Source organism: Camelus bactrianus, chromosome 7 (assembly GCF_048773025.1).
Source record: "Camelus bactrianus isolate YW-2024 breed Bactrian camel chromosome 7, ASM4877302v1, whole genome shotgun sequence".
In the NCBI taxonomy this organism is placed as follows: Eukaryota; Metazoa; Chordata; class Mammalia; order Artiodactyla; family Camelidae; genus Camelus; species Camelus bactrianus.
Window position 1 is genome coordinate 37,383,712 of NC_133545.1, and position 60,948 is coordinate 37,444,659.

At 38.2% G+C, this 60,948-nt stretch overlaps 1 protein-coding gene and 1 long non-coding RNA gene across 2 annotated transcripts; one reads left to right on the forward strand and one right to left on the reverse strand.

Moving 5' to 3' along the window:
* Positions 1-8,848: 8,848 nt before the first annotated feature.
* Positions 8,849-9,771, reverse strand: LOC141578254 (uncharacterized). The gene is made up of 2 exons (XR_012508395.1): positions 9,632-9,771; positions 8,849-9,182 (listed from the first exon to the last, which is right to left on the reverse strand). It is a non-coding gene; the product is annotated as an uncharacterized LOC141578254 (long non-coding RNA).
* Positions 9,772-12,432: 2,661 nt separating this feature from the next.
* Positions 12,433-60,426, forward strand: TBX20 (T-box transcription factor 20). Its single transcript, XM_010955388.3, has 8 exons — positions 12,433-13,067; positions 16,463-16,718; positions 17,716-17,880; positions 21,505-21,613; positions 25,849-26,007; positions 34,321-34,397; positions 57,993-58,105; positions 60,014-60,426. The coding sequence occupies exons 1-8, from the start codon at positions 12,941-12,943 to the stop codon at positions 60,352-60,354; spliced, it is 1,347 nt and encodes a 448-aa protein (XP_010953690.2). The 5' UTR covers positions 12,433-12,940; the 3' UTR covers positions 60,355-60,426.
* The last annotated feature ends 522 nt before the right edge of the window (positions 60,427-60,948 follow it).

Sequence of the window (60,948 nt, forward strand, 5' to 3'; positions counted from 1 at the left end):
AAGCAATTAAAACTTAAATTAATAATAGATCGGTAGTTCCCTAACATGCCCTACACTCCTCTGCAGACTGTAAATGGAATGTTCACTTCCACCCACCTTTCCTTTCCCCAGTGTCCTGCCACTCTCCCACAAGAAGCAGAAAGTACTGACAGGCCTGGCTTATATGACCAAGTGCAAAGATTGAATTAGAAAGCTGGCTTTGAAAGAAGAAAACAAGTAGTGCTTTTCTACTCGTGTGATCCACAGCATCATGAATGCTGTTTGAACAGTGTGTCTGACACATTATACATCACACTGCAGATTCCCCACTCAGTTAAGGGTGAGAGTGTTCTACTTCCACAGCTGCTCAGTCTCCACTCTTCAGGGCTCTCAGGTTGGCTGCTCTTTGCTGTCCTCATGTTTTGTAAGCCCCAAATCCCATGTCTGGTAAAGGTTCTCCATTCCCCCTTTTTTTTCTTAGCTCTAATATAAAAGTTGCATGGTCTTGGAAGGTTAATGCTTGAGAAGTTTACTAAAGTTGGAAATAAAGATAAAAACCTGAAGACAGGTGGCAGGAAGAGAAGGAAAGAATAAGGGGAGGAAAGAAAGAGGAGGTCAACAAAGAAAGGGTTCAATGGAGTTTTATAGAAAATTTACCTCACTACTACATGGAGAACAGATAAAATCCTAGTCCTTGCACTTTAAATCTATCTCTACATCAACATATCTGGCAGTTCATAACTGCATAACTGAAATGGGGAAAATGGAGGGGGAGGGTGCCAGTAAGCCAGCAATCAATATGCTTAAATCACTGTTTCATGTGGAATCAAGATCCTATAACCAGTGGTCATTCCTTGAAGATTAATCAACAAATAAGTAATCTATAGGTAATAATCCTTTATTGAGCAAAAAGCCAGCAAACTCTCACCAGCTCTGAGGTCAACTGTTTGGCTAATCCCTAGTCCTCAATAAATTTATCATTGAATTTCTGTTAAAGCATCTACACCAATGATTCTCAAAAAGAACCACTATTTTCTCAAAAAGAATCTATTTGTGTAATATGCAAGAACCCCATCCCCCTGAGAAAATTATTATAATTCTACAAGTGGGAGTGGGGCAAGAAGAGTTCATCTCTGCTTTCTGATATAGAGTCCCCCAAAAAGGACTGAAAAATCCTCCAAATGTGGTCCACCTCAGAATTTGAAGAAATGCAGACTGATCCAAACTTACAGAATCAGAATCTGCATTTTAACAAGATCCCCAAGGGCTCTATATGCAAATTAAAGCATGAGAAGTACCATTCCAGAGTAAGTGTCAGCAAACTTTTTTTAAATAAAGGACCAACTAGTAAATATTTTAGGCTTTGTAGGCCATGTGGTCTCTGTCACAGCTACTCAGCCCTGCCTCTGTCCTGCAAAGGCAGACAATAAAGCAGGTCTGCAACTTATGGCCCGTGGGCCAAATATGGCTAGTCACCTGTTTTCACACAGCCTGCTAGCCAAGAATGGTCCTTACATTTTAAAATGGTTGAAAAAATATCAATAGAAAACTAATATTTTGTGACACATGAACATTATGTGACATTCACATTTCAGTGTCTATAAATAAAATTTTATCAGAACACAGCCACGTTTATTTGTTTACATATTGCCTATGGCTGCTATTATTTTACAGGTGGATTTGAATAATTGTGACAGAGACCATATGGCCTGCAAGCCTAAATATTTACTATCTGGCCCTTTACAGAAAAAGTTTGCTAACTTCTGCAATAAAACTTTACTTGTGGACACCGAAATTTGAATTTTGTATAATTTTCACATGTCACAAAATACTATTCCTCTTTTGATTTTTTTTAAAACAATTTAAGAATGTTAAAAAAATATTGTGAGTGGAAGGATGTACAAAAGCAGGCAATATCTAAGGCAACCTGTGTTCTCAAAGCTTCTTTTGAGAAACACAACCCAGTTTTCCTGAAAAGAAAAAAATCTTCTTGAGCAAGGTTTCCCAAGCTCCAGTGTGGCCAACAGTAATCTCATTTCTCCTTAATGAAGTCACTCCTTTCCTGGTTTCAGTCACATGGGTTGAGAGGACTTCCACTACCCCCAAACTCCAGGGGTTTCAAACTCCCAAACAAGCCACTCAGTGTACCCCAGTCCTTTGGATCATAGGTTGGGTTCAAGCCACATGATCTAAACCAGGGCCAATGAGATGTTAAAGACATTTTTGGACTCCTTTCTCTGCAGGTGCTACTGAAGACCATTTCCTAATAGGTGCAAACAAGGAGGAATGTAGCCATGGGACCAGCTGACAGTCATCTTGTGACCCCAGGAAAAAGCCTGTCAAAAATTAGCACTAACACCAAGAAGCCAGAGGTGAGAAAAAGAGATTTCCTTCATGCCTTGGATCACACTTCATCTGAAACCATACCTAAACTATTTAAGTTGGTGGGCCAACAAATTCCTTTTATTGTTAAACTAGGTTGAAAAGAATTTCCCATTATTTGCAACATAGAATTCTAACTGATGCACACATTATCTCAACCCCCTTTCCTTAAAATTTTGTTTCAAACACTTGCATTTTATCTGGTTATATGTAAATCCCCTCCCCTCCCCTCACACCTCCCCTGCCCCCCTAAAATTAAAATCAATCCTACAGGCCTGTCAACCTTAAAATCCAAAGATGACTATTGTCCAACCCAGATGACAAGGAACCCTAATGGAAGTCAAATCCTTGACACCGAGAGCAGGACTCCAAGTTTTCTTCCATGTGCATGGCCCAATGAGGCCATGCTGCAGAATTCAGGTTCAATTCTTAGAGGAGTTGTGTGGGCTTCACAAGCATTGCCAAAAAGCCATGACTCAAAGAGTGTAATTTCATAAGTTAGGAAACCAATGATAATGAGAAAGCTTTCCTACTTCTAACCAGAGCTCCTGTCAGAGGGTCAGCATTCATTTGAAGTCAGGCAGCTTGGTTCAAGGACATGGCCAGCAGCATGCTGACCCTACTTTTTAGCAGCCACCTGAAAATAATGGTGACTGATTTTGCTGTCGGGACTTCTATCTTTAAATGCACCGTGTTGAAAGGGCATTGCGATGGGAGTGCAAAGAGGAAATTCTGGAGGTAGGAAGACACTATGGTCTGATTCCCTTTCCCAGCGTTTCTGGCCCTGACATTCAGCCCTAAGCCTAACACCCCCACCCCGATATAAATATTCCTTCACATTGGGAGACAGTTGCTTGCTTGTAGGGAGATTTTAACAAATAACCTAAAGTACATTGTTTGTAAAAAACATTTTGCTAATAATGAATAAATAACCTGTGCTTAAGGAAGCTCAGCATTCTACATACATCATCTCATTTAATGTGCCCAACGGCCCAATAATGCAGGTGTTAGTATTCCATCCATTTTACAGCTAAGGCAAAGAGGCACAAGGAGATGGCGTGAAGTGCTCAAAGTCACACAGACAGCAAATGGCAAAGGTGAAACTTGAACCAGGCAGTCATGAATAAAACCAGTAAGTCTGTAAGTAATCTTTGGACTTCTATGAAATGTTCAACTTAGGTCTCCTTACTCCTTTTAAAAATTAAAGTGTGAGGAGGCTTTAAAACAAAAGGCAGATACAGGGGGAAGGGTATAGCTCAGTGACAGAATACATGCCTAACATGCAGGAGGTCCTGGGTTCAATACCCAGTACCTCCATCAAAATAACTAAATAAGCCTAATTATCCCCCCAAATAAACAGTACCCCCCTACAGAAAAACTCACAAACTAAATGAATAAAATATTTTAAAAAGTAAATTTAAAAGGCAGAAACAATTCTAGTGTAATAATAGTATTAACATCATTTTTGTGCACCAGGTTGTCCGCATAACACTTCACACGCATCATCTTAGTTTATTTTCACACGGACCTTAAGTATCTACCCAGACCCATTTTACAGATGAGAAAGTGACTCAGAAGCTGTGATTTGCCCCAATGCCAAAGAGCTAGTAAGGGTCGAGTTGGGAGATAGGAAATAGAAATCTAATAAACTGTCGGCCTGAGAAGGGCTGGGTCGACCCAAGCCGCCGCCAGACACCGCGCCTCGGCCTTTCTCAAAGCGCCCCAGAAGTGCAGCAGCTGCGCCCAGACAGGCGGCGGTCTGGGGGCCCAGCCCCCACCTTGCCCTGCGCTAATGGGGGTAAAGCTCGGCCGGCGCCATCCTGCAAGCCGAGTCTGATAATAGCCCTGATTAAATGGTGGGGCAGCCAAGGGAAGGCCCCCGCCGCCGCCGCCAGCGCCACGGTCACCGCGCCGACTAAGCAGGGACCTGCAGTGGCGGGGGCTCTAACTTGGGCGTCTGCGTCCCAGCCCCAGGGACTGAGGCGGTCGGAGCTGAGGGCATGGTCTCTGGCCTCGGGTCCTGGTTTGGAGCCGGGTGCGTGGGAGGGTGGCCGAGTTCCGGCCAGCAAAGAAGCGGGTCTGGGTCTGATTCTCCACCATTCAGTCGTTCGCAGAGACTTCTACAAAAAGTCTCCTTAGGAGGCGTCTTTAGGAATCTGAGTCCACCTCTAAAGTCATTAAGCAGTGGAATTTAGTGGAGCCGGGGGTACTGCGCTGTCGTCTGCTTTACTCTGGGTTGTCATGGCCTCTCCAAGGTGGAGGTCTGGGACCGATGACAGCCGCTAAGGATGGAGTGGGTTGATGGGAGAGAACCAGCGGAGCCCAAACCCGAGAGACTAGAGTGAATCTTGCAAGCTGCTAGGCTCGGTGAGTCCGCGACTCTCCGCTGCTGAAAGTAACTGCTTCCTGCCATCGCATCGTCCAAACCGGGGCCGCCGCTCCCAATGAGCTGAGGCGGCGCCGGACACTGTGCGAATCTCCTCGTTCACATTAGGGAAACTAAGGCTCAGAGCAGTCCAGTTAGCCCAGGATCATACGGCCAGCAAAGGACAAACTTCGAATACCCAAAACTTGGAAGTCTGCCTTCTATACCTGGGGGTACGCAGACACTAGTCAAGCTGTGCATGATCTCCAGGGTCCGCCCCACCTCCACTCCCCTCGCCGACCCCGCTGCTTCCGCGGAACTTGCACATTACTCGGTAATTATCCCCAGAAAAGAAAAAAAAAAAAACAAAAAAACAAAAAAAACAAAAACAAAAAAACGACAAAGACCGCTTAGGCCCAGAGTCCGTGTGCGACATCGAAATACCTTTACTTGGCCTGCCTTCTGCTTTGCGCGCCGACATTTGGAGGAAAAATGTTCTGGGTCCCGGTGGGCTGACAACAAAGACAGGCATGTGTTTACGGGTTTCTGGGGCTGCTATTTACAAACAGACTAAGAAAAAGCAGCCCTTTCCTCTGAAATCCCTGTTTCCAGTACCAGAAACTAACCAAGTTACTGAAAGAATTGGATATGGATTGGAGGTTGAGACTGCGGATCGAAAAGACTTGGTTCAGACAGCCCAGAATTGCCTCCTGCTCCACCATGAAACTATCCGTGTGCCCGAGATCAAGTGAGTTACTTTGCCTTCCCAGCCTCATTTTCTACGACTTTAAAATGCACATGATAATGCTACCCGATTGATATTATTATCAACCTTATATATTTCTTGGAAAGCCTAGTACAGCACCTGGCACATACTAAGTGCTCAGTAGAGCTCTTTGTAATGTATTGAAAAACTAGTATCCAGGACTTGAAATGTACACAAAATGCCCTCAAACTACACGAGTTAATGGAAGGAATGCAGCCCACAGGCTGAAAGGTGGAGTTTCAGCTTTTCTAGGAAGGGCATTCTTAGCAGAGAGGCCATGTGTCTGAGCATCCCCAGGGACCTGGCCCCTTCTTTGTGGCAGCTTATGGGTTTCTCTTACACCACAGAACACAAGTGAGAACCAGAGCTTCTCACAGACCCCAGAGAGAAAGCTGTTTCTTACATTCCTAACAATTCTAGGATGAAAATTGGGGCTCTTGAACATACTTCTCCATCAGATCTAATTTGTATCAATTACAAACTTGTAATTTGTATTAAATTTTAAAAAAAGGCTTTCCCAGGTTCCAGAGTTGGCCAGTAGTAATGCCTATGAAGTATTTTGCCTTCACACGGACATTAATCTTCACAATAAGCTCTTGATGTAGGTACTATCATCAGTAAAACCATATTTTACAGATGTAGAAACAGAGGCAGTTTGCTCCAAACAGGTAATTCTAATGCCAGGCCCTAACACGTTCCTTTGTAAGCTTTTTTATTAAAGTTGTTTAGTCTGCCTTTCTGCCCCTTACAGCCTAAGTTCTTTTAGCTCAGTGTTGAGGAAAATGTAATATATACTTTTCATATGGATGCTCTTTTATACATCTCCAACTAGATTTTAAATCCTTGATGGGCAGGGATCATATGCAAATTGTCCCACACCATCCCTATCCCAATAAGCCAGTGCCTTGCCCAGAATGAATGAATGCCCATAAATAGGTTGAACTGGCTATCTCTGCTCCTTGTTCCTGCAAGTCTTTATCACAATTTCTGTTTGTGTGTGTGTGTGTGTGGTTTTACATGCTTATTATTGGTGTCTCCCAACAGACTGAGTTGCATGAGGCAGGAATTTTAGGATTCTGATCACTGGCCTATTCTTGGAACATAACACAGTACCCAGCCCAGAATAAGTACTAGGTAATACTGAATGAATGAACAAATAGTCTGCATTCCTTATCTTTCATTAGATGCATACATCTTTGTTCCCTTATATAACACATGCTTCAAGTTGTCTGAAGCATGCTGACATTTGGGAATAGGCACCCAAGCCCTTACTGAGTGTATTTTGCCCTCCTCAGGAAAGAGAATAAGATGAATTTCAACTGATGGCTTCTGGGGAGACTTGCAGTGGGGGTTGCGGTGGAGACCTTGAAGGAATACTTCCTGTCTTGTCTTCCCCATCTAGATCTCCCAAACCTCTTGATAAGGACACGGACAAGTTGTCACCAAACAGCTCACCCTGGCTTCTGAAAATCAAAGGCAGGACATGCTCCAGCAATCACCTAGGATGTAGGGCACAGCTGGTTGTTGGAGGGCTGGATTACCTTCTGAAATCCAGCAATCGATATAAGTTTAATTAGGCGACATCTCCAAAACTGACACTACTTTGCAAGAGGAAGGGTTCTGGCAAGACATCTATGGTTACTCTTCTATGGAAGTTGTCTCATTTAGTTTTGAGTTTGTTTTAAACACCCAAGAAACCACAGCTCAAGAAGTGCGCTCAGGCCACCTGTCTGGCTGTGGCGTCCCCTATCCACACAGGGCCCAAACCTTCACACCGGTGGGCCAGGGCACCTGGCCAAGAGGACCTCATCCTGAAGCAGGGGCTGTCCTCTGTTCCTGTTCCTCCTTCTAGTGGGATTTCCCACTTAAGCTTAATCAATCCAGCGTGAGAGGTAATGGCAGGAGTGATATTTTCGAAGCTAGAGATTTGCGTGGGAATCTCTACTGCTTATTATCAGTATAATTTCCATCAAATTCTTAACCTTCCTAACCCTGCTAAGACTAGGATAAGATCCTAAAATTTTAGAGGGTGCCAACAAAAAAAACCCCTAAGTAATCAAGAAGTAATATCTTACTGCAGTAATTTAAACGATCGAAATTCATGCAAAAATTACGATGTAGGAAACGTCTAAGTATTAAAGACAGGCTCCGTCAGCAGCACGGCATTTGAGAGAGGGAAGGCTGCTGGGATGTCCCAGAAGGAGGGTTGGAGAAGGGGGCCAGAGCACGTGTGGCGGAGAAGGGAGGGCGGTGGAGGAAGAGGGGTAGTATAGGAGGAGCCGGAGACAGTGATCTAGACTTGCTACAGGGTCAGATAAGATCTTTCTTTGCTGTTCTTGGGATCACGCTGCCCCCAACCCTAGCGCACGAGTTCTTCCCTGGTCAGGAGGAGGCCTGGGGCCTCGAGGGCAGGTCCTTGCAATCGCCAGCTCCTGGGAGATGTACAGGGAAGCCAGTGGTGGAGGGAAGGAGAGGGAGAGTCACAGCACTGAGGGATTAGCCCGTGAGGAGGCTCCCAGGCTCTGCTGCTGACCTCTGTGGTAGGCGCAGGGGAGCCACGCGTTGGGAACCGGAGGAGGCCCGGAGCGGGCAAGCTAGGCGGCCTCTGGGGTCGCGCGCTGTGGAGCGCACCCACAGCTGCAGGCCTCCGCGAGCCTGAGGCCTGGCCGGGAATGTAAGACTGCTGGGGACTCTGGCCCTGAAGGATTTTTGCCTTCACTACCTGAGGACGTGGGCCCTAGAGATGGGTGTGATCTGCCTTAAGGCCTCACTGCAATCCTTTCCTGGCTTCTCCAGCTGAGCGCGAGCGTCAAGTCCCGGGCTCTACAGGCGCGCGGGCGCGGGGACACACACACACACACCCACACCCCCCACACCCCACACACCACACACACACACTGGGACCGTCAGACGACGTGTTCTGGCCGTGCCCCTCGAGGAGCTCATCTCAGCTTTGCCCTTAGAACCGGAATTGGGTGAGGCTACCTTGAAAGACCCGGCCCTCGGGACGCCAGGGTGGGCTCAAACACTGGACGTTCTGGGCCCGCTCTTGAGGCCTGGGCCGGAGCGGGCACTTCTCGGGGGCCGCTTGGGTTCAAGAAAACAACCCCATCATGGAGTGCATTTGAACCTTGGCCCGGTTGCTGCGAGGAATGGCTCAGACCCGCCCTCTCGCCCCGCGGTGAAATCCGAGGTCGCGCTGCGCGCTCCCTACTCGGTGAGGGGACGCGCTCTGCTCTTGGCGCGCCCCCGGGACTTGTAGCCGTGGCCTCCAAGGGGCTGAGGCCCGCCTCCCCCACGCTGCTTCGTATCTTTCCTGTTTGGTAAATCGAATTCAGGAATCCAAAGCACCGAAGTCGATTACTTTTGCTTTTAAGGCGTTTATCAGAAAGAGCGGAAGAGAGGATGGGGACGGGATCTCGGGGCACATTTAGGAGTAGAGCTGCCATGCATCGAAAAGTGGATCTCCTTTCTCGCCCTCGGGTACCCGGAGGCGCTCTAGGTCTGGCACGGGATCCCGCGGCTTCCTGCGCCGCTCTCGTCCCCAGCGCGGGCGGCGGGTCTCTACTGCTGTCAGTGGAGAGTTCCGCGTTAGCTGTAACGTTCATTAAGCCAGGAACTGTTGGCCAAAATCGGGAAATCGTTTCTTCCAGAACAGTTCTGGGATCGACCAACTTTTGAGTTCAGGGGCTACAAATTAGAATTTGAAAGGGTGGCATGTATAAGGAGACATCTTCGAGTCCTCCATATAATCAAACTCCGTACAAGCAAATTCAGACATACAACCCCAAACTTTACTTCCTAGGCGCTGAAGTTTAGCAAGATGTAAATAATGGTCCATTACGACGATGTAATGTAACAGAGGACCCCAATCCTCTGCGTACATTCCAAAATTGTCTACGCAGCTAACTCTACATGAGCATGCGAGATACGCCTCTGCAATAGCGAAACTGCAATAAAAAATTAAATTTAATAAAATTATGTGTTTATGCTTTACTTATATTGCTATAACTGTTTAGGCGTTTTATGCACGTTATTTTATTTAATCCACAAAACCATTCTCTAGATAGGAATAAAGTATTGGCCGCAATTTAACGTAGATAGTGAAATTGAATTTTTGAGAAATTTAGGTAACTTACACTGAGTTTCGGGGCTAAAGCGGACTAAAGTCAAGATTCAAAGCCTTCTCCAAGTCCAATGCACTTTCTGGTATCCGTGAGTAGCGTCCGCCCGCCTGTCGGCAGCCTAAGAAGAGCCTGCAGGGAAGTGTTAATGTGATTGCTTTGTTCCAACCCCTTGGCTTCACCTGTTAACCCGCTCTAACACTGGGGTTTTGAAGCGACCTCAGAACTGGGCGATCTCCTTTTCGGGTGGTCTTTCAATCACCCTATGACGGAACCTCTCTGCCCGGCACCGGCTCCCCGTTCTATTGATTTGCAAAGACAATAAATCGAAGAGAAGGGACAGTGTGCCCCGATAATTATGTTGTAGTATACATTTTATTGCCGCGGTTTCATCACCAACAAGATGCATCACTTTTTAGGGATTCCCAAACGGCTCACCTCTTCTGCCCGGATTTGTTTAAAGTAGCCTTTTCAGTTCCTCTGATTTGCCGCCTGCCTCTGTGCCCTAGCTTAGCTTCCTGTTTTGCCTTTAGCAGGCTGAACAGTCGAAGTTCGCTGCCAACTAGAAACCCAGAACCTAAGGTCGTGTAGGCAACTGGAAAAAGAAATGGAAACTGATTGGGGGCAAATCATATTTCCCCTTGCTCTGCCACTTTTTCTAAAAACGTCCCTGTCATAAAATTATTCGAATTCCACTCAGAATCATTAAGACAATTTTAAGAAAAATACGATGTTACCTCTGGGTAGAAATGCAATGTTAAGGTTTTGTTTTGTTTTTTAATTTAAGTGTAATTCCACAATACATTTTTGAAAACTAAAACCAGCAAACATGACCTTCGACGCCCAGTTGAAGCATAAAGTTCTGGACTAACCATAACATTACCCAACAAAAACAAACACCCTTCCACAACCACCCCCCACCCCCCACCCCAACACAAAGAAACAACTTCTTGACAGAAATCCTCCTTCCTGGCCAAACTCTAAGCATTTGACACAGGAAAGGAATCAACTTGAGCCTTACATTCAAATGAGAGAAATATCACACTTGCATTTATTGAAATGGGGTGCGGTGTGTGTTGGGGGTAAGCTTTATAAACCCAAGGGTCTAGATCGGGTCTAGGTTGGGTCTGAGTTATCCCAAAACAGCAAAGGACCAAGGAATGGAAACGGATCCTCAGGCGCATGCGGTGTTTTAGCCTCTATTCTTACCGCGGTTTAATCTGAAAGCATGCAGCGTTCAGCCGGCGTTAACTCTACTGTCGATCTCCCGTGAATAGCCCAGGCACAGCTGCAGAGTTCGGGGTGTGATCAAGGTCTCGGCCTGGAGTGCGGGTCCTGCGCCTAGAGCAGGCTGTGCCCACTGTAGGGGAGATGTGCCACTCCGGCACGCTGGTCCGGGTTTCTCTCTCTCACAAGCAAATAGACATGGGCTAGACGAAGGTGTAAATCTCTTCTAGCATAAAAATCTATGGTTTTACGAATTTCCTCGAATTTACACATACACATTCTGTACATCGAGACTGATACCAGAATGTTTCTTAGTCACCTTCATGTTGTACATTTTTAGAAACTATTGATACACGATGACAAGACATTAAGTCACGAGTCTCCCAGGTGTCATCATTTTTTCCACTTTTGACTTTCAGGTTTTTTTCCTCATAAGTTTATTTCAGGGGATGAGGAATGTGTGTGCAGTGGAGAGAGAAAAAGGCTGGTGGGAAACCAGGGCTGTTCTCCTTCCTTCCTTTTTCCTTTCTTTTTCTTTTTCTTCTTTCCTTCTCCTCCTTCTCCTCCTTTTTTTCCTTTTGAGACCCACCAAGAGGCTTGTAATAGCCAGACCGACTGGCTGGAAAGGAGCGCAAATATTTACATATACAGCTTGAGTGTATGTGTCAGCCTGAGTTTACACGGCTCCGAGTGAAGCGGATTACCCTGCGAATTCGGAGAATTTGAGTTATTCAAGCTGAACAAGGACAACAGGACGACCCCCATCAGGCCGTGGGAAGTCCTGGTCGAAGCTGAGTTTGTGAAGGCTAAGGTTCCGTGTCCATCAAGCCCGGGCGCCTTAAGGCTCGCACTCTCCCACTGCGCGTCGCGTGGTCCCAGCAGGGTGCCTCACCCCCGGAACCGCGTTCGCTCCTTGCCTTCCCTTCGGTCGAGGCCCTACTTCCAGAGTTCCTCTCAAGAGTAGGAACCCCGAGTGAGAGGCGCCCCGGTGTGCGGAAGCAGCCGTAGTTCTGAGAGCATCATTTGCAAAATACTCACAGCCCTCCCTTAGCGTATCTTTTGCAGAGCTGCGTCTCTCAAGCCCCACTGCCTAGCAGTCAGATTTTGGAGCCCAACGAGTGAGGGGACCAAGTCCTGGGTGCTGCAGCGCGAATAGGATCTGGTCCGTTGGCGCCGGCTCTGCAGCGCCGGTTTCTGCCCTATTTAGCGCTTTCCAACTTTCTTTTGGAACTTTGAGCACCAGTAACAAAAAGAATAGAAGCAGCAAGAACTCCTGAGGTTTCCTTTCCTGCACTGTGCCACTGTGGGATTCCAGGTCTCAGCCACAAAAATGTTCCCTCCCGACAGCGCGCACCTTCCTCCCACCCCGGGACTGCGAGACCAGGCAGGGAGCATCCGCAGCCTCTGCGCCAGCCTGGTGGTGGCACCCCATTCCCCGAACGGGCGCCAGGCCACGCGAACGCCGCGGCCAGGGTGCACCCTCCCCGCTCGGCCCGCTGCCCCGCCCCCGGCGGTGGAATCAGGAAGCGGTGACGTGTGGCGGCGCTGACTGGCTACGGGCCGCCGGGATCGCCGCTGCCAGCAAATTAAGGCGCAGGGCTGCGAACGCCCGGGCGCAGTGTCCTCCGTGCCCCGCCGCGCTCGCACGGCCAAGCTCGGGCTCCCAGGCATCCGCCCGTCTCAGCGGCACTCGGCCGCTCCGACAGTCCCCAGCGTGCGGAGGGAGGGAGCACGCGGAGGGGGTGCTGCTGGACCCCTGGGCTTTGCGCAGTTGATGTTCGTGTTCAGCTTACGGCGGCGTAGCCTGTGGTCCAGCGGAGCGCCTCGGTGCTTGCGCACCTGGTTGAGCCCGTGGTTGGTCCTCTCTCGTCTTCTCCGGCTAGTTCAAATTCTCTGCGGCTCCAGGGCTCTTGCAGTGGGGGAGAAGAGAAGCCAGTGTGGAGCTCTTGGAAGGTTGGGGCTGACTCATCTGGAGTCCCGGGCTCCCCTGTGACTGCATTCGGAAACTTTGCGCTGTTTTGGTCTTTGTCTCCCTTGGGGAAGCTGGACGGCAGTTCGGCAGGCCCGGTCCCTGGCCGGGACCGCGCACAGGGGGCCATGGAGTTCACGGCATCGCCCAAGCCCCAGCTTTCCTCCAGGGCCAACGCCTTCTCCATCGCCGCGCTGATGTCGAGCGGCGGCTCCAAAGAGAAGGAAGCTACGGAGAACACAATCAAACCCCTGGGTAAGTCGGGCTGCCTGAAAGTCCGTGGTGGGCAGGGGTGGGAGTGCTGCACAGTTGTCTGTCGCTCCGTCAAAAGTGGCCACCTTTCCCGGCTGGCTTTTGGCAGCTCTGATCCTCAAGCTATTGGCCATGCATTGCAGGTGAGACATTTTTCTTTTCAGCCCAAATTCTTTGGGGGCTACATAGTCTGTTAAATGCAACTGGTTTTGCATCTCGCAAATTGCTAGCTGCTTTCCCTACCTATTTGCCTAGGATCCCTATGTCAAGTTGGACATATGCGTGTGTGAGTGTGTGTAACTTTGGGGGTATAAAAACACTTACGGATAAATAATATCCCCCCCTTTAGGACTCAACAGGATTTATGATGCTTGTAACACCTGCTTGTGCATTTGAAACCAAGGAGACTCTGACTTCACAAGAAACTAGCTTGATTTTGTTTTTCCCCCCGACTTGAATAGCTAGACCACACAGAGTTAGCTCCTTAAAACCACTGTCAAGTACCGTAGAATAAGCCAGTTCTCCCTGCGTTAACCATTTTCTTCACAGAAGCTCTAGACTTATCAGTAAGACATCATTTTATAACTGCCGTCACTTCAGTGGAGGTTGGCAAAAACATTAGCCAGTAACCATTTCCCAAATTCCTCAACTTTTAGCTATACTGTTTACTTAACAACTTTACCATTTATAGAAGACACTATGCTCGGAGTAAAGGGAGAAAAGGGACTATATTCCCCTTAGCACTAGTGATTTGTGTGAAAAAGAAACTGCTGGAGATAAGTGTTTCAAAGTCCCTTCACAACTGAGAGAGAAAGAAGTGTTCTCGTCATCACCTCTTGAGTCCCTGGGTAATAATTATTATACATCCTGATCATCTGGTAGCCCTAAAACAGTGGAAAACATAAAATAGCAAACTAAGGGTAATAATTTTTAAAACTTTTTAACTGTTCCCAATTTTTTTCTTTCTTTTCCCTGTCCTTCCCAACATTTTAATATCTCACATCTGAAACAACAATAATATGAAAGATGAAATGTTAGAAATGAAAAATATGGGGCCTGGGTAGAGAGAGGAGAGAGAACTAAAGTCACTGTAGCAACTCAGAACCAAGGAAAAGGAAACAAGAAGATCTCTAGGAAACATGTCAGAAAGTCTCTCCTCCAAGGTTTTCACTCCCCTTCCCTGACTCCTCACCTACCCTCCCATCTAAACCTAAACCTGCCAAAGAAATAAAAACAACCAGTCTGACAAACCACAACTGTTTAGAAAAAAACTAGCTACCAATTTCAAAGTTACGTTTGTGGGGCTTCCCAACACCATCCAATTTTATTTAGGGGGCCTCCAAATTCTTTATAAATGCCCCCATTATAGTTTAGTAGCTAGCATGAAAAGAGGATTTCAGGTTTAAATTTCTGACAGAAGTACGGACAGCAGACTGGGAAACATGCCAGCTTCAGCTCCACCGTCATTTCAACGTCGCTTTCTTCTCTACTTTACTGAGGAAAAACCACCTTCCTCTGAATTCTAAACTATAAAGCCATTCCCAGCCCACAGCGCCCACACCCCCACCCCAGTCTCTAAAAAGAGCATCCCTCCTCGAGCTTTTGAGACAGGCTTTGAAAGAACCAGAAAGCATTCTATTCCCTTTCACGGGCCAGTTCAACAGAGCACAAATTAGTGACTATAAGCCAAGGATTCCAGCAAGTGAAATACCTGTTAAGAGAGAATGTGGTACCTTGAAACACTAATGAGATGCTGAAGAAACTGTAGGGAGAGGCTCACAAGTGTCTCATGATTGCTTATTTAAACACATTAAGTCTATTTAGAAGAGCCACCTCAGACCACTAGAACATTTCTTTAAAAATTTTTGTTAATTGAGGTATACTGACATATAACATTGTGTTGGGGAATTTCTGTATCATTTTCTTTTTCAACCACTTCCCAACCTGACACACTGGTTACTCTGCCCTTTTCAATTGTCAGAAAATATTTCAGGCTACTTGTTAATTCCCTATAAAGATGTTACGTGAATATGTTTCTGAAAGCATTAGGAGAAAACATGATTTTACCATGACATGGTTCTCTTTCTTTGAATTTGGAAACAGAAGAGTAAGATAATTAATTTGACTATTCTTAATTTAAAATGTTTCCATGAGTTGGATTATTATTGTAAGAGAAGAAAAGATAAAAATTCTCTATTTCCTGCTTGCCTGCCCCAAGTCAAAGACAAATAAAACACCATATATATATATGTATGCACACACACACATATATACACACACACAATATATATATGTATACACACACACACATGAAACTTGTTTCAGTTCCTTGAGGGCACTTACAACAGAGTTGTTTGGAGATCAGTTTCACATTGTGGATTCAAGTAGTTTCTTTTTTAAGGGATGCAAGATAATTGGGACAATTACAAAACTCCCCCTGTATTCCATCAAAGTGACTGTTGTAGTCCCAAGCCCTTATCAGCTGTGGAAGAAAATGTTTGGTTCGTAGGCAGTGGTATTACAGCCTGATGGTGGATGGCAAAGTGTTATTCCTACTTTAAATACTCCACTAGTCTGAATTTGTGGTTGTTTTCCTCATTTCCAGAATGTTTTTGAGAGAGACAGAGCGACAGAGAGACAGAGAGAGAAAGAGAAATACACACATCACCCCTTAAGTAATTGTTTCCAGACTGTCCAAAAAGTTGGCCGAGGGAGTACTCCTGTGATTTAACAAGCAATATACTAGTCTCATAAGATCTTAATTAAGCTGGAGGGGTATTATAAAAATGCTCTAGTCTAACATCTGAAAGCCTAGGAAACTGAGAGCCAGGCATAGAAGTGAGTGACTTAGTTTTTTAAAAATCACATTCTCTCCCGCAACACACACTAAACCCCCTTTTCATTTTCTTTTATGGAGAGAGGGCTCCAGGAGGGAAAGTTAAGTTCTCAAAGTGAGGAAGGTGATGATCTCTTCACTCCCTTGGTCTCCCTGGAGAAAAGTATCTCCTTTTGGTCAAAGAAGGAGGACTGGCACTAGATCTGACAAGCGGTGAAGTCTAGGATGTGGGAGAGATAGCCAGAGGAATGCTTGCTTTTAATCCTTCATGATCATTGCCTTTCCCTTTATCCACTTCTCACATTTTTATTCTCCAAACTGAGTTTCTGTAATAGTAACAAACCATAGTTCTAGAACTTTCTCATTTGGTTCAGTAAGCAAGCAGGAACCATGTCCACAGGAATCTCACGCTTGATTTATATAGTGATGGGTTATCACCGCCCTCTTAGAGATCAAGTGTAACTTTTTCGAAGTCAAATCCAGGTACCTATTTTAGTTGTTTTCCTTCCTGTATCTTTGCTTGACAGCATTAGCGGCCATTCTCAATTCTCTTTGCCTGCAGAACAATTTGTTGAGAAGTCATCCTGCGCTCAGCCCCTCAGCGAGCTGACCAGCCTAGATGCTCATGGGGAGTTTGGTGGCAGCGGCGCTGGCAGCAGCAGCCCATCCTCCTCTCTGTGCACCGAGCCACTGATCCCCACTACCCCGATCATCCCCAGTGAAGAAATGGCCAAAATTGCCTGCAGCCTGGAGACCAAGGAGCTCTGGGACAAATTCCATGAGCTGGGCACAGAGATGATCATCACCAAGTCTGGCAGGTAGCAGGGGGCCTTGTGGGGTGAGGAGTGGGGAGAAGGGAATGGTGCCCTAGGTGTCATAGGGAGTATCCAGGAACAGTGTGAAACTATGCTGGTCCTGAGCTTGAGAGAGGAAGCTTCAATCAAAGAGGGCTTCTTTCCATTGACTTGCTTTTGGAAAAAGCTGCTGAGACAGATGTCAAAGCATTTGCTTTCTTGAGGTTTGGCTGTGGGAAGCCCCGCCCCAGCCTTTGGAGAATGGCGCCGATGGGGGAATCTCTGCCCTCCCCTGCAGCCTGGGACGGCTTTTGGGTGCAGGGTCGGCATCTGGCAGAAAGCCGGAATTCAACTCCTGCCTGGGTATAGCGCGTGCAGCTGGGTGCCATGAGAGAGGCAGGTGGCTTCTCTTTTACTGGCCTCAATTTGCAGAAGCTCCCTTTAAAAATGAAAATTAAAATCTGGGAGAAGCAATGAAATTTGAAACGATCACACTCCCGGTAGGAAGGAGCACTGGTACAGTGGAGCCCTTGGCACTGCAGCCGGGCGGGGCCAGCAGAAGTCTCAGGTGCGGGCGGGCGGCTCCCCAGGATTGGGGCAAAGGCTTGGGGGTTGGTGGCCCTTGGCACCTGATCGCTGCAGCCCTTAGCACCCCAGAGAGTCTCCCAAAACCCAGCCTGAGAACCCCTCTCTTGCTTTCTGTGGCAGTAGAATTTTCTCCCTACAACGCAAGGTTTCCAGACTCTGTCTGCTCTGCAGACTTCAGGTCCGGGATTTGTAATGGGCTTGATGATGTAGTACAGGATTTTCCCTAATCACAGACCTTTGGGTATTAATGAGGACTCCTGTAGAGGTGACACTTAAGATTATCTAGGCTTGGGAGAAGGTCAGTCTCCTTATTCACGTCTCTGTTGCTTTACAGGAAACAAAAAGGGTTTGGGGCTGGGTAGGAAGGGAAGGCAGAAAATTTTTCTCCCTTTCTATCTAATTCAGGCTAATTCTCTTTGTCTGATTGTGTCAGGAGGATGTTTCCTACCATCCGGGTGTCCTTTTCCGGTGTGGATTCTGAGGCCAAGTACATAGTCCTGATGGACATCGTCCCAGTGGACAACAAGAGGTACCGCTATGCCTACCACCGGTCCTCCTGGCTGGTGGCTGGCAAAGCAGACCCGCCACTGCCAGCCAGGTTTGTGCCTCCAGATTTTCCGTCTGCCTGAGCAAAATGTGTATTAGCCTTGCTGGCTGAATGTCTCTGGCCCTGGTTGTTTGAATGTTAAGCAGGTCTGTTTTTAAAGCCATGAGTTCTGGTAAGAGAGCATTCCAAGCCCAGGCGCTCCAGGATTAACTATACAAAATATGGGTTAGGCTCTGAGAAAAGCAGAGTTTGCACACAGAATATTGTCTTTAATTTTATCTTTCCTCATAATTCATTTCAAAGTTTTCCTTAAATTTCAATTGGAATATTGGAAATCTGGACCCATTTCATATGGCACCTATCATTTCTGTTTGGCTAACATGAAACCTACTGATGAAGTAGTTACCCTAAAATCCTTTTCAGACATGTGCATTTTAGTAAAGTATTTGCTTATAGTAAACATTTGTTATAATGTGGTTATAACTGCACACAATAAACATTTTGGTAAAATGTGGTTGTTTTTGACTAGTAAAAGGCTCAGAGGTTTTAAGTAAGATAAACTCTTTTCTTTTTCCCCTCTCCATAATAAGTTTAGTGGATGAAGGTAATTCAACATCAGTTTAATATTCTCTTACTGAAAAATTACTCAATACATCCAAACAAAAAGTGTTTTTTCTTTTTGTGCTATTTATTGGTGATCTTTTTCCAGGAAAGCCCTGTTTAAAAAACGACATGCAAACCTTTTGCTGCTGCTTTGCCCAAATGAATTTTCTGGAGGGAAAAAAAAATAGCTTGTTTTTACTCACATGAATACTAATGGCTGAAGTACAAGAATCTAGCTGCATACTTTAATATTAACTGACTTTACATAAATGTTCTAAAACCAGGCCTTAAAGCTTTAAAATTGTTTTATGACTATGTAATTTTTAGTAATTGATTGAAAGTTCATATCAGAACTAAGAATTTATTTAAATGTATAGGTTTAAGAACTTGGGAAGTTATGGCTGTCTCTTCCTAAGTAGTGTAGTTTGGAGTCTAAGTCAAGGCACCGAATCAACACAGACAATTTACACATACAGTTCAGATGGAATATTAAGCTTACTTAGTAGTTGATCACATCACTGAGCCTATAGTATGTTAAATACAGTAGAGAAGAGATTAAAAGAAGCCTCCCAGAGTTTTCCATTCCCACAAGAGACTAGGAAGGACATCTTCCCAGACCTTCCAAATCAGTATACTAACAGTCAGGACTAAGAAATTTTTTTTTAAATGTCACTCATTAAAAAAAAAACTAAGCAAGATTTACAATTTCCAGTAGATATTAAAATGAATTTGATTAGTGTTCTCTACTGTTTATTATTAACTAGCCAATTCACATTACCCTAGAGCTTCCTTCCAAAATTTAAAAAAATTTTAAAGGGGAGAGAGAGGAAGAAAGAAGAAAGAGAGAGAAGTATTTTAGCAGATTCCTAACCATTTTTATAAGCAAGCCCCCTTCTCTCTCTTTTTTTTTTTCTAAGTCTTTCCTTTAAGAAGTTAATCACTCTTATTTAGCATACATTTCCCTTCTATCTGAAGGTATGGGGAACTGGTGCAGGCCAGTTGGAAATATGACATGCCTTGTTTATGTTACTAATCTGCTCTGGTTGGAGAAGGAAAGCATGTACCAAGACACTATCTTAACTGAAGCATGTTTAAGCTATTGCTGGAATTTTAAGTCTCAGGGGACTTGAGAGAGGAGGGGCTTCCTGTATGCTTTTTCATTCATCCTAGTTCAACTTATTTATATTGATAATAGATAAAAATAATTTGTTCATTACAGGATAGAAATATTCTAGATCATATAAGCAACTATTCTGTTATTAGAAGACATAGTGCTGTATTTTCTAGCTCCATATGGGAAAGGTGAACAAGTTGGGAGGTGATAATTTTTGTCTGATAGTAGAAATTCGTTGTGGTTCTAGTTCTTTAAAGCATTTTATTTCAGACTGAAGTTCATCAGTCAGTTATTCCTAATCAGAAGGAATAAGGCTTGGCAATATCATTTGATCATAATAATGGACAAGACATTATACACGATCTAAATAATGTTATATTTTCATGTAGAACATTTCCTTTTTTAAAAGTAGTCAATATTTAAATAAACTTATCTTTATCAATGTTATCATATATAGTGAACTGATACTTAAAGAGGGAACATCTCATTAGCTTCTAGGACTTTAAATATTTTTAACCTTTTCTGGAGGAATGGGTAGGATGTGGTGCTGATTAGTAGAACAACTGCACCTATAAAGTTATAGCCTTGGAGGGGTGACATTTGAAAAGCTATTATGGTTATGTCATCAAAGAAAGCTTCAATTGAAAGGCAATTTTGAAAACTCCTAAAAAAAAAAAAAAATCACAGGCAGACAAACACATAAAGCCTTTAAAGTTCTTGTATGGGTCTGGTAAGACTCTTTAGCGCTGTCAGCCTGTTTTGTGCTTTGCTTCTGGCGGACCTTGTGAGTTTCAGCATGTGTACTCAATTCTTCTATTCTTGGTCCTCTGTGTAACAAACCACAACATACACATCTTGTTCTTTACATGAATATTGCAAAAAAAGGTTTTCTGACTTTTTTCCTTGCCTTTGCCCCAACCATAATATTTATTAATTATAGTTACAAGGATCCTATAAAAATATAGATATAAATAAACTGTTGCATGGATAAGGGAATTTATTTCATTAAATCAAGGATATTTCTTTCTCTTATCATTAGCTCTACAATCTCCCCTAATTTCAGAAAAACTTATGCTGAGTGGACACAAGGATTGGGATTTATAAAGAGCTGTATTTAGTGCGACATTTGCAGGTAGAACAAATTCCAGCATTTAACTGTGAGTGAGTAAAAGACTGCCTTAAGTAGCTGATCAATAAATGATAAATACTTGACAAGTACATTTTTTCCCAGCAAAGCCTTTTTTTTTTCCTTAGGCTGTTTACAAACAAATACATTGAATAATCTGAAGCTTACTCAGCTTGTTTTCACTTTCATTTAGTAAGCGCTTAACTGGGTGATGATGAAAGCGATAATATTTAAGGTACCAAGAGAAACAACAGATTATGTGATCTGTGGAATATTAAAAAGTTCCCCAGATCACTGTATTAAGATAACCCTGTCTTGTGTTTATAAAGAACACAAACTTTAAACTGAGTCACCTTCAAGTATAAATGAATAGAGTATCTAGAATTATTTCCTCTCTAAATTCTTTTGTCTTCATTGCTTTTTAGCAATGATTATACTAGGAACTCACTGGGCATTTAGTATAACCTAGTCTTTCTTTTGAAAATATCTACAACAATAGGATTTCATATTTGACAGAAGCAGAACAGTAGTCAATTAGATAAATGGAAAAACCTCACCTTTAAAAAAAAATGGCTTGCTCAGTAAATAATCAAAAATATATTAAGTATTACCCCTTTTAAATCACTGATGCACAAAGAAACACATTTAGATGTTTTAGAGTTATTTTGGTATTGCTGTATTACTAAATTTGAGATTATATGAGGCAAATAAAATTCACCATTTATATGAGTTTTTTGTTTGTTTGTTTCTTTAGAATCAGAATATTTTATAACCCACAGAGAATAGATTTAAAAAAAAAAGTCTCAGTAAAATTCTCTCATAATTTTCTTAGGCTGTATGTACACCCAGATTCTCCTTTTACTGGTGAGCAACTACTCAAACAGATGGTGTCTTTTGAAAAGGTGAAACTCACCAACAATGAACTGGATCAACATGGCCATGTAAGTACCATGCCTTGGACTATGCAGATTCCCTGGAATGGAATGGAGAAATCACATAAAACTTCCTCCCTCAAAGATTCTTCCTCTTCTGCCTCTCCCCCTCCCATCCTCCAAGTCTAAGTCACTCTAAGAGAACATTCATGTGTTTCTCAGGGAATGCTGACTGCTATTGTCAAGAGGTCATTTACAAGGATGCTGTATTCCATTTCTATGCAGAGAGGTCAGGGACCATGGCACCATGGATTCCTAACATTTCTGCAACTGCTTTAATACTTGTACCAACTGAACAAAGGGAACGTGCATTTTGAAAGCAACTACAGCCCATTTTGGGTTAAACATCTAATTTCTATCAGTGGTCTATACGATAACACAGCATAAAGGGAATGGAGCTGAGATCTACTATAGGGGTTTCCCAAAGTGTGTTCTATAAAACACATTCTTGTGAGGAGCATTAGAAAAAAAGGGTTTTATGTCTAAATAAATTTGGAAAAATGCTGTTAACTCATGTATCTCCTCTGTAGAGAGTTTTATGAATATTAAAGCAGAGAGAAGCCCTGCTATTAAAAACAAAGCAATTTGATTTTGCATCAATTAGTAGTTCATCAAAACGTGGAAATAAGAGAAATTGGAATTCTGAGCTCTTAACAGTTAACAGAACAAATATCCACCGACATAGGCTTTTATACATTTGATAAGGAACTATCTGTGATGTTACTTAGTGCTCTTAAATAAAGATTTACTTTTAGAAAATTGTTTCAGATTTTATGCAAAGAAAACTTTAGAGAGACACGCGTACTTCTTTTTGATGAGAATATTGTTTCTTTCTTTCTTTCTTTTTTTTTTTTGCCTTGATTGCCAGAAAGCACGTTAGTATATTCACAGTTTCTTTCCTTGGCTTAGATTATAATCTGATATAATTATTCTCTCTTTTATCCCATTTGTTAAGGCTCTTGTTTGGTTTTGGTTTTTATTGGATTTATGCAATTCAGAAGAAGAGTTTCAAAACTTTTATTATCTACATGTAACCATGTTTTTAAAAATAAATTAGAGAGTTCTAGACATGGTTTCAAGTGGTTGGACTGAACCTGGAACCAAATGAATCCCCTCAGGCTTTGCTACCATCTGTATGCCCACAGGAGACCTTGCTAGTCTCAACCAACTCAGAGTAACCGGGTTTCCTCATGACTGCTGGTTGTACTGTTGGGATGTTGGAAGTAGGGTAACAGGTTTCTGTTATTTGATGCACTGGAAAAGATAACTTTACCTTCAAGGATGTTGGCATAATTGTCCCTTTTTAAAAAGGTGTTTCCATTCATAGATTTTTTTCTCAGGTTAAAATTTATGAAGTATCTGAGAGACATTTTCTGTAGGCCCATGATCATTCTTAATATCATTCATATTAAAATTTCTTGGACTCCACTGAAATCTTTGCAGGGAGAAATGAAATTTTTTTTATGGTTCTATTATTTTCCATATGTGAAGCTTTCAGAATAACTGTTTAGATCTTTCCATAAAGACTTGAGAATTCATTTTGAGATCAGTTGTCCAGAATTGATGTTTTCCTTTTGGCATCAGCTTCATGGGTGGGAACAGCACTAAGCTGTATTTCAGGAGCTCTGGATTCTTAGTCTGATTATGCCAAGATTAGACCTTGACGAATTGTTTAAGTCTTAGATGGCTGCTAATATCCATTTTAATATTAAAATTTTTTTAAACTTTTTTTTATTGAAATATAGTCAGTTTACAATGTTATGTTAACTTCTGGTGTACAGCACAATGCTTCAGTCATACATGAATATACATATATTTGTTTTCATATTCTTTTTCACCATAAGCTACTACAAGGTATTGAATATAGTTCCCTGTGCTATACAGTATAAACTTGTTTATCTAATTTATATATACCAGTCAGTATCTGCAAATCTTGAATTTCCAATTAATCCCTTCCCTCCCACTTCCCCCCTGGTAACCATAAGATTGTTTTCTATGTCTGTGAGTCTGTTTCTATTTTATAAATAAGTTCATTTGTCTTTCTTTTTTTCCAGATTCTACATATAAGTGGTATCCTACGTTATTTTTCTTTCTCTTTCTGGCTTACTTCACTTAGAATAATATTCTCCAGGGCCATCCATGTTGCTGTAAAATGGCATTATTTTATTACTTTTTATGGTTGAGTAGTATTCCATTGTATAAATATACCACAACTTCTTTATCCAGTCATCTGTTGATGGACATTTAGGTTGTTTCCATGTCTTTGCTATTGTAAATAGTAGCGTTAAAATTTTACTATTTAATATAGGCCTTTGTCACTAAAAGTAGTATGTTCTGAAAAATACAAGGAAATATTTTTAGATCCTGTGTTGTTAAGCTAAGTTTTTGAATCAGTCCTGAAGAAGCCTCTCTTAGAGATGCATTTTTAGTTTTATAACAGGAAGATTTCTATTTCCAGGAATTTATTTCTTCAATGAAACAGAGTCCACACTTCTATTTGTGTTCCTTAGCCTCATGAAAGCCTGAGCAGAGGTTCAAGGAGTACTGGGGTCTGAGACTCAATTTGGGATCTGAGTCTGTCCAGCACCCTTTTCCAAAGGAAATTAACCTGGGGGTGGTATATGTAAGAAAGAAGGGAACTTATTTAAAGCTTAGGGCTTTTTCATGGTGCATGCATGTTTGTGTGTGTGTGTGTGTGTGTGTGTGTGTGTGTGTGTGTGTTATTTGAAGATTCTATCTTCTTAGTAGAACATATAACAAATGCTCAGGGTTTTTTTTTATATCAGTATTAGGAGACAAATGTTTGCTTTTGTCACTTCAATTTATTCCACTTTTATGACTGAGCATAGATATCTTGAACTCCTTTGAATAAATGCATTATACAGAGTTGACTTTTTTAAAAATTTATTTTGATTCATTTGAAGCTCTCATTTGTTTTAATAATCCTTATTCAGGTTTTGGATCATAAAAAGATGGCATGTTCAAAATTCAATCCCAGTTAATGCCCTGTAACTTTAGGTTGGCTTATATCTCAGCATAGAAAGAGACTGCTCTGTATCAGTTATCCCATAATGACTAGTATTTAACTCTGCTAAAGTCAACCAGTGGGAACATTCACCCACCACATCCAAGTTAGCCAAGAAAACAAGGGAGCAACATCGCTGCATGCCTTTGACCCTGGCCCTGCCATAGCATTTCTCAAACACCTCCCCTGAGAGCCAGCTCTCTGCTGGGCCCTTGGGGTGAAGGGTGTGCAATGTGAGCTCTGTTATGCCAATAAAGACATACTCGATTTTGCATATTAGGTAGCTGTCTGGGTGGCAGGGGGGGAGATGTGGGAAATCTTTTATATCTGAAAGTAAACTTTTTTGCTCAAATTTCATAATGATAAATTATTATATTTTATTTAAATTACACATGAAAAATACTGCCTTGTTAACAAAGGTATATTAATGATTTATAAGTATTGGGCAACATTTGTTAGCTATGGAAGGGAAGACAGCCATCACTATCATTCCTATGTAGTTTGTAACCAGAAGTCAGGAATCAGTGAGGCTGTCGGAAATGATGATGATGACGATGATAATGACAATACAGTTCATATTTACTGAGCACTTCCTATTTGCTATGTGATTTACATGGATTACACTGTCTGATACTCACTACAACCTTACAAGGTTAATACTGTTTTTGCATTTAAGAAAATGAGGTTAGATAGATGAGATCATTTGGCCAAAGATTAAAGAGCCAGAAAGTAGCAGATTCAGTATCCAACAAAGGTCTATCTAATACCACACTGCCTTTAAAATTATTTTATCCCCCTCCCCTCCCATCCCCACTGCCCCAAATAACAGTCTGGTCTCCCAGAATATGTAATTTCTTACGTTAGGAAATTTAAAGACATACAGCCTTTTGTCTAACCAGATTAACAAATAAAAAATGTTTTTTTTAAAAATAAACATCCTCCAGATGACTTTTTCCTCCATAATTTTAGAAAGGACATTTGAAACACCTGAAGCACTGTATTACTTGTAGTTGTTCTGGTAAGATGTGATTCACAACAATGACTCTGCAGTATCTTGTGGAAATTATCTGCCTGAAGAATGGAAAGGGTAGATCCTAATCCTAAAAGTGAATTTGAAACTGTAGATTTTATGGTTTGTTCTTTGCCTTATTGTAATTTGGCCTGTTTAGCAATATAAGTAGTTAAAATTCAGTACTGTACTTCCCACTTCCTGTTGTAGATAATTTTGAACTCAATGCATAAGTACCAGCCACGGGTGCACATTATTAAGAAGAAAGACCACACAGCCTCATTGCTCAATCTGAAATCTGAAGAATTCAGAACATTCATCTTTCCAGAAACAGTTTTTACGGCAGTCACTGCCTACCAGAATCAACTGGTGAGTGTACCAATCACAATTTATTTCCTGAATAAGATAATGATTTAGGAGATTCTTTTATTTTCTTGGAGAAAAGGACCATCCCAGTACCCAAATATAAGTTCATTTTGGGGAAGGCTATTGAGACTCAGCCCCAGGACCTCCAAGTGTGTTGAGTGACCAAGGCTCAAGGTTATGAAAGTCTGTATTACAACATCTTTTCTAGACTCTTCATACTCCTGGTCAGGTTGTTCACTGCCTACTCTCCCACCCAAACCTGCCCTAGTCTGCCTTCTCAAATTTTCTTCCTGAGAAAATTACCAGCTTCCTTTTCCTCTTCCTGGTAGAGCCTCATGACTTACATAACCATACACTCAATGCTTCATAAAATTTAGAAGTTCAGTTTTTCTCCTAAATTAGCACATAGTCTAACCAACTGCCCAAACTACTAATATATTTGCTATTTTGTGAGGCTTATTCAGCTGTAATTTAGATGAGATAATTCTAGTAGAATAATTTTAAATGCCTCTTTAGATTATAAACTGTACTATGTAAGCAGTTGTGTATTTAATTAACATCAAGGCATCTAATTTATAATATTGAGTTATATATTTTTCTACTGTCTGTTGTACATTGTATTTAAAATTTATGCATTTCTTCATCCATAAGGTTTTGTCCAAGTCAATAAATATTTATCAAAGTCTTGCTAAGAACTGGGTACTGTTAGATACTTCCCCATGTATCCTTCTTTCATGATCAGTGTAATCTTGAAGGCTGGGGGTAATAGTAACATTCTTTAGTGAAGATGTTGAAGCTGAGAGATAAGTACCTTTTCTACAGTGTGAAAGGACCTGAAGTAGAATTCATTTTGATATACTGTACTTTGGTAAAAGGAACTCACATTGTCCGTTTACTTGACAGATTCAGTTGTTTGTAGCCTCTCTGGGTTTTGTATCTTGCTTTTATTTGATTAGTTATAGGCAGCCAGGACTCTTGCTCTCCTCATGTCTTGATGTTGTTATATTTTGGATTCTGAGTGAATAGCTGTTAGGTGCTGCCTGATAGATGGCTCAGAGTGCAGAGTGGGATTGTCAACCAAGGGGGGATGGTGTTGAGTCTCTCAGGAAAAGCAAGAAAATGAAGCTGAACGCCTAGGTAGCCCCACACAATGAGGAAATGGGAGCCAAGGGAAGGGATGTGGAAACACGGCCAGAGTGGGTATGTGTCTGTAAGGCATAATCACCTATAATCTCCTTACGACTTTGAGTGGATTTCACTTTACCACTGTGGCTGCCTGTAAACTGGGGCTAAGGACAGCCTGGACCATCTTAGAGAACTGCTGTGACAGTCAAATGAGATCCTGTGCATAATCATGCCTTCGGAAACTGTAAGGTACTCTATCAATAAGGCAAGTGCTTACTATTGGACTGTCTCTGCAATGTCCAAAGAGGACTTGTCACCATTTGGATTTTTAAATGTTAGTGGCATATTTTTAAATGAGATAAAGGAATGCATAAATGTTAAAATGCTAATCATCTCTAAGTAAAAGCTAAGTACTATGACTTTTTAATTATCCCTGAGATAACAACACAGGAGTGGCAACTTTCAGAAAATGCCCAAGCTAAAAATTTGGGTACAGACTGGAGCCCACAAAGGCCAAAAACACTAGTGCTATTTCTCTTAGAATCTGGGACACTGACATCAACAATCCCATTTTTTTAGTTTATCTAAGGACACGTGTAATATAGATATCACAGGTTCAGAAAAGATTCTTGAAACATTTAATTTTCACCAACTGAATTTGTAGCTTTTATACTATAAAAGCTATACTATAAAACATTAGATTTATACTAATGCAAGAAACCCTGATGTTTGAGAATGAAATAAAAACTTGTCATGTGGAAACTTCATTGCTTTTATCAGAATTCTCTGTAAAGAGAACCAAAGCAAGAATAGGTAAATTGGGTTTTTTAGTGAAAATTACAGACAGAATGAAATTAAGGGAAGTTCTAAGTATAATACCTCAGATTTGGTTTAACTGGTGAAGGAGCAGTCCTCAATAAACATTGGCAGGACCTCTCATATCATGGTGCACTGAAATAGGAGGTTATTACCTACATGTTTATAATAATAGCTGATATTTGGGTACTTACTACGTGCAAGACACCATTTAAAGTGCACTGTCTTATTTAATATTTACAATGATATTATGAGATAGAAACAAGTTTTTTTAAATTGCATTTTACTGCTGAAATAATTGAGGCATGGAGTTAAATAACTCATCCAATGTGATCTTGCTGCTCCCATCACAGATCTGAATCCAGCTGGTTAGTTTTAAAAGTCAGTGTTCTTAACCTCTAAGCTTTAGGTGCCTGGTGTCCCCAAGAAAGCAGAACTTCATCTCCTCTCAGCTCATGACCTTGATGGACTCAAGAAAGCCTTTTTAGAGGGTTTCATCTCTTTATGTTCATTTCTTTTCCTATTCAAGTCCTCACTGCTTACCTGCTGTGTGCAGGGAGCTGTTCACACTGATAGCAGCCAGTGTGGCAAGATGGTAAGCATCCTAAACTGGCAGTCAGAATAACTACTGGCATTAGCTGTATCTAATAGGAGCCATATGCTTTAGTGACATTATCTCACTGAATTCTTTTGTTCCCACTCAACTTTTTATTTAGAAGATTTTCAAATATCCAAAAGTTAAACAAATGGTAAAATGAACTACATGTATGCTCCACACAGATTCAACACATAACATTTTTCCATATTTGCTTTACCTCCCTTGCCCCCATTTCTCAATCTCTATTTGTATACTTTCCCCCTTCCCACAATCACTTGAAACTAAGTTGCATGCATCGTGATAGTACTTGTAAGTACTTGTACAAGTCTAGACCAACATTAAGATTATTTTGTAAGCACAAATCTTGATCACATCTAAAACTGAGCTCATATGAAAAATTCCAGGATGGACCAACAAATATCTTTTTAACTTTTTTTCCCACTCTGAACTAGTATCTACCTAAGGTTTGTGGTTTGGATTTACTACTTTTAATTTAGAAAAATTTCTCTACATTTTAAATCAGTATCTCATTTAATTCTGACACTAATCCCCTGAAGAAGGCCCTATGAGCCCCATTTGTGGATGAAGAAACTGAGGTTCAGAGTGATTAATATGCTTGCCAAAGGTCACAAATCTGGTAGGTGACAAAACCATAATCTGAATCTTAATTCCTCCTTTTTGGTGGCATCGTGCTAGACTGCAGGGCCAAGAAAGTGACCACTGACAGTGTCAAGTTTGGGAAACTGAATTTGAAAATGTTGCAAGATTAAAATAGGTTAAGATACTAATAAATACACATCTCAAACTAGTTGCTCCTCTTAAAAAAGTTTATTTCAAATTAAGGTTATAAACGGGCTCAAAATCCATCTATCAGTAGTGTCAAGCTAGCTTTCACTGAATCATTAAGTGTAATGATAAATATAATTCGTATACCATTTCATTGCTAAATAACCCTCAATAGAAGTGATTAAATTCAGAAGGAATTTTGTCAATAGATCCTGCACTGAGTTTGAGTGTATGTATTTCAAATTCAAGTAATAGTCAAAAATTTGATTTGGTATACTAACAAGCCAGTCTTGCAAATGGTTTATAAACCTCATAAAATCAATTGAAATTCATGTTCAATAAACATATGTGGCATGAATAAATCAACTTGGGGGTTAGTATTTTCATTAGTCTTATACAATTTTCTAAAGTTATCCTTTATTCTTTCTAGGCCTCCCCACATTTATTGCTTTCTCACTGCTGTACCATGCTTGCCAACTGATTTACCTATAACAAGCATATAATAAAATAAATATATAGGAAATAAACAAATTAAATATGTACCTAATCTTTCCATGCTCAACAAAGAGCAAAGAGAGAAAGAAGATTTAAAAGTTCACATTAGGATCAACTTTATCACTCTTAAACTTCGGATAGGATGTTATTTTCATGTCTATTAAAAGTAAAATCAAAGTTTCTAATAGATTTGTGAAAAAGCTTCTCATTTATTATGTTTGGTAGTTTTATTTATAAGTAATGAAAATGGGACATTTTTCCCCCCTAGTTTTTGCTATTTTTTCCCTCTGGTTTTTGTGAGGAAATGAGCATTTCTTTACATTATTAGATTAAAGCTAAATACATTACACTTTCAACAAACTATTTTATAATTTAAGATTTAAAGGTCATACATTGTTTTTGAGCAGGCAGGCCATTGCTGTAGAGTTGAAGTGTAGGTCAGGTTTCATTTTTAAATGCCTTTGGACAGATCTTTTCCTGATAATTGGAGAAATGGTCTCTGAGGGCCAATTTCACCTTGTAGCTGGGAACCCTAGCTGGATTCAGAGTCCAGTGATATCACATAGAATGATAACTACTAGAAAAAGTCCCTTTCTCTTTGGTGTAGCTGGCAGTGTCAAAATCTGCTCTCCAGTTATGCACACATTTATCTACAGATAAAGGAGATGCTGAAAGAGTGAACTTTTTGGTTAGGAAATGCATTATATTCTATGTCATTAAGATAATACATGAAGAAAACAGGGTGTATTTTGACCGGAATTAGTCAGTGATTTGCATAAATGTAGATATACATGAAACTGCCGGATTTGTTAAGCACATACTGCCATCCTTGTTAATGCTTTTCCCTCATGAAATGAAAAACACTGTTGGTTTTAAAATTTATTATTGAATTATAATACCATACTTGTGATTTCACATGGGTTCTCTATGTATTATTTTTGGTAGTTGACTATTTTTGGATTCTTCTTTCAGTTTTACCTTTGAAATGGGTGATTTTGTTCAACAGTGTTACAAGCTGCAGGTATTCTATATTAGGGCACAAATAAAATGATGTTCAGCTGAAATCACTGTGTACAACTCAGCTCTTTTCTCTCATCAGTTCTCAAATATGTAACTTTTTAAGTTCTCCCAAATTTCATAAAGGGATGTAAAACTATGTCTGCAAAAATGAATTTCTTTCTGTGTTACTGCTGACTTTTATTTAAATATCCATGGAATAAAATCTATGCCTAACCTTTTAAAAATACACAATTACCTAGAATGTTAAAACTTTGCTATTTAAAAATTACTTTGCCTTAAAATTAGGAAACAAAATGAAACACTTTTTATGTAAACTCAAGAAGAATTTCACCTAGTCTATAACTGGTAAAAATATGAAATCATATCTCAGACTGCTTGTTCCTGAAGCAAAGTTCAACAAACATTTCCAGGGTGCTTACTGTTGACACCCCAATAGATTCAGAGTCTAGTGGTATCACAGTGAGCGCAGTGGGCTCATTAACAAGTTTAACCCATGGTCCCTGTGTTGCTAATCAATACTCCACAAAGTCTGTTCAAGACTGCAGTGTTAGTTCAGGGCCCCTATACAATTTTAGTAATAAGACATCCATTCAGCTTTTTTTCCTCTGATTTCCAAAAGTAATTATTTTCCCTGGAATTAGATTAAATGGTCCATGGAGAAAGTAAATGCCTGGTTATTATCTTGAGCTCCTTTTCTAATTAGCACACTAAAGGTAAATCATTGCTGTGACCAATTGGTAAGTCTAGATGTATGAATGCATCATGTACTATTCTTGAAAGTTTCCTACAGTTTGAAATGATATCAAAATGTAAAGAAAAAAGTAACCATTGATACTCCTAGGGATTATGAAAGAGGGATTTAAAAGATAGTGGAAAGAGAAAATTCTAATAAATTAAAGAAAAGTCCAAAGAAATCTGAAAACTTGCATTGAATTTGATTCACTTCATCAGAGTTAATGGCAGCAATATTAGATATGGTAGTGACACATCAATTGAACACCACACACACACACCTTAAGAGTATTTAGTCTCTACGACGACTCCACAATCATATTCTGAGCCAATTAATCTTTGCCTTTTGGAAATACGAAGAACAACAAATATGATTTTCAAAATCCTTTTCAAGGACAAAGCAGATCAAAGATTTTTCTTTAATTATTGTAACATAATACTTTCTATTCTTCTAGTTTATAAAGAATCAGACAAAGCTTGTTGTGGTTCACATTTTAGAGGGATGGCTGTAAAAGGAGTAAACATTCAAAATTAGTTTCTCCAAACATGTCTGCAGAAAATTTTATCCATTGGCAAATCCATTCACTTTCTAATTTTATAAATGAACTTACAGGAATTAAGCTTGAAAGAAGCCTTAACTCCACAGTTTCAGTTTGAAACTTTCATCTGGGTTTGGTTCACTCTTAAAGTCACTAATTTTGCAGTGGATGTGACGCCATCCTCTTTTGTAGCACTTAAATCATTTCCAGTTCTGGTAAGCTGTGTATCCCTCTGCCTGCTCCTTGGAATTTTAAGCTCCATTAGGGCAGGGACCACATGTTCTCATTTTTGTTGATGAATTATTGTGAAAGTGTTTTCATGAACTATAAAGCACTTTTGAAATCTGAAGTATTTTCATTTATAATTATTCAATAGAGACAATCAAAGAAATCCTGTCTTTGAGGATTTAAAAATCTTGTCGTTTTATAATCTTATAATATATTGATTGCATGAGCCTTAGGAGATGTTTATAATTTATTTCAAACAAATAAAAATTTTTGCCTTTGCCCTGAAAACTGACCTTCAATAACAAATCCTAGTCTGAAAGAATGGCTGAAACAGGCTTTGCCCTTTAGAAATCCATGTCCGTTAAAGGGATGGCTGAGTGTGAGAGAAGTTTCCCTACAAACTGTTGTTAGCCACACATTAGGGTTCAGCGGTTTCTGTATATTTCTTTCCATGCATACCCAAAGTCCTGTTGCTGTCCATTAAGAGAAAGTTTCTTACTTATCTAACTTATTTCCTTTGCTGTTTACCATTCTCCATTAACTAAGCTGAAAAGGAAATTGGCAACTTTATTTTTTGGCTGCTCTAGAGGGAATGTTCATGGGCTAAAAAATGAGTATTTCTGAGGTACTGTTAAGTGCCCTTAGAAACTAGTACTATCAAAGAATCAGTCTTACAACTTGCCAGTGTTAACAACAAGTGCAGTCTCTCTGGTCAGGACAGTGCGGGAAGTTCTATTTAAGTGAGGTAAATAGCTTCCTTGCAGACTGCATATTGGTTAACTCATATTAAGAAGACTTGAAAAAATGAATTTCTTTTATATTGACAAAAGCAATTCTTTAGGTGTTAATGGTTTAAAATTAATAGCTACACTGATCAAAGGAAAAGTTGCTTATCTATTTTTGATTCTGTTTACTCCTTACTCTGAAAAAGGAGGGCATACCTCTCTCAACCTACAACTTCTTTTTCAAGTTAAGACTATTCTCTCTCTCTCCCTCTAAAGATTAATGTAGGTTCTTGTTTTGATACAAATGAGATACGACTCTCTTTAAAGGTGTCTGTGGTTCTAATTCTAACTAGCTGTGTCCTAATTCTCTTCTGTTCCTTTCGGCTCTAACACTCAGGAATTTTTCAAGTCAATATCTTTTAATTAGTGTTTAAAAAATCAATCAATCTATCTATCTATCTATTCACTTTGTAACCTAATGTATTTTTATTTGAAGATGCAGTGCATATATTTTGATGGATCTTTCTACATTAATAATACATTTGGGATTATGACTAGTACAACATAGATACTTAATACTTCAGACTATGATTCTTATTAAGAAATCTTTTTTTCCACATAAGCATAGAGTCTATAAATAACATTGTATAGGAGGATAACAAAGAGCCACTAATATGATTCTAATTTAGATAGATGAGAAGGGGAACAGGAGTAAATTTATATTCTGAAAGCTTTATATCATGAATTTAGGTCATGTATTTCAATATAGTATTGAACATGAAGTATTATTGTGATATCCATTATGGTATATATAGGTGCCCATGGTATTAACAAATGAGGCTGCCTAGTTAGCATGAGGCAACGTTCTTTTTTTATTACCCATACCCACCAATGCTGACCTTCCAGGCAGCTTCCCTATTCCCCAGTGGAGCCCTAGCTTTTCTCTTCTTTCTTAAATACTTCACACAGCAGCCACTCTATTCATGAAAGGCCCCCGTTTCCAACTGCCTCTATCAATTGGCCTCCAGCATGTCCTTAAATACTTCCTTTTCTCTAAGGCCTTCCCCGACCATCCCACCCAGTTTAGCCCTCTTGTGAACTTCTCTACCAATTTCAACCTTTCTCACAGCACTGAGAGATATTAAGATACACCTGTGATGCCATGGTGGCAAGTGAACAAACTTTTTATCCCTGATTTATTTCCTTGACCTCAGAAATGATACTGTTTTGTTGCCCATTCTTCCCTTTCCAGATAACCAAGCTGAAAATAGACAGTAACCCTTTTGCCAAAGGATTCCGGGACTCCTCCAGGCTCACTGACATTGAGAGGTAATGAGAATTTTCTGTTTACTTTTTTGACCAGATAAGATAAAGAGAAGCACGAGTTTGTAAGAACACACTCCTTCCAGTGCCAAAGAACACCCTTGCTGTCAGGTCCGCACTGTTAGTAAATACTCTGTATGGTCTCTAGTTCTCTGCCCCACCTTCCCTTCCAGTTGTAAACTCCGTAGACAGATAAGCAACTGCTCAAGCTTTGACAGCTGCTGCAACTGGGTCTATTCTACACTTGAATTCTGAGTGAAGCGGTTTCTTTGGTCAGGACATTTATTCAACTGTAAAATATAGGCCTTCTTTGTTATCAAAGACTCAGTCCTCTTGATGACATTAAGCTTCAGGACTTGAGTGGCAATCTGCAGAGAAACAGAATCTTAATAGCTTTTGCCTTCTGAAGTAGATATATCTGCTAACAGACTATAAAGGTAGTTTGGAATTTTGAAACAAGGAGAGGTAATATAATTCAAGGCAGATATTTTAACCTATAGAGTGGACTGCTTATATTTAATAGGAGAGCTGTCAGACTTAAAGGTCTCAGGACCTTTAAGAAGGCAAGTGACAATCAGGTGCGTATAACTTACCCCACTTTTTACTTGATTAAAATGGTTCACACAGTGTGAAACCATCTATGTGATGAGTAACGGCTATACTGAGATCCACAGTTTGCCCAATATGAATGTCAAAAATGCTTTTTTCAAAGAGAAGATTTTTCAACTAAAAATCTAACTGATTACTTGTATCCCTTAAACATACGTAAAATTCTGTCTTGGGTTTTTTTGGGTTTTTTTGGTCAGCACATCTAAGTTCTACTCTCTTTGCAAATCTGAATTATACAATACAGTGTTATCAACTATAGTCACCATTTTATATGTTAGATCCTCAGACCTATTCATCTTCTGTATTTATTTATTCTTTTATGTGGCCTGAAATCTTTACTAACAAGTGGGGTACCCTAGCCATCAGCCCTCTGGCGTATTTTATCTCCAAATCTTTGTGTGATTTGCCTACCAACTACCTCATCTAAGACTACTTTTAATAGTCTTAATAAACTACTCCTAGAGTAAAAATAGCTCCTTAAGTAGCTCATGTGCTCGTGAGATACAAGTACCCAGACTGACTGCCCTTTAGAACGATGGATTTGACAATGCATGCAGCCACATTTTCCTCTTATTGAATAAACATCCTGATGTGGGGAACATTCACATGTACATGAAGCTAAGAAGCTTTCAATGGTCTGAGGGCCAAGAGAGCATCTTATGTGACTAGCTGGAAGTTTGCAAGATGACCTAAGTAGTGTGAAACTGGCCAAGGGTTTTGGATTTCATTTCCAGATATTTAAGTCTGAATTTTTCCTAAACAGCCTTTGGGGATAGGACAAATCAGATCAATTGATCTTTGGAGACCTAAAGAAATTAAATTAGTCTGGAGTCAGTTACTGCACTAAACCATCTAGTAATTGAATTGCTCCTTGTAACTGATTGAAAACAGCCCTATCTGTAACAATATAGAGAGCTTTTTAAAAATAAGAGATCTGAGAGAAAAACACATCTTTTTATGACATGATGACAGAAATTGCACTTTTCTAACCTAATTGAATACGATGTTATAAATATGTGACCTTAATGATTTCAAGTTTCCTGTTCCAGATTTACAACTACTGTGTTGGACACCCAAACAAAAATGCCTTTAGGACTATATCTGTTTGCCTTACACCTGTAAACTCACACTGTTATTCTTTCTACAATTGCACAAGCTTTGGAGATACTCTAAAGACATTCTGGTTTTCCTGCTTTCATTTTATGAGGTTCCATTCAGCTGAGTGTCTCACATATTCATGTATAGCCTTACTCTCAGGGACAGCATCTCCCTCATTCGTAAAAGGAAACTCATTAGCAAAAGTAGAAGGTACTTTCATTAGATGCTTTGCACATATACCTACAATGGACAGCTAAAAAGCAAACCAAAATCCCATAGGGATTTCTTAATATAATCTAATTTATAGTTATTTAGTTCAGGGAAAGAATTATCTGCTGGTGCCATATAATAAATAACCTACAGACAGTCTGTCAGTTGGCATTTTTCTTTTTTTACTTGGTTGGGGGAGGGGCACTTTGTATAGTAAGCGAAGTCACGGTGTTACCTCTGAGAAAGGAAAAATGACTAGGAGGGTTTTTAAATGTTGAAAATTAAGTTTCTTCTGTTAGGCTGTTTTGTTTGTTTTGTTTTTTACAAATAGAGTTCATGCTCACTGCAGAAAAATACTGAAAAGAAAGAAAAAGAGCATAAGAAAAGTAACAAAATCCCATTCACTCAGCGATAACCACTGGCAAAAACTTACTATATATTCTTCCAGATACTTTCCTATGCACATACAAACATTTATTTCCTTTAAAGATTACCACACATACTATTTTTAGTCATTTTCCTGTTAATATCAGTATGTCTGTAGTATAACTTTCTAATGGCTGCCTAATTTTCCATTGTGTACAATAATTTACTTGTCCAATCTTATATATTAGTTATTTAGGTTTCCCACCTTTTGTTATTACAAACAGTGCCAGGAGGAAAAATGTGTATCTTTACATGTATTACTTACTATTACCATAGATAAATACTAACAAAAATGCTAGGTAAAAGGGTATACATTATTTTAACCGTAATGTTATTTTTAATTATTAAAAATTGGGGAAAACCTAAATGTTCAACAGTGGTAAAATGGCTTAATAAATGTTTATAGTCATGTGATGGGGTTTTTAAAAATTGTGGTAAAATACACATTTTGACCATTTTTAAGTGTATTCATTCGGTGGCATTAAGTACATTCACAATGTTATGCAACCATCACCATATCCATTTCCAGGTTGTTTCCTTCGTTCCAAACAGAAAATCTGTACCCATTTAACAACAACTCTCCACTCCTCCCCTCCCCAGCCCCTGGTAATGTCTATTTAACTCTGTGTTTAGGTACTGCATTTAATGGAAATATATACATGTTTTAAAGGCTCTTCATACACACTGCCAAGTTTCCTTCAAGAAAGGTTGTCCATGTCATGGTCAAAAGTGTCCACTGCTTTGCACCCTTGGCAAACAGGATGATCATCTTTTCATCTTTGCCAATTTGATAGGTGAAAATTTGTATTTTTCTTTTTGTATGACCTGTTTTTCTTTTTGACCTGTTTATGTCCTTAGCCCATTTTTTTTTCTTTTGGATTGTTTATCTTCTCTCTTACTGACCTATAAAAGCTACTTATGTATTAATATTTTTATTGTTCATATATGTGGAATCATTTTACCCGTCTGAAATTAGCTTTTTACTTGTATTTTTGATAAAAAGAATATTTCATCACCAAATCTATTTGTTCTCTTTATGATTTTGATCTTAAAAAGATATTCCCTAAAGTTACATAAATATGTAAATATTAGACTACAGATTTTTTATCACTTTACTGCTTTCTAGGTTTCTAGGTTTTTGTTTAAATATTTAACTCATGCAGTATTGGTTTTGTATGAGATATAAAATAGACACATCATTGTGTATTTTTTGTAAGTGGCCCTAGCACCATGTATTTATTAATATATTCCTTTCCCACTTATTTATAATTACCTCTTTATCATATACTTAACTAATAGTATATGATAAACTATTACCTATAGTAGTTTTTACAGACTTGTTATCAATCTGCCAATATTGTACTGTTACAATTTTTGTAAACTGATACAATACATACATATGTGATGATAGTTAGATTTCTGATATGACAAACTCCAAACATTTTTACATGTCATTTTCAAATTTTCTTGCCATTCTTTGACATATATATGCTTCCAGTCTTTGCAATCATTTTGTCATTAGAATTCTGATTGGGCTTGTATTAAATTTATATAATAATTTGGGGGAGAAAATTAATATCTGTAAGTATTGAGACTTCCTTCTAGGAATATGTCATATGTTTACCTTTTTTTTCATATGTTTATCTTTTTACTGAAACCTCTTCTTATATTCTTTAGAAGTTTTGGTATTTTTAAATATTTAAGTCCTGCACATATTTTCTTAGGCACATAGCTAGATTTACTAGAGCTACATTGTCCAGTTCAATAGCCACTGGACACAGATGGCTAGTGAGGATTTGAAATGTGGCTATTCCACGTTGAGATGCACTGTAAGTACCAAAACAAAGACAAAAACAAAAACAAAAAACAAACAGTGATTTTGAGTGTTTAATATGAAAAAAGACTGAAAATATCTCAATAATAGTTTTAAAATATCGATTACATGTTGAAATAATCTTCTGCACACATAAAGGGTTAAATAAAATATTAAAATTAATTTCACCAGCTTTTTTTAAATGTGGCAACTAGATGATTTAAAATTACATATGTGGCTCACATTACATTTCGTTTATCTAGCCTGTACTAGAGGGTTTTTTTGTGGGGAGAGGGTTTTTGAAAACAGAATTTTTAATTAGAACTCTGTCTAGTTTAGTCTGTAAAAGGCTATTGATTCTTGTATGTCTTTGGCATTCTGCCATTTTACTGAACTTAAAAAAATCAGCTTTAAAAATTTTTCCTTTTAGTCTTGAGTTTTCCACTTAGATTGCTATATCATTTGCAAAATGATAATTTTATCTTTTTCCTTCTCGCATTTATGCTTTTAACAATGTCGTTTTCTTGTTTTATTACACTGACTAAAATTTTCAGGACTCCATTAAAAAGTTAATGATAATAGTTAGCATTTTTCTCTTGTTCTTGACTTATTTAGTAATGCCTCTAGTGCTTTATCATTATATATGGTTTCTGTTGGCTGTTGGTTTCAGATTGATATTCTTTATCATACTGAGGAATACCCTTCATGCCTAAATTAAGAATCTTTTTGTTCTGAATATTAATTGACTTTATATTAAATGCTCTTTTAACACCCACTAAGACAATTTTAATTATTTTTCTACTTTTAAATAACAATATGATTAATTCTAGTCATACTGTCTATGTTGTGCCTTCCTTGTATTCCTGGATTACATCCTATCTGGATTTTATCTCTTGTTCTTGTAATACATTGCTGGATCTAACTTACCAGTATTTTACTTAAGACTTTTTGTATCAGTCTTCATAACAGAGACTTCCTTTGTTTCTTCTTTCCTTCTCTGTCAGTTTTTGGTATCAGGTTTCTGCTAGTTTGTTTGAATGAACTGACACTTTTTTCCTTCTTTTTAATTATTTGATCAGTTTAAACAGCAAAGAAGTGATAATTTATAATCTTGTACATAAATTCATCTGGATGCAGTACTCTTTTGAGGAATAATTTAACTACTTTCTTAGTTTGTTCTGTAGTTTATCAGTCAAGTATTTACATTTACTTCTGTCCCATTTAATGCCTGACTTGAGTTCTACTGTTTAATCTTATATAACTATACCTTAATAGTTTTTGCTTTTTTTTAATTTGCCTCTTAATTTGTAACAGTCTTTATCACTGCAGCCAACAGACCCTGCTTACTCTTGCATTATCAAATAAATATCCTGACATTTCTTTCATTAAGTAAAACATCTTTCTCATGATGCCATGTGTCTCCTGAGTTACTGATTCTCCCAGTTTTCTACTCCTTCTTATAGTAAAGTGCCTTCAAAGGATTTGTGTGTGTTCTCTTCTCAATTCCTCTCTTCTCTTTGAGTCTTCTACCCTGCCTTTTAGACCTTCTCCCCTACTACTCCACCAGTGACCTCCCTATTGCTAAGCCCAATGGTCAATTCTCAGTACTATCTTCCTTCACCTATCAGCAGGGTTTGACACTATTGTTTATTCTCTCTCTCTTTCCTCTTGGCTTCCAAGACCTCTCACAATATCTGGTTTTTATTCTACTCCATTGGTCATTCCTTCTCCATCCCCTTGTTGGTTCTTTCTCTTGTCCTCCGTCTATAAACAGTTATGTGCTCCAGGCCTTAGTCCTTGGACCTTCTCTCAGTCCATATCTCCTCCCTCAGTAATATAACCCAGTTTTATGCCTTTAAATGCCATTAAGTGCTGAGTACTATCCAATTTATGTCTCTGGTTCTGGCTTCTCTAGAGTCAAAGACCTGGCTGGCTGTTTCTTTTACTTCTCCCTCTCCACTAGGGGTACCACAAGTTTAACACATCCACAAGAGGATGTTCAACCACACTTTTCTACACCTGTTCTGCTTAATTCCCTTTTCAACTGCATCCTTCCCACTGCTCCAGCCAAAAGCCTGGGAGTCACCCTTGGCTCCTCTTTCTCTCTCACTTCCCTTATCCAGTCAACTAATTCTTCAAACTATATCCACAGGAGTCCAACTACTTCTTACCATCTCCACTGCTACTATTATCATCTCTTTCCTAGATTATTACATTAATTTTCTAATTGATCTTTTTACCTCCACTCTTACTACTGTTAAGTCCATTTTCAGTTCACCAATCAGAATGATCTTGTCAAAGAAAGAAGTCAGACCACATCCATCTTGCTCAGAGATCTCCAATGACTCACCTTCCCATTCACAGTAAAATCCAAAGTCCAGACAATGCCTGTAAGATCCTATATAATCTGATCCCAGCCCTCCCAGTTATCTCCCTGAACTCAGCCGTTGTCTTGCTCACTTTTCTTTGAACATGCCCAGGCCCATCTCAGCATTAGGGCCTCTGTACTCACTTACCCTCTGCCTGGAACATGCGGCCCCCAATATCTTACTGGTCCAAGGCTTTGTCTTTTGTTTCCTCTATATCCCCAGAATCTAGTGCCTGGTACACAGTAAACATTCACCTATTTGTTGAGTAAATAATGACGTGTCTTTTTAAAAATAGCATGCAGAATATATGTATTTTTAAAAATTTGTCTGAAGGTCTTTTAATAGAAAGGTCTTTTGTTTTATTAGAAAAATTGAATCCATCTCCAAGTATTACAACAACTGATATGTTTGGTATTGTTTCTTTTTAACTGTTTCTGCTTTCCATTTAGTTCAGCTATTTGTTTTACCTTTTATTTTCTCTTCTTATCTTTTGTTATACTTATCAAGTACCCCCTTTTATTATGGTTAACATTCCACAGTTACCATGTGTCAGGCAGTGACATACAGTTTACACATTTTATTTCAGCTATTCTTCAAAATACTTCTATGATAAAGAATGATTATCATCCCTATTTTGTAGATGTAATATAGCTGAAGCTTAAAGAGATTAATATTTAATGCAAATTCACATGATTTGTGACAGCTGAACTTCACACCCAGGTTAGTCTGTTTGAAACCAAAGTCCTTTCTCTAATGTTCATTATATTTCTTTTTAATATAATTATGCTTTTAAATTCTGAAAGACATAATTGTAAATTGATATTTCTCTGTTATTGTCAGGAATGAAATTACACATAGAAATTCTTTTTTTGTTAAATAGGAGATACTTAGTATATGATTCTTCCTTGTACTGCCCTTCCTTCAATCCATACATTTGGGATTTCAAATCCAGATTTTTATTCATGAACCTTCTTTATCTTCTTTTTCAATTATTCTTCTTAATGTTAATGTAAGGATCATAATACATCAACCACAATCATTTAAACTTAATTCTAATCACACTCATTTCATTCTTTAATGCTTATTTCTTCTATTATACTCTAAATACTGGAACTGTATTCTGATTTTATTCTCAGTTGTTGAATAACTGGCTGAGAAAGAATATGTGGGTCATCTTCTATATCAGTTCTTGTATATCTGAGAGGATCTGTTGCCATTATATATAAACTTGACCAGGGACATAGTCTTTCTCCTCAGACCCCTTTCAACCTTCCTTTGTCATCTAGCATTTAAATAGTGTGGAGTAAAAGCTGACGCCAAACTCACTGTCTTTACTTTGTTGGAAATTTACCTTTTTTTCCTGCCTGATAAAATGCTTTCAGAAAATTTTGTTTGAAATTCAGAATACTGTTCTAGTATTCCTTCAGTTGTAAATTTTTAAAATTCATATTTACAATATAATTGATAACTTCAAATTGAAAACTCAAATCGTATTCATCTCAGGAAATTTTTCTTCCTGTTCTTTTTTCCCTCCTTTTCCATGTTCTTTTTGCTTCTAATTGGTCTGCTCTATTCAGATTGTCCAAAACTCCTATTTTATATATATATATATATATATTTTTTTTTTTTTACATCTCCTGAATCTATTCCCTATTTCTCTTACCTATTGTTTAATAATTTTCATCTCTTTAACATTTTACTCTGATATTGGGAGAACTTCTCATATGAATCTTCTAATTTGCTGATTCTGTTTTCTGCAGCATCCAGTATTCTGTTTGCTCTCCTTATTGAGTTCTTTTAAAGTGTGGTGATTATTGTTTTGTCATTCCCAGGTATAATTCTACATTTCAAGATTGTTTCCTTTTCATGGCTGCTAGTCCCTGCTTTATTAATACAAGGTCTTAAATCTCATTTTGAAAATTTGAAACTACAAATTAGAGACTTGAAATATTTCTTCCTGTTTCTTGGAATAAGTCAATTCCAAAATCGATCACTTACTCCGTTTTTTAAAATTAGTTTTCTTCTTCTGAATTGCTGAATATTTTTTAATGTCCAGTTCTCTTTCTCTAGTTCATGTATAGAATGGGATGTGTTTGTTTAGAGTTAGGAGCTGAGATTAATTTTGAATAAAACCATGTGGATTTTTGTTTAATCTTTCAGGTACAGACTGAAGAAAGGGTGATAATTTAAATTTATTGTAATTGTGCCAATGTCAAATATAATTGTTCTGTTTGGGTTAGGATGTTGTTGTAGGTAGGTGGAGATAGCTTTGGAAGAGGGACTTTTAACTCTGCATTGATTAAATTACCCCGTCTGCCTCAGCAGCTAGAAATCAGCTGTTCCCTCTCCACACACAGCAGTGCAACCTCATGGCCCTCCTTCAGAGTCTGTCGTGGTCATTGGCCCCACACCCTTCAGTGTACCAAAAATACAGTGTGCTAGCCCAGCACATGCTGCTATGGGATTCCTTCCTCACAGCCTCCAACAGTGTGAGAATCTGCTCCCATCAAATGTTGAAAGATCTGCCTTTATCGTTAATGTCTGCTGCTCAGAGATGGGGTTAGCTGAAGTTATGACAGAGTTCTTTTCATTTATTGCCTCCCCAGGTAGCTTTCCTCCCTGTACAGCGATAAACTGCACGCTGGTTGATGCTTCCCTCACTCATTTCCTGTTAGTGGCTAAAATGTTGAAGTATGCGCTTGGCACTTCCCTAATTTCCTAAGTTCCCCTTGTTTTCTCAGTCATGTCAGTGGGGTAGAGAATTAAACACACAGGCTTATCTCACCTTATTTGTTCAGAATTCATACTGAGTCTCTATAAAATATGTTTAAAGCTCCCTGGCGTTAAATAAAACTTTCAAACACATGAAAACAAGTCCAGTGGGAATCAGGCCTTGCTCAGAGCTCAAAGACTATTAGTTTAGTTAGATGAAGAAGGAAACTTCAGGAAAGAAAGTTACAAATCTGATATTCTGGAAACTTTTAGTTTTATCTACATTAAGCCTTGGAGGAGCAAGCATTCTGGCAGATTTGCTAAAGAGGTTCACAATTTATGGATAAGTCCTAGGTCTTTCATAATGACTTCTGGTGTTAGAAATAAAGTAGTATTTGGTTCTAACATAGCTCTACGCTGGCTTGTAGAGCTTCTCAGGCAGTAAATTTTTCATGAAGAGCAGCGCAGGGTGGAAGGGGCCCATCTGTAGTCAGATAAATAGCTTAGAGCAGGGGTTGGCAAACTACTGTCTGTTACCTGTTTGGTACAGCCCACAAGCTAACCACATTTTATAGTGGTTGAAAAAATTATAAAAATAACATTTTGTGATATGCAAAAATAATATAAAATTAAAATGTATTGTCTCTAAAGTTTCATTGGAGGACAGTCATGTTTTTCAGTTTATGTACTGTGTGTGGCTGCCTGCATGCTACGATGACAAAGCTGAGTATATCTGACAGAGATCCTAAGGCCTACAGGGCCTAAAATATTTCCTAACTGGCCTTTATAGAGAAAGTTTGCTGATCCCAGGCTTAGAGCTTTAAGGGGCTGTGGCAATATTGGCAGCAAGGAAAATTCCTACCTAGAAATTTCATCTCCTTAGGATGTTATTTAAAATGAAGAAACTCAGAATTTCATTTTGAGGCCCACACGGTGATGCTAATTGACAAAGCTGGAGAGATCTGATCTCTGTCAATGCCTTATCCTTCTTATGTTTACAGTGGTGGTTTGAGACATGACCCTAGCGTCATTTTAGCACCTGTAGTTCAAAAGCCAGAGGAAAGATGACAGAGTAGGATGACAAAGTAACAACTTGGAGATGCATACTTTTTAATATTCTGTAGATTTCAATTATCTATGTTATTTTTAGCCATTTTCTAATCTTGTACCTCAACTATTATGAATGGTTGAAAAACAGGTTATGATTTATTTTTCTCTTTCAGAGTATTAGAAACTTTCAAGTCCTTTAGGGAACAATATAAAAGGGACTTGGGAGAGTAGGTGTTGGAAAGACCCCAAAAGCATAATCCAGTTTATTATTAAAGGATTAGAAAATACTTTTAAAAATATTTCCCAAATTTGCACTTTAAAATAGAAAAATAATATGATATTTAAAATGTATAAGAATCCAGTCTTAAACTTTAAATAAGTCAAATGTGAGCCTCTCAGAATCCTCGCAGAAGCCCCCTCTCAAGAGGTAGTCTTGTTCTCAGTTTGAAGGGTATGTTTGTGCACACCCATGTGCACTTTAAAGATAAAATCCTACGTGAGCTCATACTCACACTCTCCATTTCAATTCAGGACGATAAGGTTTTCACATGGGCTCTCTTGCCTTACGCCTGTATCTCTTTTCCCTCATACTGAGCCTCTAGTTCTCAATAAAACCATAATTGATAGAATATCTTATCATTGCTCATTTGCTTTATCTCACAGTATACAAAAGCACAGCAATCTCAGAATATGCATATCAATATACCTCCAACAATGTGACAACTAAAAATAGTTTAAAATCTTTTTGTGGTTCTTTTTGTCCCTAGTGTAGATTCTACTAGAGTGTTTTCTTAAATTTTTAAATTTTTTGTAGTCATACCATTAACCCAGTGATATACGTTTAGGTTTCTTTGTTTTATTTGTATTTTTTATTTTTTGGAATTTTAAAAAAGTATAATTTTCTTATATGACTATTTAATAAATAATTTACATGGTTTCAAGACAAATCTATAGAACACAGCCTATTCAGAGGTGTCAAAATTCTATAGTGATCCTCCACCCTATTTCTTTCCTCTAAGTAACCATTAAAAAAAAGCATTGTTCTCCCATTATCTATTTTTATATAGACATGTATCTGCTTATATTTTCTTCTTTCTCTTTTTCTAAAATTTTAACATACTCTATACATTTTCACCTTGTTTTTTTGCATAACAATGTATGTTAACGTTATATTACATATATGTACATCTGTACTACATAAGTACATAATATATATGTAATGTATCTATTAATGCATTTGGGTTCAGTTGTGTCATATTGTTTTACTTAAATAGATATACAGGTATTTTATATAACTAATTGTTTATTGTGTAGTCTATTTTATTAGCAACCTTTTTCTTTGTATCTTTTTTTTTTTTGGTAACTAGCAAGAATTCATATTCTTGCTCTGTTTTCCTTTATGCTAATATCTGTTAAAAACTCCTACTTCCCCTGTTTCTAATATTTAGGTCCCCTACTCTGAACAATATTTAACTAGTAACTTATTTTTTTCCTCCCCCTACTTCTTTTTTCAGCATTTGAAGTAATATCCCTTTAATCCCAGTTAATAAACATAGATTATCAGCAACTTTATTCTACTTATCATCTTTCTCCATTCTCCCTCCATTTTTGAGAATTGTATCTCATCTGCCTTGTCAGGTAATATAGTCATTACATACTGTATTTTCTTCTTATAACTATGGTTTAGTCTTAGTTCTACAAATAAATATATTTTTAATGCCCACTGATGCTTCTTATATCAGTGTCTCTCCAGTGTTTTGGTTGTCTGAAGATCATTCTCTACCTGGTTCCTCAAGAAAGGCTAGTGGGACCAATATTCCTCGTCTTTTGCATGAACATGACAGTTTATGGCCTTCATTAACGAAAGTCAGTTTGACTTGATATACAGTCCCTGCCTTACATTTTCTTTCCTGCCTTATCTTAAATATGTGGTTATTTTACTGTCTCCTGGAATAAAGTGTAGCTGTCAAACTCTCATGACAATCTAATATTCTTTCCCATGTAAGTGACTTAGTCTTTTTTCTGGAATGATCAAAAGATCTCCTTCTTTTTCCTTTGTTCTTATTGTCCCTGATCAAAGGGCAGAAGGGGATCCCCAGTTCCCAGAGGAGGATTATCTGGATGTGTTGCCTTCTTGTTTCTTTCACTTACAGATGATATGAAGGGACAGAAACAAAGTGGCATCAGTCCTTTGAAACATTACTCATTTGCTCCTCTTGTACCTCATGCTTCCTTATAATGAGGAGTCCTTGGAGTCCAAGACTCTCCCTGCACTAAATTCTAGTGAGCTTGTCAGTGGAATAATTTTTGAATTGTCAAAAGCTCTGCTGATAACCTTAGGAGCAGAAAGGAGTAAGTTCATGGTGTAATGAAATATGAGGACTATGTGGGTTTCCCTTCACTATCTCAACAGTCCCATCCAGACAGCTGGCACTTGCACTATTTTGATACACTCAATGCTACAACTGAATGAATGTCACACTTAGTACTCTCTGTAGATGTCCTACAAGATGCATTTCTTTAAAAAATCTTCTACCTTTGCATCTTGGACATATTAGTCACTTTTTTATCTAGGTTTGGTACAGAATGAGACTTTCTGAAGTATACTTTTGTGTACTTAGTTCATCTCTCTTCTCCATCTTCACCTTCCCCTACTATCTGGGCTTTCTTCTAAGCAATCTGACTAGCTTTGGGAAAAAGAATATTATGACATTCAGGGCTCCTTAAGAAGTCAAACATATCATGAACTGATTAGTTCATCTTAGTAGTTGTTACCCAAATAACCAACAACTTAAGTTCTCATATCAGTCTTTTAGTCTATCTTAAGGAAAACAAAAAGATTTATGCAAAGGATATATATATATCTATATATATATCTCATATATATATGAGAGAAATATATATACATATATGTATACCTATACATATATATGTGTGTTATACACACACACACACACACACACACACACACAGGGGCTTGTATTGGCTGAGAAAACAGGTGCATATTGAAATGGCTATGGCTCATAACTTAGTTTGCTAATTCCCTTAATCTTTCATAAATACAACTATATTTGTTATGGAGATTCTTACAAAGTAGATTATGCAGTTTCTGTAATAAAGTAAAAGTGAAACATAATTTCAATAAGGTTTGCTAAAAAAACAAACCAAAAATCACCTGGAAGTTAAGGGTAGCCACCAGATGAGAGGCAGGCTACTTGAAAGTAAAAATACTATGGAAAGCAAATGGCAAAAGCTAGTAATGATAGTCTCTGCTTTACTTATTTTGAGGCTGGAATGATTTGGGGAGCCATCCAGTTTATATCTGTCATTATACCAATGAGGCAACCAGGGTCTAGGGAGTGATTTGCCTAGATCACACAATTAGTAGATTTGGGTTTAGAACTCAGGGTTCTTTGCAACTAGTACAGGACTTCTTCAAAATAGCTATTTTTAATTTTTAATTTTGTTTATGTATTTATATATTCATAAATTGTTAGAGCCATAATGAGTCTTAGAAACCATCTAATTCCAGCCTACCATTTCCCTACCAAACCCTCATCTTACAGGAGAAAGTAAAGCCCAGATACAGAGAAGGAATATGATAGCACAGCTTCTTAGTAAAGAAACATCTTTTTTATCATCTCCAATGAAGATAGAGTTAGTATAAGGGATTGCATAGATGAAATGAAAGTAAACTTTTTGGTAACCAAATTAAAGTCTGCTTTTAAATAAAATCTATTGATTTAATAAAATAATCTGTTGACAACAACCACGAAAAGGGGTGATTTTTAACAACTAATTTTTTCAAATTATAGAAGTAGTCATCACAAAATTCTTTTCACTAGGAAGCTGTGTTCCTGCTTTTAAAATGTTATTCATTTATCCACTGCTTCTAAGAGGAAACATTTATACTACAAAACAATGTCAAACAAACCAGTGAGTTTGAGTAGCAGTTACTCACAACTGACTTATACTTGTAATTTGTCCTCCTTTTTTTCTTGCTTGTTCTTGTTTCTATCTGTGTATGAAGAATACTTGTTCCCTGCCTCACAATTTACTAAAGTTTATTCAGAGGCTGAATGATGCGTACTTTGCATGAGACCTTTGCTCTAGTCACAATGGTTAGACTTAAGAAACTAAACACAATAGTTTTTCCCCCCAGTGGTACAGTTTACTTAAGTTGCTAATAGCAATATAAAACCTGAAATGTATATTACTATTGAAAAGAAAAATTAGGAGGATTAAGTCAAATAAATAAAAATAAACTAAAATCTAAAAGCTTTCAAAAAGATTAGAGTTATTTTGTTTTTCCAAAATGGATTGCATAATATATTTTTGTTCTCAAGTTAAAATTAATGATTTATAATTCATCTGCAATTATATTATCTAAAGTTTTCATTTATTAAGTACTTTGTGGAAGCTACAAATATTGATACGTTGTCTTTCAGTAATTTATAATATTATCTGCATAAATCTTTAGAAAAATATTGTGACAAGGAGTTACAAAGGTGCAGTAAGACATGATGTATACATGAGCAAACTGATGAGCAAGGACAACTTTAAATATTTTGTTTCCTATAAATTAGATTTGATTTTAATGGAGTTGACATTTTCTCCCTAAACACAGGTTTTTTCCTAGGTCTATATTTAGAAAGAGAGAAAAAATGTAAATTTAAATAACAATTTTTATTTAATTTTCTCTCTGACGTGTATATTATAGGACGGTTTAAATGAAACATGGCAAGTTACAGTGACTGGAAGTCTTGACTCAATAAATTAAGTAAGACTAATAAATTAAATGCCACGTACCAATATAAACTCTCTATGTGTATTAACTCACCAAATCTTAATAATAAACCTAAGGTCTAGGTCATATTAATAACCTCATTTTGCAGAAGAGAAAACTGAGGCATGGAGAATTGAACTGATTTACCCACAAGCACACAACTGGCAAGTGGCAGGGCTAGGATTCGAGCTAAGCAGCTTCCAGCAAACACACTGTAACCATTACATTATGACAGTGGTTCTCCAAGTGTGGCCTCCATGTCAGCAGCATAAACGTCACATGGAAAAACACTGGAAATCATATTCCCAGGCTGTACTTCAGACTTACTGAATCAAAGTGTTTTGACCAGCCCTCCAGATAATTTTGATACACACTGTCTTAGTCTGTTTGGGCTGCTATAACAAAAATGCCATAGACTGTGAGTGGCTTAAACAAGAGATGTTTACTTCTCACAGTTCAGGAAGCTGGGAAGCTCAAGATCAAGGTGCCTGCAGATTCAGTTTTTAGTGAAGACCTGCTTCCTGGTAAACAGAAAGCTATCTTCCCGCTGTGTCCTCACATGGCCAAAGAGCAGAAAGCTAAAGCAGGCTCTCTTGTTTCTTCTTCCAAGGGTACTAATTACATTCATGAGGGCCCCACCCTCAAGACCTAACTGTCTACAAAGGTCCCACATCCTAAAACCATCACACTGCCGGTTAAGATTTCAACATATGAATTTTGGGGGACACAAACACTCACTCCATAACAGATTAACATTTGAGAACCACTGCCTAGATAAAGCATTCTTCTCTCCCTTGTTCAGAGGCCAACAGTATGGTGGTAGAGACAGTCATGCAAACACGTAACTGCCATCCACCCAGGTAAGTGCGTTAAAAGAGGAATATATTAGGTATAGTAATGATGCAAAGGAGAATGTGAAGCAAAAGAGAAAGCTTTACTTTTTTGAGCACTGAGAAATTTGCACTCTAGTTTCAGAGACAGAGGAAGGGAACTCAGTTCAGCACTGATAGAGCAGGTTGTTTTGCTTATCTAGAGTTTGGACAAATTCCTCAAATGACTTTCAGTAGTTCTGAACATTTTGGCAGAAGTAACATAATCATTGAAGCTACCCTCTATCTTGCCCATCTTCTGGCTATGACTATGTCTCTCACACGTATATTATTCTTGGAAATGATGGTTACTAACAGTCAGAAGAGATCTCTTATAGATACCAAGGTAATGATGTACTCTGTCTAGAAATGGTACTCATTTTATTTATCTATTAAAATCTAAAGTAATGCTACTAAAACTACTATCTCTTGCTTTAGGATGTAACAAAACTGAGCATTACAAGACACTGTCCTAGTTTGTAATGCTTAAGTCACTTAATTCATTTGGTGAGTCATCCCTTATTTTTCAGGGCACAGTATTTTAGAAATCCTCACAATAAGCTTCCAGGCTAAACAAATTCTTTGCACTTTTCATTCTGCTGGAAACAGGGATTAGGCATAAAGTAAACAACATGAGCTGTCTACTCTTTGTAACATCTTTGAAGCGATGGCCCTGATTTGCACCACTGTTTTCAATCACTTAAAAGGCAATAACTTAATTATGCCATCCTTTATATAAGAACTGCCATTGCTTTCAGTTCACTTCCAGGCCTGACACAAGTAAATCACTTCAATAAAATCCCTTTTTTCTCCCTCTTAGAGACGAGAATAAGTAATGATGGCAGTGATCTTCCAAGGACAAAATGAATATAATGTACTTTTCATAGAAAAGCGAAATATTTCACAAGGCAGTGATTCATTGTGTTATTTAAACAATGATTTTTCTTGTGTGTATGTGAAAAATGTTTAAATGATTTTATATAAGGATATTTTTAGGGAGGCAGATACTGCACTCTGCTTTTGAAATTAAATGCTTGGATCAAGTAGTTTATGTGCCTAGGATGGGCAGAGGAATATACCTTAGAAATAAACCATCCATAACTTCAGCCCACTCATTCTTTTATCAAAGTGAAAATATTTCTAGGATATTTGAAGCAAATTCTTTCCTCATGTGAGAATAACCAGCCAATTCTTTTCTAAGTTCATTTTAAATATTAACAGTATGACACATGGCTCAGACTAAAAGGATATCAGCTTAAATGTATGTTATACTCATCATTTTATTAAGGGTTGCTCATCTCAATTGACTTTTTTCTTAATGATTCAACTTATCCAAAAAAGACAGTCACTTTCTAATATTGTAATGAATTAAGTCCTTGAGTAAGTGACTCAGCTGTTAAGACTGCAGGGGTCCAACATTACCAGAGTGTGGGCATATAAAGATTAAAATACATGGCAGTTGGCAAATAGATTAATTAGGACCCATGTCATGACAAATTATCCTTTCCATTAACTTTTGTATTTAATATATTTACTTGTACCTCTTAGCAAATGATAAAATATTTTCATTTCAACAAGTCCAACTCAAGGGATTCAACAAGTTTGTTCAGGGATTTTTTAAAATAGGTTATACTTTTAAACAGGTGAAATGGACTCACTAACACTTAACATTTTATCTTTTATGGTAGATATAATTTTATAACAGAACTGCAAATAACATCCTAGTCAGGTTTTCTGCTGACTTTAACAGTCAATCACTGAGAAAAATGCCCCTGTTTGGATCACACTATTCTGAATTAGGATTATTCAGATGGGTAAAATAAATTGGAGAAAAGTGTCATCTAAGAGAATAATTTTTTTACCTGCTTTAGATATACTTTTATACGGCATTTATATTTACTGAGTACCTCCTATATGCCAGACACTGTTTTGAGCAGTTCAAATGCCTTATCTTGTTTAATCCTCGTAGTTACAGTTCTTATCACCATCTGCTGCTTTATTTTTATTTTTCCATAGCACTATCATCATCATCTAATATGCTACATATTTTTCTCATTGTCTCTCTCATTCTCATTCTCATTCTCTTTCTCTCTCTCTCTTTCCCTCTCTCCCTCCCAGCTCTAGCCTCTTCTTTTATTAGGTAGGGATTTTTATGTTTTGTTTGCTATTGTTTCCACAATTCCTAGAATATTGCCTTGTTCATAAAAGGTGCAGAATAGGTTTTTTTTTTTTTTTTGATGAATGAATGACTTCCCAATTTACAGATGAAAAGTTAAGGAAGTAACACAACTAGAATGTGAAAATGGTTTTATGTGGTCCACACACTCATCTATCCATTCAGCCATTCAGTGAATGACTTTTAAAGCCAATGATATTTCCAACTGACCACATTGCTTCCAATGCATTTTACTACACTGATATAAAAATTAGCATGATAATGACACGCTTTTATCAATTCATTATAAGTTCCCTAAGTATCAATGTTAGACTATCAGTTCTTCTCTTTTTACTCATTGGTAGGTTACCATTTCTCATGGTATTTTATAATTCGTAATTAATTTTGAATAAATATGCCCAAAGTTCAAACAGTGTAGAGGTGTATATGAGAAAGGTAGCCACCACACACCTCCACTCCTAAACTTGCCTGCCCAGGAGAACCACATAGGGAGCTTTGACAGTTACTGAAGCCTATGTCTTACCCCCATATATTGTGGTTTACCTGGTCTGTGGGTATGGCTTGGTTTTGGAATTTTTAGAAGATCCTCAGGAGGGACTTTGCTTCAGATAAAGGTAAAGCAACAAGGACCAAGTATAATCTCTTGCTTTAAATAACTAAGAAACATATAAAATACATGAAATAATTTTTTTAATGATACTGAGCACAAGGCGACAAAAGAAAATAATCCTCCAGGGATGGGAAACAAATGAGATGAGCCCTATGATCACCCCAGCCTATAGTCTGAGAGAGTATCTAGAACTTGGCACAGGGAGAACAGAGGCAAAGCCTGGCAAACTCCTTGAGCTGAGCAATCAGAGCTGAGAGTTCAATGAGACCAAACAGTGAGAATCCACAGGATAGACCACAGGAGAGGAGAACTCTAAAGATCTACAGGGGGTCCCTCTTGAGTGTTCAGCTGAGACCTGACCAGCACATACATGTGAGGAAACTACCAGAGATGGGGTGGGGGGAGGCACCTGAAAAGACTGGAGGAAACAGTTCACACAGGGATAAAAATAATACCTGTTCTAACAAAATGGACTGGAAAATCTTGTGATTTGCAGGGCATCTGATAGAATACTCAGAAAGGTTTTGCTTCAGTAATGAGAAAAAAATTAGACCTAGACTGAACAGTGTTCCAGTCCTACCTAATATATCTTGAAAGCAGGACCCCAAAAGATCATTTATTTCCAAGTAATTTAAATGTATCCCAGAACAGAGCTCAATAATATTTATAAAAGTATACAAATATCCAGCAACCAACAAGATAAAATTCACAACTGGCATCCAGTTAAAAATTACCAGAAATGCAAGCAAGTAGAAAAATATAACCCATGATGAGGTGATAAATTAGCCAATTGAAAATAACCCAGGATTGACACAAATATTACAATTAGAAGACAAGGACATTCAGTTATTATAACTGCATTCCATATAGTCAAAAATAACATTGGGACATGGAAGATTTCCAAATGATCCAAATCAAAATTCTAAAGATGAAAACTACAATGTATAAAATGAAGGCTTCACTGGATGGGACTAATGGAAGATTAGATACTGTAGATGAAATGATTAGAGAACTTGAAGGCATAGCAATAGAAACTATCCAAAATGAAATACAGAGAGCAACGAGAAATTTTTAAACATGAAGAATATCAGTAAGTTGTAGGTAAACTTTAAGCAGTCTAATATATGTGTAATTGGAGCCCCCAAAAGGTAGATGGGGAAGTAGGAGAAGAATTATATTTGAAGAAATAATGTTCAATTTTTTCCCCAAATTTAATGACAACTAAAAACACACAATTCAAGGAGGGCCAACAAACCCAAGCTCAAAAAGCATGAAGAAATAGCACCAAGGTGTATCATAATCAAATTGTTCAAAACCAGTGCTGAAGAGAAAATATTGAAAGCAACCAAGGAATCAAAGACATATTACACAAGATAAGGATGACAGCAGATCTCCTATCAGAAACAAAGTGAATGAGGAGACAGTGGAGCAACATTTCTATAAGTACAGGAAGAAAAAAAAGAGTCTATCAACCTAGAATTCTATACGCAGCAAAAATGTTTAAGTAAATTGAAGACTTTTTTTTTCAGACACACAAAATTGTACCACAGATATGTTAAAAGAAGTCCTTCAGATAGAAGGAGAAGTATATCAGATGCCAATCTAGATTTATACAAAGGAAGGAAAAATAGTGGGAATGGTAACTACAAGAATAAGTAGATTGAATTTTTTTCATAATAGTCAAATCTTTTAAAAATGTAATTAACTGCTTAAACAAAAATAACAATAACAATATAGTGAGGGGGTTTATGTAAAAGTAAAATGTTTGACAAGAATGGTGCAAAGGTTAGAAGACAGAAAAAGGAACATTATTGTGAGTCTTACATTATACTTAAAGTGATATATCACTTGCCAAGTGCATTGTGATAAGTTAAAGATATTTACTATAAACACTAAGTCAACCACTAAAAATCAAAAGAAAGTTATATCTAACAAACAAATCAACAAAGAGGTCAAGTGAAATCATAAAATATAACCTAAAAGAAAGCAAAAAATAGGGAAAATATTTTTTGGACAAAGATGCAGTATTAATAGTGGTTATTCAATTAAATAGTGGAAATGGGGTAGTCTTCAAAAAATTGTGCTGGAGTAGTTGAATATCAAGAGCAAAAAAATAAACACACATCCATACCTCATGCTATATGCAAAGCTAAGACAAATTTTAGATCATGTGAAACCTAAAACTATAAAAACTTCTAAAAAATTAAGAGAAACTTTCATGGTCTTGGTTTAGACAACAATTTTTGGGTAGTACCACAAAAGCATCCATAAAATTACAATGAGTTGGACTTTATGAAAATTAAAAACTTCTGCTGTTTAAAAGACACCATTAAAAGATGAAAGACAAGGCACAGCCTGGGAGAAAATAGTTGCCCGTCATATATCCTATAAGGAATAATGTCTACAATATATGAAAAAATCTTGAAACTCAAAAGCAAACAACAATAATTTTTAAATGAACAAAATATTTGAAGAGTTTATGAAAGCTGATATATAGAAGCAAATAAGCACAAAAAAAAAGATGAGAAACATTTCAGTAATTAGGGAAATGCAAATTAAAACTATGATGAGATACTAGTATACGTGTATTAGAATAGCTGAAATTAAAAAGATTGACCATACTAAGTGTTGGTGAGAATGTGGAGGAATGGAACTCTCATATACTGTTGATGGGAGTGCTAAATGATACAACTGATTGAAAAATAGTTTGTCATTTTCTTAAAAAATTACACATATACCTACCATACAATCCAGTCATTCTATTCTTAGGCATTTTCCCAAAAGAATGGACTCATATGTCCATTTAAAAATATACATGAGTATGTATGGCAGCTGCATGTGTAACAGTTGAAAACTAGAAACAAGGCAAATGTCCATCAACATGTGAACAGGTAAGTTATAGCATATCCATACAACAGAATGCTACTCAGAGTAAGAGAGGATGAACTATTGATATATGTGTCCAACACAATGAATCTCAAAATAATTATGCTGAATGAAAGAAGCCTTTATAGATAAAAAGGTACATATAAGGTATGATTTCATTTTTACAAAATTTTAGAAGATGCAAACTAATCTGTAGGAACAGAAATCATACAAGTGGTTTCCTTGGAAAAGTTTGTTGGGGTGGGAACCAGGGACCATGAGGGGCATGAAGAAACTTCTGGAAGTGTTAGATACATGTGTTATCTCACTTGTGGTGGTGATGGTGTCACTGGTCATCACATAAGCCCAAACTGATCAAATCGTATGCTTTAAATATATGCCACTTACTATATGTTAATTTTACCTCAAAATACATATATTTAAAAGAGCCCTAGGTGACCCAAGTGTATTTGGGACAAATTTGGGAATCAAGACAAATCTGGGAATCATCACTCCATTTTCTCAGGTACCTGGTTCCACCCTACAGAAACAACCTCTTCTACGCAGCTTCTTTTTCTAGAAACTGGAACATTCTGGAAATATGCATATACAGGCATATATGAACATACATATTCCTTTTATATTTTAAATTCACAAATGGTGGCATACTTTATACACTGTTCTTAACTTTTTTCATTTACTGTATCTTGGAGATCATTCCATATCAATAAATATGGAATGGCCTCATGTTTAAAACAGCTGTATGTTAATCTATTGGATCTAGATTCTGTCTCATCCCAGTCATTTTGACTACATGAGATGATACTGTATGCTATTTTAAAACCTTTTGGGAACAAAGATATAACTTGGATAGTTGCTAGAATTATCTTTTTCTTTTAGGCATACCCTTAAGTCTTCATTCACATGCTACATGACAAAATGCTTTAATCTGTATGAGTATACAAGCTTTCTCGAACACCAAATTCACTATAAGTATTTTTTCACAAAGTCTGTACATCTATGTGAACTGTTGACAAGTATTATACTTTGAAAAGTTATTATGACATATTATTTGTTTGCCTTATCCCTCAATATGAAATTTGGTATTTGGTTTGTCTTTCATTTAACACAATTGTTAAAAATCCCTTTTTTGTCCTTTGGTGGTTAATTCAATGTTAGTCTTTAGCCCACAGCTTTTCTTGGAGATGTGTACTATATGAGCTTACCTGTTACCAACTTGCACTTTTGGTTAAACTCTTTATTTCCCCCCCTTAATAGCAGCAGGTCAAACTGGCCAATACCAAAATTTTTGTTTTTAGAGTTAACTGCACTCTTTAGTTTTTAGACTATGCTGCAAGAGAAAAACCATCTACAAAGACAATGCACCAATTTATTTTGGGGCCTAAATTCCTTAGTGGCCATTTATGTGTCCTTCACAGGTTTTGTAAATTTTCAGTCTAAAAGCAACAAGAATCTCAAAATGTCCATTATCGAGTCTATCCATATTTTGTCATATACTCTAGGTATTTACTATGTTTATTAGTAAAAAGTGAGTCTTTGTATGACTAATTACTGAATGTGGGGCCAACATTTCATCAAATGTTCAGTCAGTGCAGTTTGTATCAGGTGAGTTTGTTTTGTATGCATTAGCTGATGCAGTCACAAGATTGCAGCTCCTGATAGTAAATGTACTCCATCATTTTTTTCACATCATTAAATTCCATGTTTCTATGGTCAGGTTTTATAGCTTCTTGTTTACCTCATTTTGTAGGATTTCATGGGATTGTCTCTGTCCTATCCAGTTAGGTTTCTTGTATTTGTATGCCTGAGATCATGTTTCTGAGGAGTCTACAATGAAATAAATGTATGTTTTGAACGTTGTCTTTCCCTGAAGTCGTTGCCTTTTGGTTGAGAAAATGACTTTAATGACTAGTAAATTATCTTTAATACTCCTCTCCTTTTTGGAGTACTTTTTAGTTTACTCAGGATGTATCACTCTCTAACCTAGGGAAAGTGTGGAGAGCCTGATTCAAAAGCATTCCTATGCCCGCTCACCCATCCGTACCTATGGAGGAGAAGAGGATGTGCTGGGGGATGAGGTTCAGACAACACAGAATCGAGGTAAGACAGCTTCTGGGCTGCTGTGCAACTGCTGGGAGCAAGAGCACCCAAAGGAGAATAAAGGCAGGAAGGTGAGGAGACCACTACTCCTCTGGGGAGAGACTGTATTTCAGAAGCCTCTTCAGGAAGGGACAGCCTGAGGCTGATCATTATTTTGCCTTTATGTCTTAACTGATTATGCTGCCAGAAGTTTTCCTGTGGTTTGTTTTCCAGTAAAAGGACATTGAGCCTCTGAGTCAGGGCCCAGGAGTTACTTGTCTGTGATCTACTATCAAAGAGCTATTGGACTTCAGGGGCGGTCCCTTAGGCTTTCTGAATCTCAGTTTTACAATCTGGAAATCAGGGAATGTATCTGTTTTACTTACATCAGGAATATTTAGGATCAATGACTAGAATGAAAAACACTTTTAAAAAGGAGATTCTCCTAGTGAAGTGCATTGTGTAGAGGTGGTGGCCCTGGTGGTGAGAGTAGGGGAGTTCTAAAACGCTCATCTTTTTGCAAGGAGACAGGAGCCCTCTGCATCTGGGAGGCCAGAGAAAAGAGACCAGAGGCACGTGCCTGGGCACAGGAATGTTCGTATGGGGAGGGTCTCTGTCATATTTTTATGTCCATTGTATGGAATAGCATAAACAGTCAAAACACAGGACATCTCTTATAACTAAATCCAAATGAGCTACTAGTAATCATACAATTGGGAAATTCAGTGTCAACTCTTGTTTAAACTTCTAGATGTTGTGAGGTAAGAAAGACTCTTGCAACTTGTCAAATGTTTAATAAAAAATTATGGAAGCTAACCTATCATTCCTGATAGTTCTTAATGATGTGTTTATTATACACTAAGTATTAGATAAATATAATTACATATATATTTTATTTTGTTTTATGACAATTTATTATTTTCTACTGATCTGGCTTCTAAACTTTGCTCAGGACTATGCTATTTTCATAAATGCATTATTTATTTTTTATAACTTGGTAATGTTTTTATATCTGGTAGGGAAAATCTATCCTTGTTACAATTTTAAAAATCTTAATATTCTGTTATAATTTGTCCTGTTAATTTTGAGAATCAAGTTGAAGGGGGAAAAACATTAGCATTTCATTGGTTTTACACTAAATCAATAAAATAATTTGGAAATAACTGCCTTTTAAAAAACATTCTATTTTTCATTCAAGATATGGCATATGTCTTCAATTATTAAAATCTTTCCTTACATCTCTCAATAGAGTTGTGTGAAAAACTTCAAGTAAGTATCATGCATTTCTTTTTAGAGTAATTTCTAAGGATTTATTATTTATTTTTGGCAGTGCTTTTTATTGTTTCCACATTTCAACTTCCGAGTATAGTTGGCATATTAAAATGCGTTTGGATTTTGTTTGTCTTAAACATAATGAACAGAGTGAATGTTCTCATTCTACTCCCCTCACCCCAAAAAGAGAGAGAGAGAAAGAGAGAAAAGAGTTATAGAAGTTAAAAAAAGAAAAAAAAAAAAAAGAAAAACACTCTTGTGGTGTCTCACAGCAGCTCTGGAAACCAGGTAGCTTTGTTGACGCCTGTCTGTCCAGCCTTACTTATGGCGATGCTAGAGACGTTAGAAGAGATATCAGCTATTTGGAACTCCTTTAAAGGGAATCAGGTCATTACCTTCAGGAAGGGTGCAGGTGTTCTGGCCACTTTCGGGGAGTATGCAAATCATCTAATGAACTAAGACTTTTTCTATTTAAATTCCCTCTTCTATATATGGTATAAATGGTATCTGGAAAGGTAGATATGCTTATGGTTGACCTGTTTCTCTTTCTAAACTGAAGATTATATTTTTTTAAAAAATAAATCGACCCTTATAGACAATGTAATTCTTGATTTGCATATTGAAAGTTTCCAGTCTAATGAGTTGTTTTCCTTTCAGGATCAGCTTTTACAACATCTGATAATCTGTCTCTCAGCTCCTGGGTATCATCTTCATCCAGTTTTCCTGGATTTCAGCACCCACAGTCCCTGACTGCTCTTGGCACCAGCACAGCATCCATAGCGACACCCATTCCTCACCCCATACAGGGCTCTCTGCCACCATATAGCCGACTTGGGATGCCTCTGACCCCATCGGCCATTGCCAGCTCCATGCAGGGGAGTGGCCCGACATTCCCCTCATTCCACATGCCCCGCTACCATCACTACTTTCAGCAGGGGCCCTATGCTGCTATCCAAGGACTGCGCCATTCCTCTGCTGTGATGACGCCATTTGTATGACTCTTCTAAAGATAGGAGAATCCAGATCCAGAATGTGCAAAAATGGGTATGGAAATATAGGACAGGGTTGGGTGGGTGGGATGTGGGGTGTTGGAGCAGGGGCTCTCCAGGAGACATGGGACCTATTCAAGAGGAGAGCTGGACTCACAATAAAACCTACCACTGAGGGAAAGCACCATGGACCAGGATTCATCTGCAGATGGGGGACAGCTCTTGGGTTCGAGAGAAAATCAGTGTAAAGTTCTTAGCTAGCCTAAGTCCTGCAACTAATAGGATATCAATTTAACCAGAAAGTTTAATAATACAAGGCAGATGAATCTTAAGGTGCATTATTCCTAGTGGTTAAAAATGCTGTGTTGATGCAGTAATGTATAAAAAAAATCAATGTGTATAGGTTTTCTTCCTACTTCCCACAGATTACAAGAACCTTCAAAGAGGCAATACTATATAACATAGCTACCATAATGCATAATGACTAACTTAAGTCCATTTCTCCCTGTAGAAATGAGAGCCAATAGAGAAATATTTGTAGTGCTGTAGTTTAAGCATGTTTAGTTTTCCTTTGTGTTAGTTTGCTGGAGAAGGAGCTGAGAT

What these genes read in the sequence shown, in the direction of transcription:
- TBX20 (XM_010955388.3), top strand. Translation starts at nt 12,941, where the DNA reads ATGGAGTTCACGGCATCGCCCAAGCCCCAGCTTTCCTCCAGGGCCAAC. An exon ending in ATCATCACCAAGTCTGGCAG is followed by an intron (nt 16,719 to 17,715) that starts GTAGCAGGGGGC and finishes TGATTGTGTCAG; the next exon opens with GAGGATGTTTCCTACCATCC. An exon ending in AACTGGATCAACATGGCCAT is followed by an intron (nt 21,614 to 25,848) that starts GTAAGTACCATG and finishes TTCCTGTTGTAG; the next exon opens with ATAATTTTGAACTCAATGCA.